Source organism: Oryctolagus cuniculus, chromosome 12 (assembly GCF_964237555.1).
Source record: "Oryctolagus cuniculus chromosome 12, mOryCun1.1, whole genome shotgun sequence".
In the NCBI taxonomy this organism is placed as follows: Eukaryota; Metazoa; Chordata; class Mammalia; order Lagomorpha; family Leporidae; genus Oryctolagus; species Oryctolagus cuniculus.
Window position 1 is genome coordinate 92763305 of NC_091443.1, and position 70805 is coordinate 92834109.

A 70805-nucleotide genomic window follows, 5' to 3' on the forward strand; every position below is an offset into this window, starting at 1 on the left:
AGAGCAGAGTCCTAGGTGAGAGTCTGCATCTGTGGCTCTGGAGCTTCGGTCACTGGGCGTGGCCTGCTCTCCCTGCCGCATTCACTGGCGTGACACTGGAGGACAAGGAGAGCAAGAAGACAGGCAGGGGCCGGAAGGGAGAGCCCCTGCACGGCTCGGGATCCTCAGTGAGCAGCGAAGTGGGGCAGAAGGAAGCCAGGACCAGACGGGCTGGCTGGCTCCGGTTTCCTGCTGAGGGCTGTGCATAAGGGACCCTCAGTTTCTTCACACACGCGGCTTTCCTATGGTGACAGCTGTGAATGGCCGATGGCCCTTTGACACTGCTGTCAATTACCCACTGCTGCATAATAAGCCACCCCAGAGGGAGTGACTTCAAACCGGCACCGTGTATCATTCCTGAGACACTCTTAGTTCACGGCACTCCCTCCCCTGTGGTGCCCTGTGGTTGGGCAGGCAGCTCTGTGGAGCTAGGCTGCGTGGGGCGAACTGATTGAAAACTGGGCCCGGGCGGGATTCCTCAGCTCTCTCACGCTCCACTAGGCCAGCTCAGCCCGGGGCAGGGGGAGCCGGGGACAGGAACGGCTTGGTGCTTTACCAGACAGCGGTGCACTCAGGCGGCAGAGTCAGCACAGAGAGCTGGGGGGAAATCGGTGCAATAGATCACGGAGCCCTAAAGCGAGGCAGCATTAGGGATGCTGTGGCCAAGGCTTTCTCCTACACACATGTACACACACATACACGTACACACACACAAGTATACACCCCCATATACACACACGCACATATGTGTGCACACAACACAAACACGCATACATACATGTACACACATGCACACATGGAGTGCATTCACATGCACATGCCCCTGCACAGGTGCACACACATACATACACATGCACACACACATAAGCACATACATCCACATGAACACAGGCACGAGCACACACATATACACAAGAATACATAAGCACACAATGCACATATGCGCACACACAAGCACACACACGTGCAGACACAAGCATGCACACATACCCACATGAGCCCACACAGGTGCACACACACACAGGAACACATGCACACACATAAATACACACACAAGCACACAATGCACACACATGTACACACAAGCACACACCCACATGAACACATGAATACATAAGTACACACACATACCCACATGAACACATGCACATGCACACACATACACACATGCATACATGCACACACATACACATGCATGCACAGCACGCACACACATGCTGCTTCTCGGGCACGGTGCACAATGCATAGCCTGCTTTCCCCACCTCCGTTCCCCCCCCCACCTGGGGCACCACCACCCCGCACCCCTCGCTGCTCTGGATGAAGCGTCTCGTCCACAGGTTTTCCTCGTGTTCCTTTCCCTCACTGTTTCTCATCAGGGGTCCAGTAAAGACCAACAAAGGACTGGCCTTGGCCCTTTGCAACTGTCTTAGCCTGGGTTTCCTAGAAAACAGAACCCGGGCGCAGCCTGCAAGCTAAGGCTTCCTTGGAAACTGCATCCCCCGGGGCAGCCAGAGTAAAGAAAAAGAGAGGGAGGCAGCGGGGAGGAATTGCAGTCACGGGTGCGGGATGCTGAGCTGGCCCCAGGTGTTTGGACCACGTGGGAACGGAGCTGGGAACAGGCCACCGGGGGAAAAAGGGCGGATTCATTTTCCACTTCTCCTTATCACAGGACGTTAACAGTCCCCTGAAAATTTTGGCTGCATTGGGACCTGCTGGACAGCCTCGGGGAGCCCCAAGGTGGGAGGGGAGGGTCCCTGGGGCTCCTTGCAAGTCAGAAGTGGGCAATGGAGCAGCACGGCTCCTTCCACAGAGGGCAAGAGGGAGTCCACGCCCAAGCCAGGGACTGTAACAATCATCAAAGGAAAAGACGTCCAACTTGACTCATACACATTTGAAAATAGTCATAAAATCAGGAGAGCTACAGGAGTATGTAACGTGTGTCTAACAAGAATATAACTTGCCCAGGGCAGACTCAGGAGACACGAGTGGGTGAGTGCGTGGAGGAATGGACGCCTTTCTTACACTCTCCTCTCCAGGTTCCCGCTGAGGCCAGAGTCCCACCCCAGTGTGGCTGCAGCCCGCCCCTCAGGGTCACTGACCCCCCTTCCCTGACCCTGCAGGAGCCTGGTTAAAACATGTGGGGGAAGGGGGCTGGGATCCTGGTGTCAGGTCTCACACTGGCGGAGGTGGAGGCAGAGCCCCAGGCATCCATGTCTCATGTGGTGACCTTGGCGGAGGCTCTTTCCATGGTAGCTTCGGAGTCGTGGTTGGACTTTTCTGATTACGTCACTGAAGTCCTCACCCTTGCCAGCGTGGATGTCACTGTTTGCAGCCAAGACCCCGCTCAGTTCAATGGGAGGGAGGGGGCAGGAGTCTAGCGGGTAGATCAACTGTTACCTGCTCTGTGACCTCAAACAGGTTACTTCCTGTCCCCGTACCTGGATTTCCCAACCTAAACCATGGCAGCTATGCCCAGGGGAGCCATGAATTCGGATGCCATCCAGCGGACTGTCCCACCGCTCAGTGCCGTCACATAAAACCGCACTGCTACTGTTTGCGGGTCTGTGGATGAATGGGGCTCTGCCCCCACTTCCAACTTGGGAGTGTCCACGTGCTTGCAGTCGGATGGCGACCGTGGAGCCGTGGCCCAAGCATCGTGCAGCGTTGGGTCCCCGAGGCGGCACTCTTGAGACCAAGTGTTCCAGGGACCCCAGGCGGGAGCTGCAAGGCTTCTCACGGTGCAGTCAGGGTGTTCACTTCCAGGCAGCCCAGTGGTCAAGCAACTCGCTCCGGCCATGACACTGCCCTTGGATGGAAGCAGTACCGAGAATGGTGCAGCCGCCCCATCCGGTCACCCAGAGACCCTGCATGGAAATCATCGTTTCTGCCCAGGAAGCTAACTCCAGGAAGAGTGGTTTGGGGTTTGTCCCTGTCTGTGTCCCAGTTTCCAGCCTGGCGAGGCCCGGCCCCTCTGCCCACCAGGGTGTGCTCAGCCCTCCTCGGTACAAGTCGGTGCAGGAGGCTCAGGTGGGCCGGCAGGGGTGGTGGGTTTTGTGGGCAGTCCCAGCTGCCCTGGAGGTTGTTCTGCGGGTGTGCCGCCCCAGCTGCCCCAGGGGCTCTGGGGGCTCGAGTGCGACGCCTGGGAGGCAGGACTTGATGCTGTTTCTTGCCTCCCTGCAGGGGCTGCCCCGGTTCTCATCTTTGGTTTCACACCTGGGCCCCAGCTCTGAGTCTCAGCCGAGTTCCCCTGGGCCCCAGCTCCGAGTCTCAGCCGAGTTCCCCGCAGGGGCGCAGCCCCAAAAGTCCCTTTTGTAAATGAAGCACTGGTGTTATTGAGGTTGATAGGACCTCCCCAGGGCTCCTCCTGGGGGAACCTAAAGGGCTTTGCTCAGTCAGATGGGGCTGTAGCCACCCTGCCCTTAGCTGGGGCTCTAAGTGTTCCAGTGGTTTCCGGGGAGCTCACTGGTGCGATGCTCGGTCGGTCTGGAGCCCTCGCTGCTATGGAGAGTGGGGAGTGTCTGCCTCTGGATGTGTGACTGGAGCGTGGTCTCCATTGCTCGAGTGTTGTCTACCAGGCCACAGGGAGCTGAGGCTGTTTCCAGTGTAGGGTAGCAGGAAGCTTTGGCACCCCCCTCTTCCTCCCCACAGCCATCCGCCTGGTGACTGTCTCAGGCTCATTGCTGGGACTTTAGCAATGAGCTGAACCATGAAAAGGGGTGAAGCTTAGCCCCAGGCAAAGAAGACAGAAGCACTTTTTCTTTTCTTCTTTTTAAAAGATTTATTTTATTAATTTGAAAGACAGAGTTACAGAGGCAGAGAGAGGTAGAGGTCTTCCATCCACTGGTTCAACCCCCGAAATGGCCACAACAGTCGGAGCTGAGCTGATCCGAAGCCAGGAGCCAGGAGTTTCTTCTGGGTCTCCCACATGGGTGCAGGGGCCCAAGGCCTTGGACCATCCTCTGCTGCTTTCCCAGGCACATAAGCAGGGAGCTGGATTGGAAGTGGAGCAGCCGGGACTCGAACCGGTGCCCATATGGGATGCTGGTGCTGCAGGCTGGAGCTTTAACCCACTGTGCCACAGCGCTGGCCCTGACAGAGGCAGTTTCTAAGATACAAGGGGCACAGGTGAGAAAGATGGGGCTAGGGGTGCTGCCTTGGGGGAGTCAGGACCCTCAGTTGGTAGGGGCAGGGCACAAGTGCTGAGAGCTGGCCCTCCTTGGTTAATTCACTCATTGAGTCATCATTCATTTATTCCTATTCATTGCCTCCCCCTGTGTAAGGCACGGGGCTGGCTTCTGGGGCTAGGCTGGCAAACCAAAGCAGGCACTTCCCCTGCTTTATATTCTAGAGCGGGGAGACAGGTACTAATCAGATGGCCACGTCAACAAGTGTACCATCCCATAGGGAACTAGCAACATGAGTGGCAGGTGCTCCTTCCCTGGAGGGGCCTGTCCTCATCAGGGGAGTCAAGGCAATGTCCCCTGACATCCACAGCATGACCTGGAGGGCAAATAGACGTTAACTACAGGAAGGCAAGAGGCAAGAACATGCTGGCCAGAGGGGACAGTATGTGCAAAGGTCCTGGGGAAGGCAGGAGGAAGCATGTCAGGCCCTTGGACCCAGAGGGGATGGCCGGGGTGCCTAGGAGGATTTTACTCAATATTAATGAGCTGAGCCTTTAACCTGGAGACAGTGATGTGAATGTTGGCATGGGGGGTGCTATTGATGCGATCCCACTTGCCTTGGCCGTGGCGTCAGGATGCATTTTGGGGAGAGGGTCAGGAGGGCACCTACCTGCAGGTATGGGGGAGTCATAAGGAGACTGTGACATCTGTCCAGCTAAGGAACACACTCAAGTGGCAGGGCTGGAGGTGAGTGAGGGGGAGCTGAGGGTTTTAGGAGGCAAAGGCACCGTGATGTGGAGCGGGAGAAGCTGAGATCGGCTCCCGTGTCTGCTTCAGGGTCTGGGTGGATGCCCTGGCTGTCCATAGAGATGCAGACTCGGAGGAGGAGGAGGGCGGCCGACAGTCACTTTGGGAAACCAACCTGGAGTGTGGAGGGTGCCTGCCGGCCAGCAGGTAGACCAGTGAGGAGGTGGCAGCCCCTGGGGCTCCGTCTCGGGACGGGCCTGGAGTCGGGCAGCCAGCTGCACGCCATCTGATCTAAGTGGCAGTCGAGCCATCGTGGGGGAAGCAGGGCTTCCTCCACTCTCACCCAGGAGAGGCAGCAGGGTGGGGGAGGAGGGCTTGGACCCCAGAGGGAGGTGGAGAAGGACACACAGACCCCGAGGACGAGGGGTGACCAGGAGGCAGTGCTCCCCACTCCTAGCTTCTGTGGGCGTCAAGGACGTGGACAGCTTTGTGTCCTGGTGGCCTCCCGGCCTGGACACTGTCACTCCAGGACACAAGCAGCCTTCTCAGGACAGCCGAATGTCGTCCTCCAGGTCCTGATGTGCACCTGACCTGGAGCTCGGTCCGCCGATCTCGCCCATACTCCCCTTTGCCTCTGGGAATGAGGATCCCGGGCAGGACCGCGGGGACCAGGGAAGGCAGAGTTCTCTGAGGACGCCCCGCCCAATCCCGCTCCTGCCACCCCTCTCTCGCCTCCCCTTTCCCCACAGCCACCACCTTTCTCCCCTCCCCAGGGAGGAAATAGAAGCACAGGGCACACACTTGACCTTCGGAGGTGCGGGTGAGTGGCGAGGAGAATCAAGTTTCCGTGGGCGCTCATGAATCCTGTAATCTGGCATTTGATTCAATTCACTCCAATTAGATTCAAGTCAATTCACTTCAACCCCTTCACTTCAAATGACTGCAAGGAACGTAGCAGAGTCTGCCGCACTGGACAGGGTGAGGGGTGGGGGCCTCGAGGCTTCAGTGGCTGACGGAATTCCGTGTCTCCGGGGAGGGGGGGTGAGTGGGGCTGCTTGTGGTGGGGTCTCTGTGGCAGGCCAGGTGCTTCCTCTGGGTCAGGCCGGACAGTCTACAGATCAGTTCCTGAGATGACCAACGCCATCTCTGGGCGGGGCCGGCAAAGCAAGGAAGTGGGACTGGGAGGAGTGTGCAGCGGAACGGGGCTGCTGGGGGCTGAGCCCGTCTGGCCTGGCACCCACCTGGCTCCTGCCAGTCCAATCCACTCGTCTCTGCTCCCATCTCACCCTCTGCTGGGGGCTTCTCCAGAAAGCTGCAATGGGCCACAGGCCCCCGGCCAAACCCACCTGATTCCAAGGGCTTCCTGTTTCTGAAAAGCCAGAAACACTAGCCTCGCTTCCTCATGATGGGAGCTGATGTCCGGGGCAGCCGGGGGTCTGAGAGCCCTTCTCTACCCTGTGGGCGCCCTGAGGGCAGAGCAGCCTGCTGCGGGTCTCCCAATCCCCACCCCGCCCTGCACTGCCAGGACTCAGACAACTGTAAGGGACGGGTTTGCTCAGAGCCACACAACCGCGGAGGGGGAAGCCTTTACCCACAGCACGTCTCCGTTCCCGATGCAGGTGCAGACGATGGAGTCAGAAATGAGGCGCCCCCGCCAGCCAGAGCTGCCCAGCGTGGGGTGGCAGAGCTGTTCGATGAGCAAACGAGGCAGAAGAGAGTCTCACGGAGAGAGCAGACTCTGGATCCGTTGTGTCTGCCTTCTAGCAGCTGTGTGGCTTTGTGTAAATGCCCCAAACACCTGGGAGTTCCAAGCTTTGGGTCCGGGAGCCAGGGTGACCCTTTCCATCTTGTGCAGCTGAGCTAACGAGTCCTAGGGCAGAGCCGTGAAGCGGCTTGGGAAAGGCGCACAGCACCCAGTAGCAGGCATCACAGCATCTCAGAGCCAGCCGGGCAGACCCGTCAGCTCATTTCCACCTGCCGCTGGCCACGAGCATTGTTCTAGGTGCCTCCCATGTGCTAACGCGTCTCATGCTCATTCCCATTTTGGAGAAGATACAAATGAGGCATAGAAAGGTGAAGTCACACACCCAGGGCCGCTCAGCTTGGATGCGGCAGGCAGGAGCCTGGGTCTGGGGGTGGGGTTCACTGGTGGTTCCTCTGCTCTCTGCCCTGCCAGCCCTCCTGCCCCTGTTCCCCCGTGATGAACGGAGCCCAGCAGGAAGGCTTACCAATCACAGGGGATGCCGCCCTGCGGTGGGACCCGGGGGCGCTGGGTCAGCCAGTCAGCTCTGCCCACTGGGCTTCCTGCAGCCCGGATTCCCAGAGGATTAAAGCACGAGAACTCTTGGCAGGGGCACAGGCCTGGGGCTGCAGCTCTGCAGACACTGGCCTGTGCTCCCAAGGGTCACGAGAAGGCTGGTGACAAAGGCACCAGGCACAGACTGGGGGGTTCCTCAGCTGTGAGACTCTGCCTCCCTGTACCCTCCTGCTGCCAGCCCAGACCTCCACCAGCCGGGGCGAATCCGCTGCTGTGTCTGCAGCGGGGTGGACGTTGCTCCCTGGAAAGGCAACAGCAACCCTGACCACACTCCTCATTGGCTGCTCTGATGACCTTGTCACTAACACTTATTCATTCATCCAACAAGTGCTTCTGCCGGGGGCTACACTGGCAGTGCCAGCCCTGGATGAAGAAGTGTCAGGTGCTTTGGGAGGGGACCTGGGAGGTGGCATCATTCCCACAACGTGGTCTGACCCAACCCTTGCCGTGGGTGGTTGAGGCCAGAGAAGGAGGCGGCTATTTAAGGGGTCTCTGCAGGAGCGGTTCTGTCCCCTCTGCAGGGCTCCTGGGCCCAGACACTCAGTGCCATTGCAGTCGTTGGGGCCCAGGGTGGCTGTTGGGATCAGGATGACAGAGCCAAGCGCCATCAGATGCTTTATCTGAAGATCATCTTGGCAAGAGATCCGCTCTGGCACCCATGGAGGGGATCAGGGCAAGGCAGACAGAGGGGGTGCTCAGCCTGCCTCGGGGGTGCCTGCTCCCAAGCCGTGCCCTAAAACTCCCTCCCATCCCAGGACTTGGGCTGTACTCTGCTGAGGAGTGGCTGCTGTTTTCTCCTGGGCCTGCTCTACCGCTCCTGGTGTGTCTGGCTAGACTGGTGTCAGCTTCCCCACCTGGTGGGGAGCTCGCCCTGTGGATGAAACTGAGTGTGTGTGTGCGTGCGTGCGTGTGTGTGCTGGGGGTGATGGCCAACAGCTGGTGCAAAGCTGAGCCCAGGAGAGAGCTCAGCTCTGTCACCACTGACAGGCACACTGCCTTTGCCCAGGGACTCAGCCGAGGTGCAGAACAGCGCACCGAGACCCCCGCTCCCGGGGCCGTGGGTTGACGTCGCTCCTCTCTCGTTGGTGACCTTAGTTAGATTAATCCCCTGGGGCTGCTGGGGCCTGGACTCCCTCCTGCAGAACGATGTTCGGTCCCCAGACCCTGGAACCTCGGCTGGGGTGGGGGGGTTCCCAAGAGAGCAGGAGCTGGAGCTCTGGGAAGCGGGGTTCCCCTCCACCCTCCCAGCGAGCCCCTCCAGCTCAGAGTGGATGGAGCCCTCCGCTTCTGCGGCACAGAGCTTCAGCCCCTTTAGGCCTTGCTGGGCCCCCAGGCCGGGCCTGCAGGAAATGGTCTGAGAGAGCTCGCTCCGGGAGAGGAGGTGGGGCTGGCCGCAGGCCTGGCCGCAGTGGGCTGTCTTTGGTTCCCCACTTCCCTTTGGCCCCATTCTTGCTCCAGACAATTCTCGCCCTCTCTCTTTGAGCCCTGGAGCCCCAGGGCCCCATCCCCAAGAATTGCAAAGCTGAGACCCCAATTTCTAGCTGCTGGAACGGCAAGGAGTTCCAGCGATCTGAGAGGTCCCCACCACTTGTTTAAGGGTGAGGGGACACCTGGGAAGCGCCCAGGCTCCCGGTCACTCTGGGGCTTAGGAACTTACCTTGTGTCCCTTTCCCAAAGTCTTTGCACTTGAAACGCATCACCCACAGCGTAATGACGTGTGGCTCCCTGAGAAATAAACGGCAACTCATGCCACTAAGAGAGAATGAGCATCCTGAGTGGACAAAGCACGCTCACCTGCAATAAGGAAAAAAAAGAATGACCCAACTGAAAATGGACAAAGTATAGGCTTTAGAAAAATTGATTTATGGGACCGGCGCTGTGGCGCACTAGGTTTATCCTCTGCCTGCAGCACCAGCATCCCATATGGGCGCCGGGTTCTAGTCCCGGTTGCTTCTCTTCCAGTCCAGCTCTCTGCTGTGGCCTGGGAAGGCAGTGGAGGATGGCCCAGGTCCTTGGCCCTGCACCTGCATGGGAGACCAGGAGAAGCACCTGGCTCCTGGCTTCAGATTGGTGCAGTTCTGGCTGTTGTGGCCATTTGGAGGGTGAACCAACGGAAGGAAAGCCTTTCTCTCTGTCTCTCTCTCTCTCTCTCTCTCTCTCACTGTCTGTAACTCTACCTGTCAAATAAATAAATAAAAAAATTTTAAAACAATTAATTTATTCGAAAGTCAGAGTTACAGAGAGAGACAGAGACCTTCTATCCTCTGGTTCACTCCCCAGATGACTGCAATGGTCAGCACTGGGCCAGGCCAGAGTCAGGAGCCAGGAGCTTCTTCCGGGTCTCCCACGTGGGTGCAGGGGCCCAAGCACTTGGGCTTTCCCAAGAGGCATTAGCAGGGAGCTGGATTGGAAGTGGAGTAGCTGGGACTTGAGCTAGTGCCCATATGGGATGCCGGCATAGCAGTAGTGATTTTACCCACTGGGCTACAATGCCGGGACCAGGAAGACAGTTTTTGTCAGACTGTACAAATGGCTCTGAAATACATGAAAAGTCACTCAGCCTCTCTATGAAAGAATGCAAACTGCAACTTTGTAGGAGACCCTCTTTCAACCATCAGATTGAAAAACATCCAAAGTAGGGCAGCTGCCTGTGGCTGAGGGCACAGGGGACAGGCGCCTGCGGGGAATGGAACCAGGGCCAACCCGGGGACGGCCACTGGACACCCAACTACACGTGCTCTTCCCTTTGGCCCAGCACGTCCCCTTCTGGAGATTCATAACGCAGATAAACACGCGAAGAGCATATGCCATCATTCACTGTGGCATTACTCATAAAAGCAAAAGCCTGCAAAGTGCCTGAGTGTTACTCCACAGGGGCCCGATTAAATGTACAGTGGCGTCTCAAAGGCGTTCTACACAGCTGCTCAGCGGAACAGGCGTGTGGATGCCTCTCACCTTTGTCCCACGGAGCCAGAGACCTCCTGATGGGGCCCCCTTGACTCCCAGAGCCACCTGCGTGTAAACTAGTGTGGTTTCAAACCACTGGAGGGAGGGGAAGGGGTGAGTGAGGTAGAGATAAGTTCTTGGAAAAAGGCCCCCAGGTGTGTTGACCCACCACCATCCCACACACGCCTGCTTATGCTTGTGTCTGCAAATGTGCACGGTGGCGTACGGCACTGATGTCTGTAGGGCTTTAAAATACTAGTGGGAGTGGGAGCTTCTGGGTGAGGGCGGGCAGGAACAGGGGAGGGAAAGAGGCCTTGTTTTCACCACCTGTCTTCTGCCATCTGGGCCTCCCATGTGGGTGACAGGGGCTCAAGCACTTGGGCCATCCTCTGCTGCTTGCCTGGGCACATTAGCAGGAGGTGGATGGGAAATGGAGCAGCCGGGACTAGAATTGGAGCTCCAGTATGGGATGCCGGCATCACAAGCAGTATCTGAACCCGCTGTGGCACCATGCTGGCTCCCAGAGTTGCTATTTGTCCTCGGTGTCTGACCCACCGTAGCCGGTGACCCCTGCCACAGTCACTGATCTCAGGGGGCCACAGCTGTGATGATGTTGCTTGGGGCAGTCCCTGCTAATCTTGAGGTTGACGCCAGGAGGGCAGGCCCAGTGAGAATCCTGGACAAGCTGTTTCCGCTAGTCTCCTGGCTACAGGGTGCAGCCTCTGGCTAGCGTCCTGGCCCTCCTCTGATCCTTGGCCAGTGCTACACCTATGATGGAACCCAGTTGCAGACCAGACAGATGAGCCCAGCGCTGGCCAGCCTGGGAGGAACGGTGGAAGGCGTCTGGGCAGAGTTGCTCTCCTGAGCCAGCTTCTCAGCTGACAGACATGGGGCAAGTCACATCACAACTCTGAACCTCATCTGTGAAGTGGGGACAACATTTTGTTCCCGAGTCGCTGGGTGAGAAGTACTTTCCTATGAATGTCTGCTCTATTCTGTGACAGGTCTGCTTCCCAGGGAGTGTGAGTGACTGGAGGGTCAGGCAGTGGTCCAGGGAGGTGGCAGCAGGGGCTCAGGCTCCCCAAGGAAGCAGGCGAGTGGCATAAAAGCAAAAACCTGCAGGGGCTCTGGGGACAGGGCAGGGTGCTGGGGCTGAGCAAACACAGACAATGATCCCCATCATCGGGTTCTATGCAGCCATCTTCTGATTTTCTTCTCAAAGCCATTCTTCAGACAGAACCTCTTTGTGGTCCCATTTCACAGACAAGGAAGCTGAGGCAGAGAGAGCTCATTTATTGGGGTGAGGTCACACTGCTAGGAAAGGAGGGGCTGGCGTTGAAATCAGGCAGTCTGGCTCAGCGTGGAGCGCACAGAAGTGGGAGGTCTCACCAGCCCCTCTCTCCCACCTGTGCCAGCCAGATTGGGGAGGGGCCAAGGCTGGTGTGGCTCCATCTGCTCAGGGCTTCCCCGTTTCCAGATCCTGCGGGATCTTCATGGGAACCTTGCAGCATGGGAACAGGGCCTTCTGCCAGCTGCCACGCCGTACTCGCGTGCTCTGCTCTGCCTGTCTAGTCACACAGGGCTGGAGAAGTTGGAGGAACCAGGCTAAGACAGCCTCGGTCTCTGGCCTCACGCTCACCGTCCTGCGAGCTGCAGACCTGGGCCGTGCCTGGGCCGTCCCATGGCACTCGACCCTCTGTGTAAATGCTGCCTCTCCCTGGGCCACAGGAGCAAGCCAGCAATGGGCACGTGGAACCCTGCGGGGGCCAGGCTGTCACCCTCCCCTGTCCTCAGTCGGGGGAGTCCAGGTTCCAGGAGAAGCCCTGTGCCCGGCTTACGCAGAGCTGGGACGTGGGACCTAGGACAGAACCTTTGCTTCTCTCTGTGAGTGAGTGAGCCCAGCCGTGCGCAGAGTCACCTGTAGCCTCTGCCCGCTGCCACAGTCCTCCCCACCCACGCCCCTGCTGAGAAAGGAAACCTTTCCACCCACGTGCCCTTGTCGCTTTTTCTAGGCTCATTTGCATGGGCCCTTCCCTGGTGAGGCCACCCAGCCTCGGGGTAATTGTGGGGCCGCCCGGTGTGGGACTGCATGTGGAAGGCAGACCTCCAGAGAGCCAGACCTGGGGGTCCTTCTGGTTGGCAGCCTCTGGTGGGCGGAGCCTCTGCTCCTCTTTCCCCAGAATCATCAGAGAGGCAGGAAGGACCCTCCCATCTGCCCTCACCAACCCAGGGGTCTGCAGGTGGCTCCTCACGGAACCCACGGCCAGCCCAAGGTTAGCCAAGGTTTTCAGACTTTTTCGGATCTGCCCTTGACCTTTGAGTTTTGGGGTTGTGCTCATTCCTCCATCCTCCCCGCTCCCTTCTCACATCTCCACCTTTGGTCCCGCTGCCTGGAATTCCTGTCCCCACCTCCTTCCCACCTGCTCACGGAAACACTTCCAGGATTTCCCATAAGCCTCCTGGGAGTGGCCCCTTGCCCAGGCAGCCCCAACCCTCTTCAGCCATCAGAATCCTCCCTGACTCCCCAGGGCTTCTGTCTGCTGTGAAACCCCAGCTAGGGGGACAGCTGCTGGAAGTGGCTTTGCAGAGCCTTCAGGAGGGGGTCCGTGTGGGAGGCCCCATGGGGTGAAGGGGGCTCCGGCTGTGACCCCGACTGCATGGTCCCAGAGGGTGTGCAAGACGGCGGCAGCCCAGTGTGTGGCGGGAGGGGGGAAGACAGCCCATGGTGAGCAGAATTAGGGGACCTGCCCCCTGCAGGAGCCTCCCCAAGATCTCGAGGTGGTCTCCAGGGGTCCCAAGGGACAGAGACATCACTTCCATGACCTTTAAGCTATTTCAGTGCACGGTTTAGGCACAGTTTGGAGATCAAGTTCATCCTCGTAGCAACCCAGGAGGCGAAACAGGTGCTGGGCTGCTCTGGCTCCTGGGGATGATGGGGAGCCCCACGAGGTGCTCAGGCAACTGGCTGCTCACCTGCCAGCTGCCACACTCTACTTAGGACAGGAGGGCCCACGAGAGAATTCACGACAAATGTGCATTGTGCAAAGACAATGAATGGATTTAAAACTTCTTTGCATCAAGGTAAACCTCATTCTGTTTTCCATGGACACGTGCAGCCCTCAGAGCCGCTGAGGCTCCTGCTCCCCCAGGCTTGTCCAAGCTGAGTGCCTGCAGCTGGGGGAGCATCAGCAAGTGCCAGCGCCTGCTCCGACGGCTGTGACTGGATGACCCAGTGCGCGGCGACTCCCTTGGCATGCTCTGGCACCTAGCTGTGCCCTGCACAATGACTGCCCATTTGGCCTTTCTGTGGGAATGCCCCTTCCCGCAGGGACAAAGCCTGGGCCATGCTCTGAGCCCTCGAGCATGTGTGAGCAGAGGCAGCCGCTCCATTTGCGGGACCGGTGACAGACTGCTTTCTTGCGGTGCTGGAGCCTCCGTAGCCCTTTGGGAGGTCGGTGCAGTGGGATCATTTTCTGTAACTGATAGACGAGGCAATAGAGAGGCTGGTAGTGGTATCAGGTCACGCGGCGGGAGAGGGCCAACTGGAGCTCAGAGCGCCCAGCTCGAGGCAGATTATTCTGCCCTGCTCCCTGGTTCCTGATTCGGGATTTGTCTGCTTTCTTTCCAAAAATGGAAAGCAAATTCCCCAAACCTCTCAAAACCCCAGCCATGCGGACAGTCCCCCAGCTGCTTGGGCCCCGGCTGATAGCCTCCCCCGCCGGCACCTGTGCGCATTTAGCTGCGGCCTTGTTCTCACTCGGTGGCCGGGGGCTGGCCCAGCCTCAGCAGCCAGCCCCGTGTGGCCTGTGGCCTGCCATCCGTTCCTCTCCCCACGCCTCACAAGTGCCCCAGTCTAGGTCTCCAAGGTCTCTCCCAGCCCTGTTTCTCCGGGGACCCCAGTGTGGCAGGTGGCCCCGTGCTGTCACATGGGAGCAGCGTCATCGTTTCCATGGCCTGCAGGCCTCCCCCGGGAGGGGACAGAACTGAAGCTGACTCACTCGGAGCCCCTGGGGAGACCACTTTCCTCTCAGCGGGGCCCAGTTGGCCAGAATGAGCCTCTAAGCAGACAAACCCCAAAGGACTCCCATGTCTTGCAGCGTCTTCCCAAGGAGCAAGGCGGGGGCAGGGGGGCGGCAGAGCTGGGTCAGGGCAGGGGCAGAGGAACACTGCTGCTCCTCAAGTGGGAGGATAGCCCCCCCCCCCCCCCCATGCTGGACAGCTTCCATCAGAGGAGAGAGAACCAGGCCCAGCCCAGGCTGGACCTCCACCTCACTTTCTAGATGCCTTCGGAGCCAGGGGCCACGGACACCTGTTCCTCTCCTGCTTGACACGGGGCAGGCAGCTGGGAACCACTTCCCAGATTCGGGGTGGCTTCCATAGCCTCTTGCTCTGCTGGGAGAGTCAGCCACCCGGACCAAGTCCCAGGAGTCCCGGCCAGGGCTTGGGGAGCGGTGGCACAGCTGCTCGCTGCTTCTTGGCCTGGGCCCTTGGCTTCTCTTTCTCCACACCTGTGACGTCGGGTAGGTGGGAAGCTCCTGATTCTTCTGGAAGCCCCTTCTCCAGGATGGCAATGTCACCTACTCTCCAGGAAGGAGGACCAGGCAGGAAGCTGAGCAATGGTGACCCCGAGGCCTGACTCCTTGGTCAGGCTAGTGCGCTGTTCTAGATGACGCTGCCGTGCAATCTGTTCTGTGACCTTGGGCAATTATCCCCGAAGCAATATAGTATAACAACCTGGCCACACTGAGCCTGTGTTTCTTCGCCTGACAAATAGGTTGTAGGGACAGGAGACAAGGAAAGCCCAGGGCTGGGGCTGGTGTCGTGGCACAGTGGGTTGGGCAGCCACTGCCTGCAACGCCAGCATCCACTATGAGCACTGGTTTTGAGTCCAGCTGCTCCACTTCAGATCCAGTGGAAGATGGACCAAATACCTGGGCCCCTGCCACCTACTTGGGTGACCTGGATGGAGCTCCAGACTCCTGTCTTTGGCCCAGTCATTGCAGCCGTTTCGGGAGTAAACCACTGGATGGAAGACCTCTCTCTCCCTCTCCTTCTCCCTCCCTCTTAAATGAATAAATAAACTTATCTTAATAAATAAAGCAAGCCCGGGGCTTTGCCTGTGGTGAGACAGCTCCAGCTACTGTTTCACGTCCATTTTGCAGGTGGGCCCTCGGGCAAGAAGCTGTGATGGCTCCATCCTCCCAGCTTGTCCACAGAGGGCTCCCATGCCCACATCTCTCAGCCGTGCACCTGGAGGAGGGAGCGCCAGCCGGCTGTCCAGGGAGTGGAGTGGAGGTGGTGCAAGCAGTGAGCTCACAGATTCAGAGGAGCGGCTCAGCCAGGACGGAGAAGAGTCATCAGTTAGCCCGCGAGGATGTGTGCGCGCCTAGCTACGATGGCGGTGGTGCCAGAGAGGCGGAGGCGTGCAGCGTGAGCCTGAGGCTGGTGACGGTTTCCTGGCTGCTGCGGGCCTGGCTGTGAGGTCAGAGCAGCAGCTGGTCCCGGGCTCTGCGTGTGGAGTCCACCAACTGTGGATTGAAGATATTTGGGAAAAAAGGCGGCGCCTGTACTGAATAGGTACAGACTTCTCTCCTTGCAGTTATCCTTGAACACCAGGGCAGAAGAGCTGTCTCCCTTTCCTCCACATTGTTTCAGGCTCTGTGAGGAATCCAGAGTTGATGTCAAGCACCCAGGTTCCGTGCACGTCCTGTGCCGTCTTACGGAAGGGCTTGGGCTTCCCAGACTTTGCTATCTGCAGAGGGTCCTGGCACGACCCTCCAAGGACACAAGGGATGACTAACTCCACGGCATGGAGGCAGAGGACTGACGTCACAGCCAGGATCCCGCATTCTTGCCTTGGGTTCTTGCCTAGAGGGTTTCAGAGGAAAGACATAGAAACCATAGCTTACACTCACTGCATGCTTCAGGGTGGACGCAGTGCCAGGCCCTGTACAGAGAGGACCCCCCTTACCCTCGGCATGCCCCTCCTAGGGACGGGGAGCTGAGGTACGGGGCAGTCGAGCAGCTGGCCCGAGCCCACTCTGCTACCAGCAGACAAAGGCAGAACATAGGTGGAGGCAGCAGAGGTAGCCAGCACAGAGCTCTGCTACTCACGGCTTCCTGCTCTGAATCCTGGAGGCCCCTGGGCCATCGTGGGCAGGAATGGGCTGCCCGGCACGGCAGCTCCAGGGCTGTGGCATTGGTGCTATTAGCTCACTAGTCACAGCGTCTCCGTGGCAACCCTGCCATGCCTGCCCTTGAGATGGGGCTGGCCAAGAGCTCCCGCCTGGCTGCAGGGCCACGCTGTCCCAACACAGGTGTACAGGGGATGGGTGGTTACTGGGATGGCCGAGCTTGGTGTCCGGTTTCTGCGGGAACAGGTGCTGCCCAGCCTCTTTGTCCTCAACTGTCCGTGATGCCCTCTCTACCATGCCACAGGGCAGGGCACGTGGGCTCGGACACAAGGGCCAGTGTTATCTTGTGTGAAGAACGGAGATGCATGGGAACAATGGCATCAGGCCAGGCCCTGGGATCGTGGGCAACGTGGGTGATGACCTGGGAGGACACTGTGGCTCAGGGATGTCACGCTGGCTCAACCGACTGCCCCCCGGGAGGAGGACTGGTCCTCAAGCTCACCAGGGCATGTGGGGGCAGAGGTGCTCGCACCAGCTCCAGTGCAGGGTCAGGGTGTGTCCAGTATGGCCCCGTAGGCTGTGGAGAGCTGAGGGCCAGTCTCCTCCACTCTTTCCCAGTCTGGGCCCTCTTGCAAGCACCAGGCAGCCCCGCCTGCTGGAAAAAGTGAGGGGGGTGCTGAGCGGAAGGGTCTGAGGGCCTTCCCTCAAACTGCCCTGGCGAGGCCCGGCTCCGGGCGGCACACTCGCTGCCACGGGTTCACTGGGCTTCCTCACACTATGGAGAGGACCTTAGCGGCCGGCATCAGAATGCCTGTGTGCAAGAGAATCCGTGGGATGAGCGTCTTGGGGAGGGAGGAAGCCCTTTCAGGGGCCGCGAGGGGATCTGGAGCTGGAGCCAGGCTGAGGAGAGGGCGTGGCACCCTGGGTGGGGCCCTCACGCCCCTTGTCTGTGATTGGTTGGTCGGGTTTGTTTACAGAGCCTCCTGAAAAAGGGGGAGCTGGAAGCGGAGGCCCCCAGGGAGCACTCAGGGTGGAGCCAGGATTTGGAGGAAGGGCTGGGAACTCCTTCCAGCTGTGGTGCGGAGGGGCTGGGACCTGGGTCTCCCAGGGCAGGGACACAGGTGACGCCGCACACCACCCTGGGGTCTACCCGTCCTCCTAGCTGGGAAGCAGAGGAGTCAGGAGCCAGAATCAGGCTTCCCCAGTTCTTCACTTCCTGGCAAGTTGGGTTGGCCATGGGCACAATGGTGACTCTGTCCATCTTCGCCTTGAACCCCGTTTTTCATCTTCTTCCCTTCCTTGGGCTCCTCTCAGTCAGACAGGAAAGAACACCACAGATACATCTGCCAGGCTTGGGTGGCGTCCCTTCCACCCCTTCAAAGAGGCTATCTTTCAACGCTGCAGCCCTGAGCTCAAGGGCAAAGCTCTTTCAGGGGGCTGGGCACAACCTGCCTGGTGGTGGTGGTCGGGGGTGGTGCAGGCTGGGCAGGGAGCCACCCCCACCCTGGGAAGGAACGTGACAGCCTGCTAGGGTGGGAGTGCTCAGAGCTCCGTCTGCCCAGCGAAGTGGCAGAAGGAGGAATAAAGCGCCCATCTATTTAGAAGAGTAACGACGGGGGAAAAATACATTTTCATCAGCCCGTCTCCTTGTAGCTGAATTCCTGCAGCAAGCTCCAGATTCCGACGTTAGGAAATAAATCAAAATAACTTTGCTGTGTTTAGCCTCATTTCACTGTGTGGCTCGGCTCTGAGTTAAAAAAGCAACAGGTACTGTGGTGTCTCCCCCAGAAACACAGGACTCGGCTTAAAATGCAATTATGGGGGCTGGTGGAAGGGAAGGGGGGCAGTGTTTCTCTCCGATTGATGTGTGATTGCCCCCATGCTGTTTGGAGTCGCATTTCCACTGAGCTCTGCTAAGAAGTGCTATTTGCAGGGAGCCTGACAGACAGAAGCGATTGGGTTTGGCAGCTCTAAATGTATTATTTTAGCGGGTCTCCAAGGAAAGATTCCGGGAGGGGCGCTGGCCTTTTAAACTGCAGGGGACAGCGGGGGCTGCTCAGTCTCCCTCCTGCCTGTCAAGACCAATCAGACAGCTTGGAAACTGCCAGAGCTTTCTGGAGAGGCTGGCCTCCTTGCCTCCCCCAGGGCACTCCTGCCCTCCCCTGCAGCCCTTGGCTCCCACTTGGCAAATCCCATCCGACACTGGGTCACCCAGCAAGGACTTCCCCAGTGCATGTAACAGGGCCCGCTCTATGCTGGGCACTGCAGGGCTTCACAGGGAGCTGGGATCAGAGGGGCTTGCAGGCGGCTGGACCCGCTGGGACCCAGGGGGAGAGAAGGGACTGCCCCTGGCTAAGAAGGGACACGGCATGGTGGCGTGTAGGCAGCTGGGAGTACTTGGCGCCAGGTCCCGTGGGGTGAACCTGCGAGAGGGCGGTGACAGGACACAGGTGGCAGGGCCTAGTGGAAGCCGTCAGGGTTCCGCATGATGGATCCCAGGAGAAATGGGACCAGCAGTGGGCCGGATGATCCCTGCTTTAATTCTGCTTGAGCCCCTGCAGTGTGTCAGGTGCCGTTCTGAGCACTTTTCCTAAATGAGGATGCACCTAACAGTTATGTGCAAAACCGAATTTAAAGGTAAGTTTCTTTGAGTGCAAGACCTTTGGAAATCTATGCGTCGCTTGTTCCTAATGCACGTTTCCTCCACCTTCCTGCAGGCCCTTCGTGTTTACTCATTTCATCAGCACAGCTGTGCGGTCGGCTTGGTGATCATCCCCATGTCGCAGATGGAACACGGAGTCACTCAGGTCACTCGGCAGGTGAGCGGCAGGGCCGACGTGGACACTCAGCCGTGGGGAATCCAAGGCCAGCTGGACGGGCTGAGCCACTCACCTATCGAGGTGCCAGGCCTTGTGCTCAGCCGGCTGCAGGGAAATGAATAAGGCCCTGCGTTGCTTTCAAGAAGCCAGTGATCTTATGAAGGAGGTGGTCACTTCACAAAAATGAACGGCCATGCAGGATGGCCAGCAGCGGCAGAGGGCTGTGCACGGCGAGGGGGACCTTACTTACCTCCTTCAGTCCCCATGGAGGTGAGCAGGGAAGGCTCCCTGGAGGAGGTGATGTCTGCTATGAGCATCAAGGGAGGAAAGAAATTTGTTGCGCAGATGGAGGGGCAGTGAAGGGCAGAACGAGTGGAAACGCAGGGGTGAGGGATGGAGCCTGGGGTGGAGGGAGGTCTAGAAAGGATTTGGGGACCTTGCTGAGGACCTGGCGGGGCAGGAGGGAGGTTAGAGGTGCGAGAGAAGGACACCCAACAGACTGTTCTAGAAGATGTCCCTAGACGTTGGCAACATGGACGGCGACTGAGAGCTGTGGGTCTGTCCGCTCTTCATTTAGAGGAAGAGAAGGGATGCGCATGAAACAGACAGCCATGGAGCTGTGGGAGAGTCTGGCTGGGCAGTGAGATGACAGATTCCGTGTTCCAGGGAACCTGAGGGCAAAGGCAGAGAACGGGTTCTGGGCAGACATTTAGATCTGGAGTGGCAAGTACTGTGTACCTGTTCTTATCCCGCACCCAGGGCAGACATTACTAATCAATCACTGAATTATTTCCCACCAAGCTTGAAAGCCTTTGGGCAATGTTTTGGGCAGGCACTGGGTAACACAAGAGAAAAATTCCATTGCCCTCCCAAAAGAGTAGGATTCTTCTCCAAGAAGAGGAGAATTTTCTCTAACCCGAGGGGACTGGGGAGTCCCTGTTCTAAGCGCCCCCACACCCACTGTAAACTTCCTGACTCTAGCAGGAGAGGGGCCGGCTGCAGTTCCCTGGGAGTTAGGCATAGCCTTTGTCAGTCTTCGTCTTTCCAAGGGGAGAGCTGGTCCTGCTGCCCCTGGGCCCCTAGTGAGGAGGCCCCGTGGCTGCTTCCTGCTGACAGGAGGGAACCAGGGGATACAGAAGGTCATGGAGGCGGGGCCTGGCGTGGTTCCGGTGGGGCACAGAGAGTGGTGCTGGGCACCATGTCCGGCAGGAGGTCTCCACAGGGGTTTGAAGCCCTCGCCTCCCCCACCCCCACGCTAGCTCTGAGCTGCTCTGTCTTGTGGTGGGGGTGGGGAGGCATGGGTTTAGCCAGGGGGCCACTGGAAGGGGCTCAGGCTTCCGTGCTTTTGGTCCTATGTTTCCTGAGCACCTGCTGGGCCCCCGGCACCCACCTCCTCACTGCTCCCACTGACTTCAGAAGGCAGATCTCATCGCCCTGCATTGCAGCTGAGAGAGCTAGGGCTCAGAGAAGTTAGCTCACCGCCAAGGGGAACAGCCAACAGGAAGAGTGGGGTTCTCTCCCACCACACGGCATCCTTTATCCACCAGGGGCTCATCTTCCAAGGGGAGAGAGAGGCACAGATAAGACAGGCCCAGCCTGGTTCTGCCTGGGCCCAGCCTGGCTCTGCTGCTCAGTGGCCGATTGCCCGGGGAGGGGGGATTGTTTGACCCCTCCTTGCCTTGTTGTCCTCATCTGTAACAAGGGCACAACAGCTGTCACTCATAACGTTGCTTCAAGGATGCACCTTGCTCTGTCCTGGGCTCTCTGCCTATTCCAGGTTCCCTCTTATGTGAAACTCCAGCCCAGAGACAGCTACACAGGACTTCTGGAACATTCATTCTATCCTTTGCTGATACTGAGGCCTGGTGGTTTACTCTCTCCCCAAATACCCACAATGACCACGGGTGGCCTGGGGCTGGAGCCAGGAGCCCGGAACTCAATCCACAGGGACCCTGGAGCCATCACCGCTGCCGGCCAGGGTCTGCCTTTCAGCTGGAAGCAGGAGCAGGAGCTAGAACCTGAGCCCAGACCCTCTGAGATGGGATGCAGGTGTCTTACGTGGTAGGCTGAGTGCCTGCACCCTTGGAGCCCTTCTTAAAGGAAGCTTGCTGAATGCATGCATTTTTCCAGGTCGGCATGTCCTGGCTCAGCCCCAGCCTGGAAAGACACGGGCTGTGGTTTGCTGTCACTGACTCCGCAGCGCTAGCAGCCCCACTGTGTGTGTGAGGACCTGGAGAGGAAGGGCTGAGGCTAGCAAGGAGACCGGTTACGGGTGTCTTGCCCCTGTCGGGGAACGCTCCATTCCGGGGTGCTGCCTCCTGGGGGGGCAGCCACGTGTCTGTTTTCCTGTAGCCTCTGCAGCCAGGGCACAGCCACATGACCTCGGCTGGGCTGGACTGCCAGGTGAGACCTGCAGTTAGGGCTCCGGAGCGGCAGGTGCTCAAGGCCCTGTCTGGAAGCAGTGCCAGCTGCTGCACCCATCTCCCCTGCAGCGTGGGCAGGGTCCGGGGTCGTCTCCTCTGCCCAGGGTCTGTGACGTCACATGTGCGGCTGAGACTGTGGCGGTCCCTTGGTCAGTCCCACACTGTGGCTTTAGTTGGGTCCTGGCTGTTGAAGCCTCCAAGTTTCAGTTTCTGGTCTCTGGAGATATTGATTTGGGTGCTCAAGCAAAATTCTGTAGTAAGTTCCTTTCCTCCTGGCTTTGCAGTCTCTCTGCCTCTGCCCCCACGGCAGGGTTTTCCTCAGGAGAGTCCAGAGTGGGTTCTTGAAGGACCACCGCCCTCTGTGCTTGGGACACGCAGACAGGTGGGGTCCCGGGCACAGCTGCTTGGGTGTGTGCGCATGCGCATTTGTGCACCCACAAAACGAGGATGAGCACCTTGAGAAGTGGGAGGAGGGGAGGTAGGGGAGCGCACACACACACACACACACACACACGCCTTGTATCACTCAGGTGGGAGACTGCCCAAAGACCTTCCTTCTGATGCCCCACCAAGCCTGCTGTCACCTCTGTAAACTGGGGGGCTGACCACACTCACCCTGCTGCTGCAGTCCAGGGGACCCCCCACCCAGCCCCACACAGAGTCCCAGGTCTTGGGGAGGTGTTCACGCCTCAGAACCAGCAAAGGATAGAACCTCCCAGAAGTCCTGTGTGACCTGTCGATGGGTTGGAGTTTCACGTAGGTTAGAAGGTTCCGTTTCTGCACAGGAGGAGGGGGTGCCAGACACTGCAAGGAGGAGGCTGGGAAGGACCCAAGAGATGGGAGGGGAGGAGAGAGATGGGGCAGGGGAGGGGAGAGAGAGACAGGGAGAGAAGCGAGCCCGCTGCATAGACAGAGAGGGTGGGCTGCAGGGCCAAGGCAGGAGGCCCTGGCGCAGGCTGCCTGGCGTTCACAGCCCCAGGCCTGGCCGCAGCCCTCCAGCCGCAGCTGAGAAAGGGAAATGGACACAGCCAACGCACCCTGCGGCAGGCTTCTCGCGCGCTGGGCTTGGAGTTCCTGGCTGCTGACAGTGGTCTGACCCCCAACAGCCTGCATGGGCCAGGGGCCTCCCAGCCCTCCTGAGGCTCTGCAACCACCAGAAGCAGCCGCCTGGTGTTCACGTGTGTGAGGGTGGAGTGCTCTGTGTGCCTGCCCAAGGACGGTTGGGTCACCCAGGGCACGTTTGCGAGGCCACGTCACAAAGTTCGTGAGTGTGGGAGAGGCTGCCCACATCTCACGTTGGAGGCCCCAGCTACTGGCCCCAGCTTCCTGCCCATGCAGACCCTGGGAGGCAAAGGAGACGGCTGGAGATCCCAAGTTCTGGTTCCAGCCTTAGCCCATGGCTGTGGCAGGCATGAGACCCAGTGGATACAAGCTCTCTCTCTCTCTCTCTCTCTCTCTCTCTCTCTGTGTGTGTAGGTAGGTAGGTCCATCTTGCTCTCTCTCAAATCAATTTTAAAAATCTAAAAATGTTTTGAAGTTTATGGAAAATGGGATTAAAAGATAAGTTTATTTTGGTACAAAAAGTTGGAAATCTATATATAGAAAGAATCTTCAGAAACTACATGAAAAGGAGGCCAGGGTTGTGGCACAGTAGGTTAAGCCAACACTTGCCACACTTGTCACTTTGAGTCGCGGATGCTCCCCTTCCCATCCAGCTCCCTGCTAATGAACCTGGGAAAGCAGCAGAAGATGGACCAAGTGCTTGGGCCCTTGCTACCCACGTGGTAAGAGCTGGCTAGAATCCCAGGCTCTTGGCTTTGGCCTGGCCCAACCCAGGCCCTTGTGGCTATTTGGGGAATGAACCAGCAGATGGAAGATCTCTGTCACTCTGACTTTCAAATAAATAAATGCTTTTTTAAAGTACATGAAAAATGTGTATTATGAAAAAAAAAAACTATGCATGGATTTCAATTTGTCTTGCACCAAAATAAACTTGTCTTTTACTTCCGTTTTCCCACGCATGCTTTGAAGCCTGTGTGCTTGGACACGAATGTGCAGGAGCCTCTGAAAGCTGGTCTTGCTGTCAAGGTGGGTGGGGTCCTGGACTAGGTCTGAGCCTGGGGCAGGTGGGCCTGGAAGGCACGGAGAGGCACAGCCCCTCTTTGTCTCAGGATGCAGGAAGTGAGTATGGAGACCCCAGGAGACCGCTGTGCAGAGCTAAAGGCGTGGGTGGGCTTTAATTCCAGACTTCTGGTGATCCACTGGCCACACCCTCACAATAGGTGGGGCTTCCACTCACTCTTCCTGATGGAACAAAGACATAGCCTCGGCCATTCTTGCTCATTGCCCCAAAGATAGGTAAATATTGGAATTTAGTCCCTGTCCCTGAATCTCAATTCAGTCTCACACGTTATTGTCTTTACACTCCACCTTCACATTCTTCCCCAGGCTCGGTGGCTGCAAACCAATATGGAGGAATTCACCTCTGCCTACTGCCTCATACCCCCACTCCTACCCCAGCCCTCCTAAGATATAAAAAGGCCCAGCCCCTTGGATCCGGACCCTCTGCTGCCATGCCTAGCACGTGCACATTGGAAGTTGGTCACCCACCTCTGTGGATTTTTCTCTGAATAAATTCGGTCTGGCTGTAAATGTGTACCCTGCCTCCTCTCTGTTCTGCGCCTCTTTTCCTAACATTTTGGTGCCCCGTGTGAGGCGGCACCAATCTGCACTCTTTTCCTAACACATCCCAGCCCCCCCCCCACACCTCCCCCCTTCCTCCCATCCACGGCCACCTGATGACGCCTACCCAGGCTCCTGGGCTGCAGGACAGAGAGCAACCCTGAAACTCTTTTTTTTTTTTTTTTTTTTTTTTTTTTGACAGACAGAGTGGACAGTGAGAGAGAGAGACAGAGAGAAAGGTCTTCCTTTGCCGTTGGTTCACCCTCCAATGGCTGCCGCGGCTTGCACGCTGCAGCCGGCGCACCACGCTGATCCGAAGGCAGGAGCCAGGTGCTTCTCCTGGTCTCCCATGGGGTGCAGGGCCCAAGCACTTGGGCCATCCTCCACTGCACTCCCGGGCAATAGCAGAGAGCTGGCCTGGAAGAGGGGCAACCGGGACAGAATCCGGGGCCCCGACCGGGACTAGAACCCAGTGTGCCGGCACCACTAGGCGGAGGATTAGCCTGTTGAGCCCTGGCGCCGGCCACACCCTGCAACTCTTAATACCTCCCTCTCGGTCTGTGTGGCCCAATTATGTAGCTTGTGTAGCTTGTGTAGCTGTGTCAGTTTTCCCTAAACTTAAAAACGTCCAATCTCTCAGCAGCACGAGCACCCCAAGGGGACAGGGTGGGTGTGGACTGGCACCATCGTGGCGCAGAGGCCCGGCTCCCTCCGTCCACCTCCAGCAGCCCCTCCTCTCCCACACCCCCGGCCCCCGGGACAGAGCTGTGACTTGCTGCTTTCCTTTTTTTCTTTCTGGCCATGGCGGCCCCTGTCCTGGTCCACCTGCCTGGGCCCTCTCCACTCCGCTCCTCAGCCTCTCTCTCACAACCTCTGGATCCATTTCCTTTCTTGGTTTCCCTCTCCCACTCTGTCCCCCGCCCCCCTGCTTTGCTGGAGAGATGCTAATTGTACCTACAATTACCTCATGGCCATGGCAATTAGCCAGTTGCACTCTATTTGGAAGGTGCAAATGGCAGATTGCAGGCACCAGGAGGGAATTTTGGGCAGACACCCATGCCCCAAGATCTTGGCCTTAGCCCTGGGGGGCCAAGGGGGAGCCGGGAGAGCTGGAGACAGACGGTCCGGAGCGTGAAGGCGTCTCCTGGGTCGGGCCTTAGTGTGGAGAATTTCCCTCTGAGCAGTTCATATCCTCTCCAGCACGGAGCCCGGCCATGCTGCTGCCTTTCATTGCAGTGATTCTCATATTATCACCAGTGCCACAGCAAGGTCGTTCAAGGTGCTGAGGGAGACCTGGCCGGCACACCGGGCTGCACCACAAGCTCAAGGGCACAGGACGGGAGCCCTTGAGGGAGGCCAAACTGGCTCCTGTTGGCTGTGAGCAGCAGGTGCTGCTGCCTTGCTGGGGAGGGGCCCAAGGCTTAACCTTTCCAACCAATCCCCTTTTCTAGGTGTCAGCACCGCATGGGAGAAAGGAAGTGGGCTGTCCATGTCCCTCTGGAGCCATGTGGTCGCCGAGCCTGTCCTCCAGGGCCAGTGCCTGGTAATGTGGCCAGTGAGTAGCCGGGTCCTCGAGCTTGTGAGGGCCGCGGGAGCTGAGCCCGTGGAGCCTGTACTCTGTGCTGCTGGTTCTGGCTAGGGTGAGGAGGGGCTCGGGGATACGCTCCTCTCGGGCAAGTCTCCTGGGAAGTGGCACTGGCTGGGTCAGGGCACCCTTCGCCTATGAGCCGTGAGTCTGGGGTCGCCTGGGCTCAGACGGCTTGCTGGCACTCCTCATCAGACCTTGAGGGAGAAAGTCCCGCAGATCGGTGGCCCAGCACAGGGCTGGGTGCCGCTGGTTATACGGCGGTGACGAATCCCTGGGCGCTGTCCTCGCCAGTTTCCCTCTGGCTCCCAGAAGACAAGGAGACGCAGGAGGGATGGCGGCGAGGGCAGGAGAACGCAGGGAGCCCACAGGTGCTGCTCGATGAAGGAACACCCGAGCAAGGTGCCGCCTGTCCCTGGGCCTCAGTTTCCCCTCTGTGAAGTGAGAAGGCTGGGGCTTGAGGCCCCAGGCATCTCTTAGACAGGAAATCTGTGCCCACTGGGCTCCCTGTGCAGCCCTTCCCCGACCCTGCTGCTGGGGTCCCACGTGGGGGATGTCCTCTGATCCCCAGTGCTCCAGGGGGCTCTGCTTGATCTGCTGCCCACCCAGAGAGGTCTAGAAGCTTCCAGAGGGGGCCCCACTTCTCTGCTGAGGGAGGTGGGTGCACTTCTGCCCAGTACCTCATCAGCCTCTGCAAACAGCTGGCTTCTGAAATTCCAGACTTCTCAAGCCCCCATAGCGACAAGCTGTGGCACTCAGTCTCACTGCCCCTCCCTGCCCCCTCCCCGGGACCTGGCTGGCTTGGGGCTGGGCTCAGCCACCTTCCTGCCCGCCCCAGTCCCTGCATCTACTTCCCACACCCGTCTCAACAGGGACACCCAACAGAACACAGCAGCGTCAGGCCTAGGGAACAAGTTAATTAATTCACCAGAGGGAAGGAGAGCTATATATAGCTGCCGGTGCGGAGGGGGCAGCCGGGGCAGGTTTGTTCACCAGCCGGTTTCCCAGGCCCTGCCCCGGCAACACAGGTTAATGAGCACAGGCCGCCTTGCCGACTTCATAGCGGCTAAAAATAAGAAAAGGAGCAAGCCACGTCCCTGCTGAATCAGAAGGCTCCAGTCGTAATTTCCATGTCAATCCTGTCACTCGCCTCTTCCCCTCGTTCCCCCTGGGACTGGCGGGAGCAGACCCCCCCCCCCCAAAAGCAGAGACAGCCCCATTCTCCTGTTCTCGCTCTCTCTCTCTCTCTTTTTTTTTTGCAAGTTCTTTAATTGATCATTTATTTGTGAGTGGCAGAGAGACAGTGAGCTCCCATCTGTGGGGCACTCCCCAGATGCCCCCAACATGGCCAGGACTGGGCCAGGCTGAAGCTGCAAGCTCCACCCAGGTCTCCCCCGTGTGCTGGGGGACTGGCTTTTGTGACCCTAAGGAAACTGAGGCACAGTGAGGGACTCTGACTCGCCAGGAGTCTTCCAGGAGAGCCAGGCGCCCGTGCTGCCCTCCCGGCCCTGCCCGCCAGTGCTGCCGTCTTTGTCCTGTTTACCTCCTCCTCTCTGCACCAGGAGCCTGCCCTCCCCCACTGGTCCCCCCGTTCTCTCCTTCCCCGGATGCCGCCAAGATGGGCCTGTGGGACGAAATGATTCCCACGTGCAGGGGTCAGGCGCACAGCGGCTCTAGCTGTTTCTGTATCCGCCTCCCCCGCCCCCCATATGCCGGGCTTCCCCAACCCCACTGCCCCCTCCACACGAGGCCCTTGCCCGTTTCCTTTCCCGGCCTGTGCTGGCTGGAGAGAGCCTCCTTGAGTATCTGTGAGAGTTCTGCTCTCTTGGAGAGCTTCCCCTGAACAGGCGGACGCACGCAGCCCCATTGAAGAGGCTGAGAAGCATGTTCAAAGACACCCTGGCAGGGGCGGCCAGCAGGGAGAGGGACAGGCGCAGCGGGTAAGACCTGGAGGCTCTCCCCGCCTGCCCTGGCTAGGCCCAGCACCCTGACATGGGCCTTGATTCCTAATACACAAGGCACCGCGTAGGCTGAGTGCCCCAGGAGCAGAGACCTCATGCACCTGCCCCTGGCTGGGAGTGGGGGGAGGGGTCAGGGTGACCTCCAAGGACCAAAGCAACCACTCAGGCAGCCAGAGGAGGCTGGGAATTGCACGGTTTTCAGTTTATCCCTACCATGGAGGGGGCGGGGCAGAGGGCAGTGTGGGGGTCAGGGCAGGACAGGAGCTGCCTGAATGGCATCTGGGTCAGCTCAGGCCCCAGCTGGAGTGAAGGGTCTCTGAGGTCAGAGGCCATAGTCCCTTTCCATCTAGCTCAAAAACAAAAACAAAAACAAAAACCCAGGCTCCACCCTGCTGGGAAAGCAGATTTCATGGAAACACAAACCAACCCACTGGGATTAGGGTAAGGATCCCCACAGCAGGCTCCTTGCTCCAGTCTGCTTCTCTCAGAGATAATCGCAAAGCATACCTCCATGCCACCGCTTGGATAACACCCTCGGTGGCTCCCTGGGGCCTCCCCCCGCCTGGCCCTGCAGGCACAGCCTGGCCCCCTCTCCGGCCTGGCGCTCTGGTCGCACGGCCCTCTCCTGCGCACTGTCTCTGTGCTCCAGGACGCACTCTGTTTTCTAGACGGGTCGGGTCGTTTCACTCCCTGCTGCAGGGCCCTTCACTGGTTTGCGTCTCCTACAAGCTCCTGACTATCCTGCAATGCCTTCTACAAAGCGCCTGCTTCTGGAGAATCTTCCTGATTCTCCCAGAACACGGCAGCCTCTCCTGCCCCAAGACACTGCGGCAAGCCCGGGTCCAGCTTGAATGGGCCGTGGTCGCGTCTGAGTCATGGTCGTCTCTGCCTGCTGTCCCCCGGGGCTCATGCCATGCCCCTGCCCCCGCCCTGGCCCCCGGCACTGCCTGCTCCCTTATGGTCCAATTTGTTTTGGAGGAGTGAGTGGCTAGAATGAGGGGCAGAGGCAGTGGAGTGGAGGCGAGGGGTGCACGCAGGCTCCAGCGTCCAAGCCTGGGCTCAGCCACCCTTGCCTTCTGCACTGAGAAGAAAGAGCGGCCACTCCTCCGCAAAGCTGATGGAAGGACTCAGGAGATGCATGCTGGAGAAAGAACCCAGCACAGAGCCAGACGCCTGTCAGCATTCTTGGCATCGGTACCGGCATTCTACAGGTGCCCGCTCTTGGAATCGGCCCTCATCTTTATAGATACTCCCATTAAGAGGACCAGCAGGGGGCTGGCATTGTGGCATAGCAGGTTAAATCTCCACCTGTGATGCTGGCAACTCATACAGGTACCAGCTCAAGACCCGGCTGCTCCACTTCCAATCCAGCTCCCTGCTGGTGAGCTTGGGAAAGCAGCGGAAGATGGCCCAAGTCCTTGGGCCCCTGCATCTGCATGAGAGACCTGGAAGAAGCTCCTGGCTCCTGGCTTCATATCAGCCCAGCCCCCGGCTGTTGGGGAATTAACCAGCAGATGGAAGATCTCTCTCCCTCTGTATCTCCTTCTCTCTCTGTAACTCTGCCTTTCAAATAAATAAATAAATCTTTCAAAAAAAAAAAAAAAAAAAAAAGCAGGACTGGCAGGTGGCATGGGGTTATGGGCACCCGAGCAGCCTGTCTATGCATTTCCTGTCCTTTTTATTTTACTTGTTTGAGAGAGAGAGAGGAGAGAGTTCGCACTTTGTACGTTCTGAATAATCGTGGGAACATCTCTGTTAGAGGCTGCTGGCTCTGACTTCTTGTTCCCAGGTGCAGGTGTGCTGCGGGAGCAGAGGAAGGAGAGACAGGCACTGAAAGGGTTCCTGCAGAGACATGGAGAGACAGAGATCTCCCACCCATCGCTCACTCCCCAGCACCAGCCGCGCCTGAAGAAGCCAGGACGCACGCACTGCAGCCAGGTCTCCCGGTCCACTGCCTGGAGTGCAAGCACGTTCCTGCACCTCTGCTCTCTTCTCTTACTTTACTGCCCAAGCTCAGGGGGCCACGTGTGCCTGGGGTGACCCCAGCCCCGCTCACGGAGGGGCCGGAGTACCACGTTGGCTACCCTGAAGCCACAGCCTCACTCCCTGGCCATTCTGTCTGAGCAGGAAGCAGAGCTGGCTCTGCGGTGCCATGTGAGCCTGTACACGGAAATGGGCAGGGGCCCCTGGGAGCTGCCCCCTCCTCAATCCACACCGCTCCCCGGCGCAGATGCCCGCAGGAGCAAGGCCTCGGCCAGGGGTGCTGCTTGTGATGTTTCTCCCACTCGCTCTGAGCTGCGGGCGGGCGGCGTGACCCTGGCAGGCGAGAGGAGGAGGGTGGGCCCCGGCTGTCACCCTTCAGCTGGCTAATGTGGAGGTCTTAATGAATATGAATCGCCCCTCCTCCACGGAGCCGGCCCCATCAGATTCCTTCACACCTCGCCGAGCCCAGAAAGGTTACTCAGAATTAAATGTAAATCACATCCTTACTGGTATGAATTGCTTTCTCCCTGCAGAGAATTTAATCACGACGCAGCCCCGGGGGCCCTACCACTGCCCCTCCCAAGGGGCTGCCCCTGGGAGAGAGCTCACAGCCCCCCTCCACGTGTGGGGTGTTCCCGGGGCTTGGGAAAGGACAGCAGGTTCCAGGTCGGGGTGCGGTGGCCTTGGTGGTGGGGGGAGAACCTGACACCAATGTGCCAGGCCCTTAGGCTCCCAAGTCACGGCTGCTGCCTTGTGCTATCGGATCGCGTCAGTCTGAAGCCGTCACCGAGGGCTGGGCGGCCCGTTACGCACGGTGGGCACTTCATCTGTGCTGAATAACTACGGGGACATCTCTGTTAGAGGCTGCTGCCTGTGATCTCTCATTCCCAGGTTCAGGTGTGCTGTGGGAGCAGAGGAGGAACAGAGACAGGCACACGAAAGGTTTCCTCCTGCACAGGGGAAGGAGTGCTGGCTCTGGAGCCATGAGACCTGGTTGAGAACTTGACTTAGCTCCTGGCTGCTCCCGAGGACTGCAGGTGCATGTCCCTTGGAGAGATCAGATGTGCTGCGGGGGCCTGCTGTGTGGGGAAGCAGGAGTGAAGAGCAGTGACCGTGCGCCCAAGGCCAAGGTTGCTGGACAAGGAAGGAGGGACCCGGCCTCAGCCCCTTTGTTCTGTCCAAGGAGTAGCTTGCTTCTCTCTGGGTTTCAGGTTGATGTGAGCAACATGGAAACCATGGGACCATTCCTGACGGAGGGAGGCTCGCTCGCAGGAGCACAAGACAGACGGGCTCCCATGCACAGCTGGGGGATGTCTGCCTTCTTCTGACGTCACGGCCCCTTCCCTGCCCCTGCTTTGTCACAGAGAGCCCGGGGTGCAGGCTGAGAGCATGCACATGGGAGGCAGGAGCACGCCGTGGATGGAGGAGAACAAGCTGTTGGTGTGGGTGTCGGGAAGCTCCGAGGGACACCCCAGCTCCTCAAAGTGAGAGCTTGGGGCAGGCTCTGGCACTCACTGCTGACCCTGGGCTGGGTTTCCTCTTGCAGCGAGCCTTGCACCCGAGTGCCTTCCCCAGAGCTAAGTGCCACGACCGGGCTCTCTCCACTGGAGAATTTCCTAACTGGAGAACTCTTTTCCGGAAGCCAGAGCCCACATTGTCTGCACAGGAAGCCAGTCCACACTGCGTGTGTGTGTTTAACCTGAAAACCAGATGTAATTTCTCCTTGTATCAGGAAGCCTCTCTGTTCGCAAATCCTAAGGAACACAGCCCCCCTGGGCTTAAAGTCAAGAAGCTTTCTTTTTATAGCAAGCTCCAGTCTTAGGAAGCTCTGACTTTGTTTATGAACTTGAGGTGGGGAAATATCCACTGGAATTTAGAACTCATCTGTTAACCCTGAGCTGGTCAGGGACGGGAAATGAAGTCACAATTTTAGGGGAAACTCTGCTGGAGTTATCTCTTTCTCCAAAACTTAGGCGGGTAACAAAATCCATCTTAGGAAGCTCGGACAGGCTCGGTGGAGATGGCTCGGCTCGCTCCCTGGAGTCTGGGGGCTCTGCTGGAAGACTCGAATGCTTGGGGGTGACTTAGAACAGCGTGGGGCTGGGATCAGCTGGGGGCTGCTGGTGTCCTGGGCCTGGTTTCAGAGACATCAGATCTGAGCTCGGCTGATCTGTGGGTGTGGTGTTCCCCGCTGGTGTCTCCGTGTGGGTGGGGCTGGTTCTAAGAGGAGGACCAGAGTGTTCCAAGAGATCCAGCCAGAGTTTCGGTGATTATGATGCAGCCGCGGAAGTTGGGCAGGGTCATTGCCACGTGCTATTTGGCCACAAGCTGGTTACTGAGGCCAGGCCATATTCAAGAGGGAGGGGAAGCAGCTTCCGTCTCCCTAAGGGGAGTGTCCAGGTCACACTGCCGAGGCGTACCTGGAAATGCGTGTGACTACTGCCACCATTTTGGAAATACAATGTGCTACATGTTCTGCTGTGGCTTTAAATAAAGCCACTCAGAGATCAATCAACCAACCCAGCAATTGCCAGATATGCACTCACCCCCTCCTCTGTGCAAGGCACTGGGCCAAGAGACATGGCAGGCAGAGAGCATGGACTGCAGCAGGTGGTCAGTTTCCACATCTATAAAATGGGTCCAGTCAGGGATCTTTTGATGATAAGAAACAGAGACCAATCTGGACAGCTCATATAAAGAAATGTCTATTGTCAGGGCATTGAAGGATCCCACAAAAATAAAAGCACAGAATCCTAAACCTATTTCCAGGAATCATGGGACTCAAGCAGAAGCCATCCAAAACTGAACCTGGGCCACATAGAAGGCTTCTCCTGGGGACCCTGTGGCTTCCTGCTCCGCCTTCCAGCTTTCCTGGCTCATTCGGTGCATTCCCTGTCTTCTAGCATGGTTCATGGCTCCCTGATGGCCCATTATGGCTGCCATCACTCATTTCAGCTCTGAGTCTGCTCTCAGAGTCCCCACCCCCTACCCCTGGCTGCCCAGCCCATCTTGTCCAGCTGTTACTCAAAGGTCACAGGTTGGTGGCCTGTGTGTCTCACTAAGACCCTTTGGGTCAGGTGCCCACCTCCTGGCCTAATCAGCCGGGCTGTGGTGGCTAGGGGCAGAGGGGGCTCCATGGAGGAGCTGAGCTGCAGGTCTTGGGCAGGGCCTGTGGGAGGGGCAGATATTTTGGTGGGGATTTGTGCAGAGCAGGCTACAGGCAGCCTCTCAGTGTCTGCTCACTGGACTGTGGGGAGGGTAGGATGGAGCGAATGGGAGAAAAGAATTCTGTTACCTGCATCTCAGATGGCAGCAGCGTCAGGTTTGCCATCCACTCATTCACTCACGAAATAGTTCCTGAGCATCCGCTAGGTGCCAGACACCATGCTGAGGACTAGGGGGACGGCAAGAAACAAGTAGATCCGGCGCCTCCTTTCTGGTTTGCTATGTTAGTGTGTAAGAAGTGCACACTGCGAAAGCCCAACAGCTTTGCCTCTGACTGGTGGCGCAAGGCATAGCATCAGAGAGCTGCAGGAAACAACCTGTAACTAAATGAACCTCGACTGAAATACCATTGTCACAGATTTATTTAGTTCTCTGTTTGAAAGGCAGAGTGACAGATGGAAGAGGAGGGGTGGAGGAAAAGACAGAGAGAGAGAAGAGAGAGAGAGAGAGAGAGAGAGACAGATCTTCCAACCACTGGTTCACATCCCAGATAGCCAGGGTTGGGTTGGGCCAGGCCAAGGGCAGGAGCCAGGAACTGCATCTGGGTCTCCCACAGGGATGGTGCTTGAGCCAACATCTGCTGCTCTCCCAGGTGGGTTATCAGGAAGCTGGATTGGAAGCTTCAAACCAGCATTCAGGTAAGGGCTGCAGCCACGCAAGGGCCACAACACTGAGCTTGTCGTCCAAGGCGGACGCACACTGAGCGTGGTGGTGTGGAAGAAGGAGCACACCTCTCTCTCCGTGCGGGGAGTGGGAATTGGTTCAAACGCCAAGGGAAGCCCTGTGAAAACATCTCTGAAAATGACGCATGCGCACCTGCTGGGGAGCTATTTGCGGAGGTGCTGTCTGTAACCCCTAAGAACCAGAAACACCCAAGCGCCCATCAGTAGGGGAAGGTTAGGTGATTATGGTGCAGCCACTAAAAGGAATCCTAGCAGTCACGGGGTACGAGGAGAGACTGTGTTCTGCCATGTGACAATGGACACAGTGTACGACCAGAGGGACCAAACAGCAGGCCCCCTGCCCTGGCGACCGTCTGAGACTCCTGGTGCCAGTGGCAGCCATGAAAGAGAAGGAGGTTGCATGGGGTCTCTGGCAAGTACCATCCCAAGAGCTGCGATGCAGACCCTGGGGATTCTGGAGAGAGACCAGCATCCTCGGGACAGCGGCCTCTTGCTCTGCGTTCCACCTGAAACCGACAGGACCGCACCTCGGGCGCTGGGTGTCCTCAGAGGCACCAGGGTGTAAGCGTGTGTCACTCATTGATGATGAAAATGGCACAGTCGGCGTCCAGGACGGCGGCATCCCGAGGCCACACGTGATTCCGGGGAAGCAGCCAAGGGCGGCTCTGATGCAGGGACTCCCTGTGATCATGGGGGCAGGAGGGGTGTGTGCTGGATCAGAGTCCCAGGCTGGCTGCTGGGAGAGGGAAGCTTCTGGGGGCGGAGCTGTAGGCTCCCACGGGAAGCAACTGCACAGATGACTTGGTAAAGGGCCTGGCTGGCTGCTGCCCCAAGGCCTGGGTGGAAGAGAACTGGAACATCCAGGAAAAGGTGGCCTTCGTGGCGCAGTGGGCTAAGCTGCTACTTGTGACATCTGCATTCCATATTAGAGGGCAAGTTCATGGCCTGGCTGCGGGATTTCCCATCCAGCTTCCTGCCAACATGCCTGAGAAGGCAGTAGATGAAGGCCCAAGTGCTTGGGCCCCTGCCACCCATGTGGGAGACCAGGATGGAATTACTGGCTCCTCCTGGCTTTGTCTTTGCCCCTGCTCACCATTCCAGCTTCCTGCGAATGTGCACCCTGGGAGGCAGCAGGTGGTGGCCCAAGTGCTTGGGTCCCTCCATCCACATGGGAGACCTTGAATGAGTTCCTGGCACCTGACTTTGGCCCAGCCCAGCTCTGGTTGTTGTAGGTGTTTGGGGAGTGAACCACCAGATGGAAGATTTCTCTCTCTCTCTCTCTCTCTCTCTCTCTGCCTTTCAAATAAAATGAAAATAAATAAATAAAAATTAAATAAAAAAAAAAGAAAAAGATGTGGATGAACTGTGAGACAAGGCATATGCTGGGCAGATCTTGGGGATCTCACACTTTAATGCCCACTGCAGAGGAGGCGTGGCTAGATGGGAATGATTCATCCTGTGGCTGTCAATCAACCACTGGCCACGTGACTAGGCTGGAGCCCACCCACAACCCTGGCAGCCTGGGGCCCCCTCACACAGCAAAGCTCGTCTAATTACTGCCTGTGTGAAATGCCCGCTTTACCAGCCGCGAGTGCTGTCTCTAAGCCCTCAGTGGGAGCCCAGCCCACCACTCTCTGATGGCAGGGCCACACGGCAAACGGTGCCTAGTCCTGACCGAATCCACCCTGAACTCGGTGTCTCCACCAGCACCCTGATATCTTTCCTCCTACACGGTCTCTTGCACTCAGAAACTCACAGCAAGGGACCCACTGCCTGGCCGAGGAAGTAGGACAACGGGCACTGGGCTGTGGGTTCCCTGAGCGGCCCAGCTGTGGACGGTAATGGTGCTGTGTCCACACTGCTGGGACTCCCGCGCATCCAGGGTCAGAGCTCCTCCTGTTTGCTCTCAGTCCTGGGGCTCTCCGGCAGGACGAGTGTTTCCCGTGTCCTTAAACCTTACGCTCTGGCAGCCCAGGGCTCTGGTCTCTGGAGGCAGCCGGTGGAGCTGTTGCTGCTTGCAGGTGACACTGCAGAGGTCCTGCTGTCCCCACCTGTCGCCTCTGCTTCCTCTGGCCCGCGGACCGGCAAAACAGTGAAGCGAGTGATGACCCTGGCAGGGTGATCTGCCTGACTGTGAGGGGCAGAGATGCTCTGTGAGTGTCTTTAAAAAAAAAAGATTTATTTGAGAGGCAGAGTCACAGACAGAGAGAGGGAGAGACAGAGAGGGGGAGGTCTATTGCTGTCCGCAATGGCTGGAGCTGTCGATCCAAAGCCTGGAGCCGGGAGCCTCTTTCAGGTCTCCCACGTGGGTACAGGGGTCCAAGCACTTGGGCCACATTCTGCTGCTTTCCCAAGTGCATTAGCAGGGAGCTGGATCAGAAGAGGAGTGGCCAGGACTCGAAACGGCACCCACGTGGGATGCCGGTTGTTCAGACAGAGGCTCAGCCTACTATGCCACAGCGCTGGCCCCTACACATCTCTCTTTTAAAAAAGTTAATTTATTTTTATTTATTTGAAAGGAAAAGGAACACACACACACAAACACACACACACACAGAGACAGACAGAGACCTTCCATCTTCTGGTTCACTCCCCAGATCAGCTGGGGTTAGGCTAAGCCAAAGCCAGGAGCTGGCGACTTCCTCTGGGTCTCCCAGGTGGATGGCAGGAGCCTGGACACTCATACCCGAGCCATCATCTGCTGCCTCCCAGGGTGTGCATTAGCTGGAAGCTGACTCTGAAGAGGTTGAGCCCAGACCAGAAGCAGGCCCCCTGGCTTGGGATGTGTGCATCCCAAGTGTGGTCTTCACCATGGCCCCCACATGCCCACTCCACTGTGTCTCCCTCTTGGAGACACAGGAGGACATCCCTGCTGTCACAGAAAACCAAGACCCCAGAGTGCAGGGTGGGAGTAGGACAGGGCCGGAGAAGCAGGTGCGGCTGGTGCAGGAGTTTGTGGACAGACACAAAGCGGCAGGTCCTCTCGGCTTCCAGGGTCTCTGACTCTTGTTCTTTGCACACCCCACTGCAGGGTCAGTGTCGTGTGTCTCTGAATCAAACAGATGTGGAAAGGACCCCACAGCTGCTCGAGGTGCTGTACAGCTAGCTCCCCTGCTGTGGCAGCTGGGACCTGAAATGCAGCCGGAGCCACTCTGTGCCCTGCGGGGGCAACCAGGGAGAGGGAGGAATAACTATCAAGCATCATCCCTTGAGAATCCTGGCTGTCCCTGGATCACTTCTCCCTTTCTCTCCCTGGCTCAGTCCACTGGCCATCCTCAGAAGCAGTGCCTGTGTAGCCTTCTGAAAGGTGTCCCCATGGGAGCCAGCAGCCTGACGTCCTGGGTGCTGCCGGGTGCAGGCGCCTGAGTGCATGCTCACGTTGGCTTCTGCTTCTCCGGCCCTATTTTCTTCCCCTCACTCCTGCTTCTCCAGCCATGTGCTCCTGGAAAAAGCCGCAGCACGCAGGCCATTGCCTCAGGCCTTGGTTTCTAGGGAACCTGGGAAAGGCAAGATGTTAGGTCCTTTAATCTTTACCCCAGAGCTAGGCACGCGCACCGTGATCTCGCCCCTTTTCTGCACTGGGAAACTAAGGCAGAAAGAGTCTGGCGCTTGATCCAGAACCGTGAGACAAGGAAGTTGCGAAGACGGGGCTTGCATCTGCTCTGATTTCAGCCTGGGGCTCATTCCAGGGCTCAGAGACCAAGAGACGGTGCCTCTGAGCGGGCTTCTCACCACGCAGGGCTGAGAGAGAGAGAGCTATGGTCCGAAGCCTGGTCCCCAGTACAACTGTGCAGACGGGTGGGCCCTGCAGGAGGTGGCTCCGCCATCAGTGGATTAAGGATGCTGCCATGGGAGTGGGTCAGTTACGGTGGGGGTGGGTTAGTTATAGTGGGGGTGAGTTGGTTATAGTGGGGGTGGGTTGGTTATAGTGGGGTGGGTTAGTTATAGTGGGAGTTAGTTACAGTGGGAGTGGGCTAGTTGTAGTGGGAGCGGGCTCCTCACACCAGCACGCGTCTGGCCCCCTTGCCTCTCTCTTTCACACACGTGCTGTGCTGTCCTGCTGCCTCCTGCCCAAGGGTGGCGGCCCAAGGAAGTCCTCCCCACTTACAGGCCCCTTGGCCCCAGACATCGCAGCCTCCAGAAGTGTACAAAGCAGATCTGCGTTCTCTGCCAATGGCCTGCCCGCGCCTTCTGCTGCAACAGCACGGGTGGACAGAGGCGGGTGGGCTCCCGGGAAGAGGCTACTGGGCCGAGGGTGCCTGGGGGCAGTGAGGCAGGGTGCAGGCTTCCTGGCCACGCAGAGGGCCCGGGTGCATGGTGTCAGGGTGGCCCTGGACGAGGGCATGGTGATGTTTGTGTGGAGATGGATTGCAGGGGCCATCTCAGACATGGCCTCCCTTATCCCCAGAAGTCCCCACCAGTGATGCAGAGGGGACAGGGGGCCCATCCCTGCTGGGGCTTCTCCTCCTATGCCCCTGGAAACTTGTGTGCCCCAGAGACATGGACAAGAGTGCCTGGAACAAGCAGGTGCTTCTTCGAGGCTGACAAGGTGCTGGGTTGTAGTACATGCACGCAGCCCTTGTACGGGAACAAGCACACGGACAGCGGCAACTGAACTCGACAAACGTGAGTCCAGCATTTCCCAAACTCAGCCCACACAGCCTTCAAACACGCTTTTCCAGGAAAACAAATATTTTCACCTTGTAGCACACGTTCTCGACACAGAGGTTCATGGATGGGTGTTTGGAAAAGGCCCCCCTTCCCAACTCACCCCCGTCACTTGACAGTGGAAGAAAACCGCAGACCAGAGAGGTGCCTCAGTTTGTCCGGGATGCACAGCAGGGGCCTACAGATATCCTGATTCCTGGCTGTGGCTCTTTCTTTGACCTGAGAGAATTTTCCACTCACTGTGTGATTGTTGCCAAGTTCTTAATGAAAAGGAGACCCAAATTAGCTCAGAAAATGAGGTTTTTTCACGTTGGGAAGCTTTTGGCTGTTGACACTGGGAATGCTGATCAGTTTAGGTGCTAGAAACCAGGGCACAAACGAGAAGGGAGCTCCACCCACGCTTCTCCCTGGAGGCCCCGGGACATCTGGGTGCCTCAGTTTCCCCTTTGTGAAGGGAGCTGGGAGGGACGGGGCTGGCCAGCCGTGAACATAGCTGCTCTCAGACGTGCTGAGATTCTGTGATTTCAGGGACAAGTGTCAAGGAGCAGAGCGGGCTGGGGGCAGAGCCGGGCATGGGGCTGGGGGGCTGTGATGGGGAAGAGACCGCGTGGCTCGGCTCAGGGCCCCTGGCAGGCTTCTCAGCTGCCCGCCGAGGAAGGCCCTTTCTTGAGATGCAAAGCGGGTCTCTCACATTCGCTTGCACGGCTGCGCTGATTAGTAATTAAATGGCTTTAAAAAAATGAAGCCATTATAGCTAATACCATCCAAATCAGAATCTCAGACGTGGGCTTGCGGTTCTGAGCGTACCTGGAGACTTGAGACTCAGAAGAGGACATTTACATCTAACGCGCACTCTGGCTTCTCCCCTCCGCCTCTGCTCCGTCGCTGGGGACCTGCTGCTGAATTCATTTCCCAGTTTTATTCTGCTCCTGAGAAAGCGGGTCGCCTGGCCGGGAGGTGGTGAGAGGAGTGGAGGGAGGCCTTGTGAGCAGGCAGCCTCAGCCCTGCCCTGCCTGGCTGTGCAACTTGGACAAGTTGCCTAACCCCCTTGGCTGGCCTCGCCTCACTTGTCCTTACAATGGCAATGACAATGCTCAAGTGGTAGCACTTGCAGAGGACTGAAAATGCAGTGATGTGTAGTCGCTGTGCGATTTAGACCTGGCACTTGGCACTCAGTAGGCATCTAACGTGGTGTGTTCCGGACTGGACCCTGCCAGGGACCAGGGAGGATGCACTGTGCCTGAGTGATGAGACAAGGGACAGGAAACCACCGGTGTATCCCGGCTGGCGCAGTCCCCCGGCAAGGTTCTGTGGGCTGCAGACTTTCCCTTCGGGCCTGAGGGCAGCCACATGGCAGAGGGAGCAGAGGGCAGGCAGTGCGGACCCGGCAGACTCAACAGGCTGCTAGAATGCAGTCCTCTGCTGTGTGACTTCCAGTCAGTCGCCTTGCCTCTCTGGTCCTCCAATTCCTGTTCTGTGATGATGAGATGATAGGACCAGACCAGCTCGGCTGCCCCTCCCAGCCTCCACGCCTGGAGTCTGTGTGAACCTGTGCCTCCTCTGACATCTTTGGAAAATGCAGCACCCGCGTTTGGCACACGGGTTCCCTGAGACTTTCAATTCCCGTTATTTCCCCCCAGAGACTGAGCTGTCCATGGGCAAAGAAACAAAAGTAGGGGGGCTTTTTTTCTGTAATATAAAATATCAGGGCTGATAGGCCATTTTCAGGCAGTCCCTGGGGCCCAGTCAGCTATTAAGGATGGAAATTATATATTCATAATGCAGGATATTGCTGCTTGCTTATTTATAACTTGCTCCATTTCAAGAATATTTATTCTAGACAAGGAGGCTTGATAATTTTCATCCAATCTACTGCTCATAGCTTAGGGCAAGAGAAGGAAGCCACGGAAGCGGCTTTGCAGCACCGCGGTGGGGTGGCGGGGCGGGGAGAGGCACACCCTGCTTCTGTTTCCGCGGGTCAGCAACACTGTCAAGCTGGTGCTATCAGCCAGCCCGCACCCAGGTCCCCCGGGGCACCCCACCAGCACTCCCACCCCTGGGCGCAGCCCTCTCTACCATGGACAATGCAAAGCACCACAGACCTCAGCCCTGGGAGCCACAGGGCTGGACGCTCACACACATGGCGCTGTGGGGTGAACCCCAGGCCGGTGCTGTCTCCAGCAGGGGAAGCGGACTGCTGACGCCTACCACTGCTGACTCCGCGTGCAGGCCCTGCATCCAGTTCCGAGACAAGCCAGCAGTGTTGGAAGGAGCATCAGCGGTGTGCCTGGCCCTGTGCCGGGCAGTGCTGGGGATCAGGGCCAGGGCCAGGGAGGGGGAGGCAGGTGCTCGGGGAGACTCCCTCGGAGAAGGCCGGAGCCGGGCACACCGTGTCTCCAGCCAGTCCTCTGGCCCGTGCACTCCCTAGCCAGGAGCTTCAGCAGTGTTATTCCCAGGGGACCACGGACAATGAGGCACAATGCAGGCAGGGCCTGGCCTGGCCTTCTAGACACCTAGATTCAATTCAGGAGCCACGCTCTTCACCCCTCCCCCCAAGCCCTCTCCTAGTCAAACCCTGGACAACTGAGGCTCCCGGTCCCCCATTTCTAATGGGTGCTTTGAGCAATTCCATGTACTGCAGGTGTCTGGCCCAGGGGTCCTTGTAACAGGGAGAAAAGTCAGACTTGCACGAGCCATTCTGTGATTGCCACAAGGAGGCTCAGGGCCGAGGTCACTCCCACATGCGTGTGTACATACGCACATGCAGGGCCAGGGTGGCTGGCCTTCTGCACTCTCCGCATGTCCTCAGGGACACAGTCCCCTGCCTGCCGCCTCAGCGAGGCTGGAAAATCTACTCAATCACCGCGACCCAAAACGTGTGACTTGGTGAGCTGTCACTTACTCCCTCTGCGAATCTTTCCTGAGCACATGGTGGATGGCAGTGCTGACTGATGGGTCAGCGGCACCCAGGAGCCACCTTCCTGCAGGTGCACTTTGGGTAGAGGCCTGGGCTCCTGGAGCCGTGGGAGCTCGCTCGCAGTGACCTGGGCAGGTGAGGGGTCACGAGAGTTCTGAGCAGGGAGCAGTTTGGCGTGGCCTGCAGAGGCCCAACTGCCAGGGCCAGGTGCCCAGGGGAGGCCCCAAGGCTGGGTTAGACCTGTGGGCCCTCCCAGGCTGCCCGTGATTGAGGGTCTTTGTCACCAGGGCCATGGGAAGGAACAGAATCAGATGGGTTTTGTGTGTGTGCGCGTGGAGAGGAGGGCGCGGGGAATGCGCAGGTTTCGCACCACGGACGACTCTTACTCCATAGCATCTGCAGTCTGCATGGGGCCAGGAGGTCTCGCCCTGCTCCTGAAGTCTTCCAGTTGCTGTTGTTAAAATGGCCTGGGTGGGGGCCGGCACTGTGGCACAGTGGGTTAAGCATCTGCCTGTGGCACCAGCATCCCATATGGGCTCTGGTTCGAGTCCCAGCGGCTCCGCTTCCAATCCAGCTCTCTGCTAGGGCCTGGGAAAGCAGTAGGAGATGGCCCAAGTGCTTGGGCCCCTGCACCCATGTGGGAGACCCGGAAGAAGCTTCTGGATCCTGGCTTCAGATCGGCTCAGCTCCAGCCATTGTGGTCATTTGGGATGTGAACCAGTGGATGGAAGACCTGTCTCTCCCCTCTGTCTATAACTATGCCTTTCAAGTTTATTTATTTATTTATTTATTTATTTAAGAAGGACCAAGGCCCTGCTGCACCAGAGCCAGGGGCTGGGAGTTGTGAATGCAGATTCCCAGGTGCACCCAGCCCTCCCTAATCAGAAGTTCCGGGGCATCCAAAAATGTTGTGAGCTCAGCAGAGGGCAAGTGGGAGACCTGAATTTGGTCTCCAGGAGATCCCGTCTGCGTGTGTGTGTATGAGTGTGTGTGTGTGTGTATGTAGCGCTGGCCAGCTGTACTGTGCATTAGCGTCATCGGGTGGACTTTGAGCCTGCAGGTGTGTGTGAACCTTGCACTTCCAGATTGGGATTCACTAGACCTGGGGACGGGGCACCCTTACTTCTAAATGCTCTCCCAGTGATGCTGTTGGTGCAGCCGAGGAGACAGCAGGAGAGGGTGACCATGCTCACAGACTCCCAGCATCCATTGAGGGCAGGATGGGTGGGAGGCAGGGCAGGAGGCTCCAAGGATGCTCACTGTGCTGCACGTGTGTCTGCAGTACTCTCTGTGCAGGCTCTGTGCCTGAGACACTGCCGGGCTGGTCCCCGGGCTGTCCGGCTCTGAGGAGGGCTTGGTGTGTGTAACCATCCCTGGACCACCTTCTAGCTTGCACCAGCCCTCTGGGACAGGAGCTTGCTTGTGGAGAGGGACAGTGCCAGGGGCGGGGGTCTCTCGCCACCTCACTTTCCTGCCCGAGTCCCCGGAAGAGAAGGGCCAGTCCCAGGGCACACAGAGACAGATGAATGTGGGATAAAGGCAAAGACCTCAGGCCTTCCTCGGGAGCCCACACCAGGGTGTGGAGCAGGGAGGAGGAGAGTCAGTGGGTGAACTTCCGGGGAGAAGTAGGAACTGGTCAGAACTGAGCACCTGCAGGCCTCCCACCCCCACCCAGGAACCAGGCTCCCTTCTCTTCCTCCTTGTTGTGTAAGAAACGGAACTGAAGCCCAGGCATGGGGGCAAGGCGGGGGTGTCATGTTCAAGGTCACACACTCACTCAGACACACAGATACATACAACATGCACATATGTACATATATACAGATGCACAGGCACGTACAATGTTCATATACGTATATACACACAGGCGTACACACACAGACACGATACAACATACAGACACAGGTGTAGCACACACATGCACAATACAATGTAAGGACACAATGATGTACACCCATGTATGCACAACACACACACACACACACACACACAACTTCCTTCTTTGATCTCCAGAGTTCTTTCCACGTATTGCTTCATGTCTCAACCTGAGTATAGTTTATTGATTCTTTGGTATTAAAAAATTTATTTCTGTATTTTTTTTAAACCACAGTGCCTGCTCCGGATATCCTAAGCCTCAGCATCAGATGAATCATAGTGGCATGAGGTTTTGGGGATGATTTTCTCTTCTATTTCCTTTAAGCAATAAATCGTTCATAAGTGCTTTAATAGAGATAAATGAAAACCAGCCTTTGCCTTATTGTAAGATGGGTATTTTCGACTTCCAAATGTGGAGGTTGTCAGCCTGGGCGTCTATACCCAACAGGAGGTTCCCCTCATGGGATAAGATTGTTTTGACCTTGGCATTGACAGAGACGCCCTCGTTCTCTGTGCACCTGCTCAGTCTCTGGAGCCAGAGCAGGACTGCGCCCTGCCCGTGAGGGTCTCCACCTCCATGCACCCCTGGCATGGGGACATGGGCTAACAGTGGTCCCTTCCCCACAGCGGCACACTCACGTGGACTGAGCCACTCGTCTGCAGGGACATGTGTCCATCCACAGAGACCGCTATAGATATATCCGTACACAGGTGTGTCCCCACAGACACGCATGTATGGAGACCACGCACATGGGACACTTCAAGATCACTTACTAGGGAGTGTGTGTGTGTGTGTGTGTGTGTGTCTCTGTGTGTGTGCGTGTGTGTATGAGCCTTTATTTTATAAGAAGGCAGGGGACAGCTGTTCAGGGCTCTATACTGTTAATTCTAAGGCCTAAAGTCTGATACACTCTCATCTTTCATTTCCTGGGAGATCAACAGAAGAGACGCTGAGGGTCCTGGTATGATATCACAGGGAAGGAAACCCCCCCTCATTTGCTGTTCAGAAAGGACCAGACAAAGGTCTGCCTGGACCCGGAGATGAGGGTGGAAAATCAGAGCCAGAGGGGGATTAACAGGTGCCATTGCCTTCTGCAGAGCCCACAGCGATGATCTCCCTGGGCCAAGAGCAACTCGGCAGCATGGAGGTGTGGAGGCCTCCCCAGGCGGCCTCCTGGAACACAAGGCCTCGCCGGGTGCCCCCTGGAAGGCGCAGCTAACAAAAAAGCAGTCTGGCGCATGAGGAAGGGTGCAGGCTCTGCTCCTGCAGACCCGGCGTGAGGCTGTCCCTTTGCTCTGAGTCAGGCAACGCGACTCAGTTTTGCAGCTGCTGGTGCGAGCTGCTCTGTGGCAGCCGCCCTGGAGTCCTGTTTGCTCCCCTTCCCAGCTAGAATGCGTGCTCGCCTCAGATGCCCTCCTGCTGAACAGTAGCAGCAGTAGCAGAACCCGGAGAACACCCGTCCCAACAGCAGCCCCCTCTCCGGTACCGCTGCCAGTGTTACGGACAAGGCTCTGATGTGCAAGGTGCATGTCCCAGTCACCCTTCTGTGCCTCGGGCAGGCTTTCTCAAGGCTCCCTGGAGACTCCGCAGGGACATCTCTCACCAGGCACCCTGGAGCAAGTCTACTATGTGTGACAAACGAGCTTTTCCAAGTTGCTTGCTGATCACATTGCAAGAAAGCCTCTTCCTCCAGGAGGGTGCGTGAATGCATGGAGAGAATGGATCCACTACCGGGTATTTGCTTTGAACACTGGAGCTTGCAAAGCTCCTTAAGAAAAAGGTCTCCCTTTGTGCTCCCAGCAGTCCTTCCAAGTGCTCTCTATTATCCCAATTTTGCAGATGGGGGTGGGGGTGGGGAGAGAACTTGGCTCAAGGCCATGCAGTCTATGCATCAAGCCAAGACTCAAACCCAACATGGGGCTGTGACTTTATGGCTCAGAGCCTTCCAGAGATCTGGGAGGTGTGAGAAGACCTAGAAAGCGGCCACCAGCCTTTATACAAGGGGGACTTGTGCCATCCGTGCAGTGGACTAGGAGCGCAGTGACCATTGTTCTATCCCTGCTTCTCCTGCAGTGCCTGGCACAGGACAAGTGATGAGAACAAATGGGAGAATGGACGCTGGCTGGCCTGCAGGCTGGCTGGTGCAAGCATAACTTACCCAAAGAGGGTGCTAAGGACTTTGGAGCTGAGCAATCTTTGAATTTTAATCCGGCCCCCTCTTCCTAACCACACCATGCCCCAGGCCTGGTCCCTCCTCTGTAGTTGGGTCATGGTCCCCAGCTTGTACTGTGGGAAGGCAGTTCTGAGAGTCCCTCAAATCCCAGAGCCCAGTGCTTGGCGCAGAGACACACCCCTGTCGCCCGAGTGACTTCTGCTTGCTCCTGTGGGAGCTGGGATTTCCCACCAACCTGCTCCTGCCCTCTCTTGCTCTCTGCAAGCCTGTTGGGGTCCCCGGTCATGCTTGGCAGCTGACCTGTCACTCATCTGGTCTGGCCCACGGAGGTGGGACGCCCTTAAGGTCCCCACGTGGCTGCCAGAGGGCTGCAGCAACTCCATCCGATGTAGGCGTGAAAAGTCAGAAGGGGAGGCCGTTCCCCCTGCCAGAGAAACCTTCCCCAGAAGCAATGTCCTCTTTCACGGCCGAAGTCAAGCAAAGACAACCCCATGTTGGGCTCGTTAGACACGCAGTCTCCTTGCTTGGAAGTGTCTGTGGCTTCAGCTTGACCTGGGCAGGAAGGTTCCCCAGAGACCTACCCTCCTCCGTAAACGTGAGGCAGCCACTTCATTAGCAGCTCAATATGTCCTTTGATGGGGACTTTGCTGCTGGGCTGGCCTGGGACATTAGCTGGGTTAATTGTCCCTTCAAATGAACAGCCAGTTTAATCAAGGACTTAATGCCCTCAGCCATTCAATTACGCCTGCCCCCGGACATGCAGATCCCATTATCAGCCAGGCACCTTGCACACAGGGAGGCTAAGATGGGCTGGGGCATGTGTGTGTGCATGTGTGCGTGTGCACGCGTGTGGCCACTGCTCACAGCAGTTTGTTCAGATCAAGCTGTATGTCCAGGGTCCAAGCTGGCACAGGGCACCTGACCTTTGCTGCTGGCCACGTGACCTCATCAGGTGGCTCTGCCCAGTGTTACTTTTGCAACCATATCTCAACTGCAAATAATGGTGTGTGTGTGTGTGTGTGTGTGTGTGCACACACACACACAGGGAGAGGATCTCTATGGGTTAACAACCATTAAATTATTTAAATCAAATCCCACCCCTGAAAACCCACATTGATACTCACACACGCTCCCACACGTGCACACGCAAGTGAAACCACTATTCACTCTAGCCAGCTCCCCCGTCCCCAAGCACAAACTTTCACTGTGGAGTTTTTCGTTAAGACCACGCTGGAATTTTCATCTCCCAGCACATTTAAAACAAGATGTGCTTAGAAACAACCCCGAGGCCCATCAGCAGGAGAGGGGCTGCATATTCTGTGGTGCATCTGTACAACTATAGCGACTCCAGAGCAGATGGGGTGAGGGGGTGCTCTGTGTCTTGGCACGAACATGACATGTGATTGAATTTAGAAAGGAGGTAGGGGCCGGCGCTGTGGCATAGCCGGTAAAGCCGCTGCCAGCAGTGCCTGCATCCCATATGGGCGCCAGTTCAAGTCCTGGCTGCTCCTCTTCCAATCCGGCTCTCTGCTGTGGCCTGGGAAAGCAGTAGAAGATGGACCAAGTGCTTGGGCCCCTGCACCTGCATGGGAGACCTGGAGAAACTCCTGGCTTCTGGCTTCGGATCTGCACAGCTCCGGGCGTTGCAGCCAACTAGGGGGTGAACCAGCGGATGGAAGACCTCTCTCTCTGCCTTTTCTCTCTCTGTGTTACTCTGGCTTTCAAATAAATAAATAAATCTTTTTTAAAAAAGAAAGGAGGTTGTAGGGAAGGCATTTGGTGGTTGTTCTGGCCACATTCTGTACTAGAGTGTGAGTTTGAATCCCAGCTCCACTTCCGATTCCAATTTCCTGAGAACACACACCCTGGGAGGCAGCAGATGATGGTTGAGGCACTTGGACCACCCAGGTGGGAGAGCCAGGCTGATGTCCAGGAGCTTCAGCCTGGTCTAGCCCTGGCTGTTGCAGGCACGTGTGGAGAGAATCGGCCAACGCGAGTTCTCTCTGTCAGCCTTTCACATAAAATGAAAATACATCAATCGAAACTTTTTTGAAAAGGAGGTTGCAGCGTGTGCATCTGGCTTGGTGGCCGTGATGACGGTTCAGACACCGCATGCTGTATTGGAGTGCGGGGCTATGATTCTAGGCTCTGGCTCCCGGCTTTACTCCCCACCAGGGCAGATTCCTGGAGGCAGCAAGGACAGCTCAGTCCTGCTTTTGCTACTTGGCCATCTGGGGAATTAGCCATCTGATGGGAGCCTTCAGTCTGTGTCTCTATTTCTCTTTCTGTGTTTCCGATAAAAAAACAAAAACAAAAACAAAAAACAAACAAACAAAAAAAAACCACGGGCTGCACTGTGGCACAGTAGGTTAATCCTCCGCTTGCAGTGCTAGCATCCCACATGGGCACCAGTTCTATTCCTGGCTGCCCCTCTTCCGATCCAGCTCTGTGGCCTGGGAAAGTAGTAGAGGATGGCCCAAGTCCCTGGGCCCCTGCACTGCATGGAGGACCTGGTAGAAGCTCTTGGCTTCTGGCTTCAGATGGGTGCAGCTCCAGCCGTTGCAGCTATTTGGGGAGTGAACCAGCGGATGGAAGATCGCTCTACCTCTCTCTGTAACTCTACCTCTCAAATAAATAAACAAAGAAATCCTTAAAAAATACATGCAATTAAAAAAAAAAACAAAGAAACTTCCTGCAGTAGATCCACTGGTGGAATACGATGTGTACCCTGAGCTCTATGCATACTGACAGAGAGAAATAGAAAGAATGGTCTCGCCCAGACTTCCCACTGTCTCCAGGTGGGTGGCGAGAATGCAGTTTTTTTTTTTTAAATTTTTATTTTTTCTGGATATCCCAGCTATTCTTCCAGAGTGTAGATAACCAAAGCGAGACAACTTAGCAAGTTTTGCCTGGGGACATTTTCTCACTGTGCTTGGGAGCCCCATCCTTGCAGGTAAAGATCCTGTTTATTTCTATTCAGCCTGGGACTTGGGCAGCCGTGGCCTTGCTCACCCACTGGGTGTGCTCTGGAACACAGCCTGGCACGCCAGAAAAGGGCCACGCGATTGCCTTCCACTGCTTGGAGGCTGGAGTAAGAAGCACGGCACCCACGGTTAGCACCAGCGGGTGCGTCCTTCTCGTCCTGTTTCAGGCCTCCCTGGGGTCAGGACCCACTGGGTGTGGGGGTGCGGCTGCATTCCCAGCGCTACAGTGTCACTGCTCTCAAGGTGGCCATGGCCCACCCCACTGCGTTTCCTATTTGTCACCTGGGGACGAGGATCCTGATACCTTTCCCCACAAGTGACAGATGAAACAGGAGCTCCAGAGCCCCCGCACTGATCCTGACACAGGGCCAGGCAACATCGCCCTGCAGTAAATGCCACTTTACCCACTCCCCCATCCCCCCAGAGCCGCCCCTGTCACTCCTGTTTCAGGCTCTTGCTGTGAGGATACCAGGCAGTGTTAGTCCTGGTTCTTGGCCACGTCTTCACGCTGGCACCAGCTGGGATGCTTATAAAACACTGAGGCCGAAGCCCCCACTTCAGCCTAATTAAATCAGAATCGTGGGGTGCCCTTTCCCCACATCCTCGCCAGCATCTGTTGTTGGTAGATTTCTGTATGAGAGCCTTTCTAACTGGGGTGAGGTGAAACCTCATTGTGGTTTTGATTTGCATTTCCCTGACAGTGATCCTGAACATTTTTTCATGTGCCTGTTGGCCATTGGGATTTCCTCTTTTGAAAAATGTCTGTTTAAGTCCTTGGCCCATCTCTTAAGTGGGTTGTTTGTTTTGTTGTTGTGGAGCTTCTTGATCTCTTTATAGATTCTGGTTATTAACCCTTTATCTGTTGCATAGTTGCAAATAATTTCTCCCATTCTGCCAGTTGCCTCTTCACTTTCCTGACCGTTTCTTTTGCTGTACAGAAACTTCTCAATTTGAGGTAATCCTGTTTGTTCATTTTGGCTTTGACTACCTGTGCCTCTGGGGTCTTTTCTAGGAATTCTTTGCCTGTGCCAATGTCTTGCAGGGTTTCCCCAGTGTTCTCTAATCATTTGATGGTGTCATGGCATAGATTTAGATCTTTAACCCATGTAGAGTGGATTTTTGTGTAAGGTAGGGGCCTTGCTTCATGCTTCTACATGTGGACATCCAGTTTCCCCAGCACCATTTGTTGAATAGACTGTCCCTGCCCCAGGGATTGATTTTTGTTCATTTATCAGATACAAGTTGGTTGTAGATGTTTGGAGTGATTTCAGGAGTTTCTGGTCCATTGGTCTATTCATCTAACCCACTATTGGTGGGAATGTAAACTGGTAAAGCCACTATGGAAGACAATATGGAGATAGCTAAAAAATCTGAATATAGACCTACCATATGACCCAGCCATCCCACTCCTGAGAATTAACCAATGGAAAATGAAATCAGTAAACAAAAGAGCTATCTGCACCTCCATATTTATTGCAGCTCAATTCACAATAGTTAAGACATGGAATCAACCTAAATGCTCATCAACCAAAGACTGGATAAATAAATTGTGGGATATGTACACAATGGAATACTACACAGCAATAAAAAGGATGAAATCCTGTCATTTGCAACAAAACGGAGCAAGCTGGGAAACTTCATACTTAGTGAATAACCCAGTTCCAAAGAGACAAATACCATATGTTCTTACCTAAAATGAAAGCTATAGAAGTGAAATTGACACTTTTAGAATCAATGACTTGAATAGTCCCTATTCTGACTGTTGAGTGACAGTTTTTTTTTTTTTTTTGTTTTTTTTTTGTTTTTTTTTTTTTTTTTTACAGGTAGAGTTATAGACAAAGAGAAAGGTCTTCCTTCCATTGGTTCACCCCCCAAATGGCTACTACGGCTGGTGCTGTGCCAATCAAAAGCCAGGAGCCAGGTGCTTCCTCCTGATCTCCCATGCGGGTGCAGGGGTCCAAGCACTTGGGCCGTCCTCCACTGTGCTCCCAGCACCACAGCAGAGAGCTGGACTGGAAGAGGAACAACCGGGACTAGAACCTGGTGACCATATGGGATGCCGGCGCCGCAGGCGGAGGATTAACCAAGTGAGCCATGGCACCGGCCCCAAGTGACAGTTTTTTTTATTGTTACTTTTTAATTTGGTATTTCCTTTTTTATTTTCTTTCTTTTTTTTTCTCTTTTCATCTTCATATTATATGTTGAACTCTTTATGTAATATAGAGTTAATCATATGTATATTAAGTCAATTGGGAAAAGATCCCAGTAAAAAATAAGAGGGGGATAAGAGAGGGAGGAGGTAGTCTATAACTCTAAAGCAGTATAGTCTGCATACAGTCCTACAGACTAAGGGTACAGCCTAAAAACATGTCATGGGACCTCAAACCCATTGAAATCAGTGGTATAAATGCCATCTTAATTGTTAAAATGATCATATTAAATGTTAAAGTCAACATATAGATAGGTTTAAGTGTAAAAGTGATCAAATAAATAACATCAACTGCCTGGTAATAATAATACAATTAAAAAGAAAGGAGGCCAGTGCCGTGGCTCACTAGGCTAATCCTCCACCTGCAGCACTGGTACCCGGGTTCTAGTCCTGGTCAGGGTGCCGGTTCTGTCCCGGTTGCTCCTCTTCCAGTCCAGCTCTCTGCTGTGGCCCAGGAAGGCAGTGGAAGATGGCCCAAGTGCATGGAACCCTGCACCTGCATGGGAGACCAGGAGGAAGCACCTGGCTCTTGGCTTTGGATCAGTGCAGCGCGCCAGCCGTTGTGACCATTTGGGGGGTGAACCAACTGAAGGAAGACCTTTCTCTCTGTCTCTCTCTCACTGTCTAACTCTGCCTATCAAAAAACAAAACAAAACAAAACAAAAAAAAACAAAAACAAAACAAAAAAAGAAAGGAATGTCCAATATGGGAAGCAGTCCACACAGCAAATTCCTAGATTGACATTTGTTGTAAATAACACTCTGACCTCAGAATCAGCCTCTAAGGCTTCCTGGTCTGGCTGAAAGGCCTATGAGAGCATCTCAGGCATGGAAAACCAAGACTCTGTGGCAAAAAATATCCTACACGGAGGATCTCTGTGAGACCTCAGTGGAAAGAAGGGGCCATCAAAGAAGGATGTGCTTTTCTCCGAAGGGAGGAGAGAACTTCCACTTTGCTTATGGCCGTGTCCAAATACTGATGGATTCTGTGGTCACAAAAGACTTCTATAGCCTTGGCAGCACATGGCAAAAGCCTCGGGTGATCACTGGCATCATAAATACGAGTGTTAATTTTTTTATGAGTCCCTGTCTTTCTCTCTCTCTTTTTCTAAGATTTATTTATTTATTTGAAAGTCAGAGTTACACAGAGAAGAGGAGAGGCAGAGAGAGAGAGAGAGAGAGATCTTCCATCCGCTGATTCACTCCCCAATTGGCTGCAATGGCTGGAGCTGTGCTCATCTGAAGCCAGGAGCCAGGAGCTTCTTCCAGGTCTCCCACGCAGGTGCAGGGGTCCAAGGACTTGGGCCATCTTCTACTGCTTTCCCAGGCCATAGCAGAGAGCAGGATTGGAAGTGGAGCAGCCAGGACTTGAACTGGCACCCACATGGGATGCCAGCACTGCAGCCTGGGGCTTTACCCGCTACACCACAGCGGCGGTCTCTGAGATGTATTCCTAGAGGGATAAAAAGGTTCAGAGAGGAATAGTGTGTGACCTCTGAGGCTAAAAATGGAGGTAGAGCTAGATGGACAAGCAGGCAGATAATTAGCTTACGTAAGCGTAGAATAGAGATGTCTGGAAGGAAATTTTAAAACCAGAGATGAGGAGGGAACCTGAAGGAAACTTTTCATCGTGTGTCTTTCATGTGCTTTGAATCTTGTGTCAATTAGCTTTTAATAAAAACATTCAGACCAGCCAGCCCCCACTCAGCTCCCTCAAGGCTAGTCACTGGGGAGGAGGCTGGCACGTCTGCCTTGCCTGTAACGTCATCCCAACCTGATGCTGCTGCCCTTCTCCTGTCGCACTCTCCACACTCCTCCTCCCGATGCCTCCCCTGCCAGTTTCACTTTGGGAAATGCCCCTTCTCTGCCTGGCAGCACCCTCTCCAGGAAGCCCTCCTGGACCCCCTACCCACCCCCCTGGACTTCTGTGTTCCTGCAGTCCGTATGTCTCATGCAGCTACTTCTCTGCATCTCTGGGTTTTGCCTCCAAGGATTTAACCTGCCTTGGGTCAAACATGTTTTGGAGAAAAGGATGTATGTGCTGGCCATGTACAGATTTTTCTCACGTTATTGTCCGCTAAGCTGTAGAGTAGCAGGTGCTTACCCAGCACTTACATTAGGCGCTGTGAGTGACCCAGAGATGATTTAAAGGGCAAGGGAGGATGTGTGCCGGTTACACACAGATACCAGCCCATGTAGGAGACTTGAGCACCCTTGGCTTTGCTCTCCCAGGGAGGGCGTCTTGTATCAGTCCCCCATGGATATCTGGGGAAAGGCACATCTCGTTTCTCATGTGTCATGTGCCACACTATTCACAATGGGTGTCCTGCCGGAATTCAGCGGCCAGCATGGTGCCTGCATGCAGAGTTTTTAGAATGGATGGGTGGATGGGTGGGTGGCTGGATGGGTGGATGGTGGATGGCTGGCTGGGTGGGTGGGTGGTCGTTAGCAGGCTGGGAATTGAAGAGCAGCTGTGGACTCTTGCACAGCCTGGTTCGTTCCCAAACTCCATGTACACGTAGGCTGTGCCTCAGTCTTCTCATCTGTGAAAGGGAAATACCGATGGCACAAATGTCCCAGGAGTGCGTAGCGGGGATCGGATGAGTTAATGCAGATCAAGCCCATGAGAGCGCGTGTGGTGAGAGCATGAATCTCTGTGTCTGTGTCACTGGATGTGTCTCGGTGAGTTCTGACAGCTGTAGGGTGGCCGGTCCGAGGCAGACCCCAGGGTGCTGTCTCCGTGACCAGAGCGGAGGGCTGGGGAAGCTGCCCAGTCGCTGGTCCACAGCCCTGGGGCTTCGCCGCCCTCTCCCCAGCGCAGTCCCCTGATGAGCAGGGTGAGCAGCAGTGTGCTCCCCGAGGTGGGCGGGGCAGGCGCTGGTTCAGTGTCCTGAGCGAGGACCGAGCACATCCTGAGGCTGACTTAGATGCCTTTTTCTGACCGTGAAGAGTTGGGGGCAGAGACTGCTCCTGAATATCTTCAAGCGCCTCCCACAAGTCGCTGCCTGAGCGAGTGCAGGAGAATCTGTGAACCCTGTTCGGGCTCACTCTGGGAAGAAAGGGACTGATAGCCCATGAAACTACACGGGCAAGATCTTGCAGCCTGAGGGCCAGCCCTACTCCCCACCCCTCCCTAGTGTCACCCCAGCCTGCCCCACACCCTGGCTGCATTATTTGCTCACTGCCAGCCCTGCTACATGATGCTAATTACCAAGACACCAACGGCAAGCCTGGAGAGGCGGCGGCCGGCAGAGGAGAGCTGTGGCGCTGGCAGCGCCCGGGACCTCCCTGCTCTGCCTGTTCCTGAGACCCCTGCAGACGCCCCCTGGGCCCCATCCGTCTCAGGCCCAGTAGTTTTCCAGAGCAGAGAAGAAGCCTCTAGGTACAGGGAATAAATCTGCAGCCTCCTAAACATGCCACAGGCCTGGTCTGCGGGAGCCTGGGGGCCGGATGCCCGGAATTCCAGCCTTATCAACACATTCTTGCGGGGTTGAGAGATCTCTGAGGCTTAACTTAAGGAGGCTGCAGGGTGGGGACAGGCAGGGAGATGGGAAGAAGAGGGGCTGGAAGGTCAAGTTCCTGACTCTACAGGGGCACCTGTGGGCCCGAAGGGATGCAGAAGAGGAGGCAGGGGCACAGGCGGCAGCCTCCGCGCTATTTGCTGAGCGGATGAAGGGCTGTCTGCAGGAGCAGCTGAGGCTGTGACAGTCCCCAGTTCCTTTCTCCTTCTGCTTTGTTCTGCCCCAACCCTGTAAACGCAGGAAGGGTCAGTCCCCCCTGTGCTTCCCCTGAGCTCTGGCCACATGCAGGGAACAGATCTGGAGGCAGCAACACAGTCTTCAACAGACAAGGTCCCCGGCCTCTTGGAGGAGGACAGACAAGACCAAATGAGGACAAACACACCCGACTCTGCTCTGTAGAAAGAGGGCAGGGCGAGGGCGGGGCGGCCGCTGTTCAGGAGCTCCCTGGGGAGAACAGGCCGGCAGTGCAGAGCCGGAAGGGTGGTCGCGTGGCTGGCAGGAACTCTGCCGGGTGCCCACGGGCACCCTGCCCTCTCAGCCTCACCCCTGCAATGTGCTGTGCCCCTTGTGCAGATGGAGAGACTGAGGCTTGGGCTGGATTTCGGCACTGCAGCTCACACTGGTTTTGACCCTAGCTCTGTTTCTCGTTTCAGCTTCCGGCTGACGCATACCCTGGAAGGCAGCTGGTGATGGCTCCGGTTTTTGGACCCCTGCCACCCATGTGGGAGACCCAGATTGAGTTCTGGGCTCCTGGCTTCAGCCTGGCTCAGTCCTGGTCGTCCTGGGCATTTAGGGAGTAACCAATTAGCTGGAAGATCTTTCTTTATGGCTTTGTTTCTCTCTCTGCAGTTTAAATAAAACAAAAATAAGTAAATGAAAAAAATTAAGAGTTGTACATATTTTTAAAAACATGGAGATGGAGGCTTGGAGAGAAAGTGCTCACTTAGGTGCAGGGGAGGGGAGGGTTGGAGCTTCTTCCGGATGCTGGTCCTTCTGCCCTGGATACAGGCCCAGGGGCTCCCAAGAGATCCCCCAGGGCACCGTCTCTGTGGTCAGCCGGGGGCAGAGCTCCTGGGCATAGTGAGTGCCTATCCCTGCTGCTGAGGGCACTCAAGCCCAGGCTGAAGGGACCCCCTTCTGGTCACGGACGGCCCCTCCCACCTCTCTGGCCTCCATCCTGGGCTCAGCTCAGAGTCAGAAGCATGTGAGCCTGTGGGGGCGTGGACATGCATGCAAGGTTCAGCCAACCTGTGGGATCGGGTGGGGGAACCCTGGTGAGAGGCTGGGATCCTGGGCCGGGATGGGCCAGTTTCTAGTAGCATCCTCATTCAATGACAAAAAGTCCTGTTATACATGATTTCGCCAATAATAATCTCAAAGCCTTGACACCCGTCTGGTGCTCATGGATCAGATCTAAAGGGGAGATAACAGGGTAGCCATGGACACATGGTATCACCCATTCAAGGCAAAACATCACAGGAAGTGTTTCACACAGAAGGGGCAAGACATGACCTTCAGGAGAGGGTGACCCTGACCTTGAATCAAAATCTATACCTTCATGAGACCCCAGATTTGTATACACACATGGAATTATTCAAAGATGGTATAAACATTGACTCTCACATGGATATAAGATGAACCCAGGTTGGCGATTTTATTGTACTCATTAAAAAGTGCGGAAACCACTAAGACGTTACAATCAATGCAAAGGATGATGCCAAGAACACAAGAAACATGCACAGGTCACCTGGAATCTGAGGTGGATTTGCAAACAGGTGCAAAGCTGGCAACAACCTGCTGGCAAGAATCCATTGCATTGTAGTGCATGTAATTGGTATGTACACGGATAATCCATTTTCTCTAACTTGCAGAGTTGTAAAAACAGCTCAAATATTGAAAGAGTGAGAGCAAACAAAGCCCAGGACAGAAGAGTGGCCAGGACACTGGTGATGGAATGTTCCATCCTTTTCTCTTCCCCTCTCCTCCTCCCCTGATTTCAGTCTCACAGTATCTTTCTGACACACACTAGCATTTGATAGGCACTTACCTAGTCCACGGCTGGCCTGTAGCAGGGCTGGACTCAGGCTGCCATGCCAGACCGGGGCTAGAGAAAACTTTGGAGCAAATCCCAGTGTGTTCTGTAACCTGCTTGGGAATTAGCAGGTAAGCTGGAGCAGGCCTGTTGACTTGGTGGAATCTTATTTATTTATTTTTTAAAATATTTATTTTATTTATTTGAAAGGGAGAGAGAGAGAAAGAGAGCTGGCTCACTCCCCAGATGGCCTCAGTGGCTGGGGCTGAGTCAGGCCTATGCCAGGAGCCCAGAACTCCATCTTGGCCTTCCCCGTGGGTCACAGGGGTCCAACTTAGGGGCCATCCTCTGCTGCTTCCCAGGTGCATTAGCAGGGAGCTGAACCAGAAACAGAGTAGCCAGAACTTGAACGGGAGCTCTGATGCATGGTGCTGGTATAGTGTGGGGCAGCTTAACCGCATTGCCACCACCCTGCCCGCATTTCTGGCTGATCCTGGTTTGCCTGTCTCTGACCGGAAGCACAGTGGGTTGTTAAGATTATCGCCACCTTGGCTCAGAGGAAGCTTTCCTTCCAGGTGGCGTCAGAGTCGCCGGCTGCCCTGGGCTCCCAGGGGCCATCTCGCTCTCTGGGCCTGCGTGCGCTGGCTGGCAGGCGTGGGTTTCAGGTCTGTCTCTGCCTTGCTAATTTGCTGTGCAAGATCCAAGCTCTCACCGGCCCCCTTGATTGCTGGCTATCAACGCCATTGTGTGCAAGCAGAGTGCTTAGGGGCCTGGAGGCTGAGCAAATGGCCAGCATTCCTATGTCTGCTCTGCCTCATCGTTTTTCAGAAGCTGTTCAACATGGAGATTTAAGGAGATTTGGGGTCACACAGGTCTGGGTTGAATCCTGCCTCTGTTCCTCTCTTCTTCTGTCACTGGGCTGCTTGTTTAACCCCTGATGGGTGTCAGGCCTGGGGCTCAAAGTGCAGACGTTAAAGGTTAAAGAGAACATTGAACACATTGTTTTGTAAGTTCCCATTGTAATGGCATCAGAGGAAAAGTCTGTTGTGCAAAAAAGTGAGCAGTGGGAAGAATTTTCCTTATCTCAAGAATCAACAGGCTCCCCAGGGGAAGTGTGGACTTAGGAGGGAGAGCAGGTGGGGCTGTTAACCAAACAGAGGAAGCCGCAGGGGCAAAGGTCCTGAGGTAGGTGGGGTTGGCTCTCTCTAGAGACCGTGGCTCTCAACTGTTTGCAGGCTTAAAAACTGCCGGGGGCATTGGTTGAAACACACCTTCTCCTGAAATCCTGTTTGCAGAAATTCTGATTCTGCGGGTCTGGCACTCAGCACACCCCTGTACCTGTGTTGCTGCCTTTCCCATGCCACGGCCCTGGACCACTGCCAGTGTGAAGTGAGCGTGAGGCTGGGGGTCAGAGGGTCCTGGTGGTGGCCCCAGGAGGCCGTGAGTGGCCTCCCCAGTCTGGACAAGACGCTGTCCCTCACTGGGCGGTGGGCCAGTTCCCCGAGCTGTGAGTGTGGTTGGGTGATTCTTACTCCCCTAATCCCCTGCCAGCCTGAATTCTTCACCCTGGGGAGCCCGGGGCTCCCTCACCAAATGCAGAAGCTCTTAGCCTGGCTGTTCATTAGGGATACCAGGAAAAGGTTTTTTTTTTTTTTCCTTCCCAGGCCAATCTGCCAAGAACCAGCTAGTGAATTCTTCACTTCCCACTGTATCCAAAAGAGTCGCGGGGCGGGGGGGGGGGGTGTTCCCAGGGGAAACTCTTTGCTCCCCAATCCTGCCCCAAAACCTCAGGAAGCCTCCAAGCCAGTAAGAGCTCTGGACATCATTCAGCACCCCTGCAACTGTTTTTTAAAAATAGTTTTAATTATTAATTTGTAAGAATCTAGTCAACCTCAAAACGCACACTGTTTGAGCAAAATCAAATATATGGAATGACTACTCACTGGCCCCCAGCAGCCCCAAAGGCCAGCATTTGAACTGGGATGAGCTGTGGCCCTCTCTCCCCTTCCCCATAAAACACTTACTTTTAAGAGTTCCTGTTTTACTTCCTTTGATGGTTTTTCCATGTCATGTGTTTATACCGATATTTTTATCCGTTTTAGATAAGGTGGCATATCATTAATCCTCCAACCAGGAAACTGTTGAAAGGGAAAAGGGATCCAAGCCGTAGTTACACAAGACGACAGGTGTAACGTGGGCCTCTCCAGGGAATCAGGATGTGTGGTCAGCTCCACACGCTCTGCTTCTGCAGCTGTGCTGGGCTCAGACGCTCCACCTCAAGCACCCTTCCCCTGCCCAACCTCACCTCGTTTTGTCCCTAGCTTAGGTTCTCTGTTACCTAACGCAGCGCATTTAAGTGCTGTATTTCTAGCTGCCGACTTCTGGGGCCATCTGGTAAAGTGAAGATATTAGCATTTCTATGCCTCCCTCTCTCCTCTGTCCTGTGATGCCTCCTCTTTCCTTGCTTCTCTCTCTGTTTCTCTCCTCAAGGATGCTCCGCTTTGCTCCTGTTGGGGACTTACCGTCCAGCCTTTCCTATTTCTTCTGTGCAAGTCCAAGGCTGGGTGTTTGCGTCGTGCTCGGGATGCGCCCCTGCTCCCCGTGATCCAGGCGTGCACTGCGCGAGGTCTCCGTTCCTCCTCCAGGGTCACAGCGTCAGGACTTCTGTGCCGCTCACAGGAAAAGGCTCTGGCAGCAACAGCACATGGATTTTCCTTTCTTCCCCTCGACAGGTTCTTCCAGATCTTGTCAGATGTTACTTGGCTTCCTACTTGAACAATTAATTTCTGGTCGAAGTTCTTCCCCTTCCCCTTGGTGTTCTGTTTGCTTTGTTTGTTTGGGGAAGACAAGCATAGGCCTCTTCACCATATTCATAAAATCTTCCAGCCTGCACACACACACACACACACACCTACACACACATAAGCACACACTGGACTGTATCTCCACACACACACAGACACACAGACACACACTGGAATATATCTCCATACACACAGATACACATACATACACATAGACATGCACACACACATATATACACACATGCACACACTGCAATGTATCTCCATGCACACATACTTGCATACACACATACACATACATACATACACACATTCACACATACATACACACACACACTGGAATGTATCTCCATATACACACACACACTGGAATTTATCTCCATACACACACACACACACACATAGGGATGTGTTTGTTTCTTTCTGATTTCATTCTATTTTGGTTCCTGATTCTCTGCTCTTATTTGACTGGAAGGTTTTCCGGGTAAACTGTATACAGATCAATCTGGAATTGCTTTACATTAAATTCCTGAATTAATTATACTGATTTTCACCCCGTAACTTTATCTTTCAGGGCTTCCAAATCAGTATCACTAAAATGCGTATTTAAATAACATTGTGACACAGTGTTTAAGCCGCCATACTTGCAAGGCAGGCATCCCATGTGAGTGCTGGTTCCAGTGTCCGCTGCTTGGCTTCTGACCCAGCTCCCTGCTAATGTTCCTGGGAAAGCAGCAGAGGATGGCCCACATGCTCGGGCCCCTGCACTCACATTTGTGGAGCAGAGGCCCCTGGATGGAAGATGTGTGTGTGTGTGTGTGTGTGTGCCTCTCTCTCTCTGTCACACTGCTTTTTAAATTAATAAAGTAAAAATCCTTCTCAGAAAGGAAGCATGGGCCGTAAACCTCTGAGTCCTTAACTGTCTGAATGTGCGTGTTCTTTTATCTGTTTCTGGCTCACGCTTGACGATGTGGCTGGCTGCAGAACGCTAGGTCCCAGGCCATCTGCCTGTGGCGCTTGGATATGGACGGGTAGTGAGGCCTGGTCTCTGGCTGCCACGGCCGGGGTTCAAATCTTTGCATTTGCTGGAGCCAGCAAAGTCCTTTCATGTTCTTGCACCTTGGTCGTCCATCAACAAACCAAGACCAAAGCAGTGCCTGCCTCGCAGCCTTGTGAGGATCAGCCAGTTTACAAAGTGCTTGGAGGCCAGCAGCCATGCCCGCACGGTGTGCTGTCTCGTGAGTGTCGGCTGCTACCTTTCTGGCCTGTTTTGTTTCTGTCCAGGATTATGCTGTCAGTCTGATGGCTGCGTATCTGTCGGTCAAACAAGTTCAAGGCTGTGAACGGTCCGATTTCCTGAGAAATGTGCCAGATCTTCGTTAATCTTAGATATTCTTAAATTGCCCAATTCTCTGTCTGTTGGGCTTTCTCTTGGCCCTCTCAGTGTAAAGACTCGGTGTCCCTGGAGATGAAAAAATATACTTACTTTTTGCAGTAATTCCCTTTCTTCCATTGTTTTTGTTTTTCTGCAATTCCTACTGTTGGATGGATGTGGGACCTTCTGAATGAATCTTATTTGAATATTTTTTCTCATATTACATGCCATTTGCTCCATGTTATGGGAGCATTTTCTTTTTTAAAGATTTATTTATTTATTTGAAAGAGTTACACAGAGAAGGAGAAGGAGAGGCAGAGGGAGAGGGAGAGGGAGAGGGAGAGGGAGAGGGAGAGGGAGAGGGAGAGGGAGAGGGAGAGGGAGAGGGAGAGGGAGAGGGAGAGAGAGATCTTCCATCCACTGGTTTACTCAGTTGGCTTCAATGGCTGGAGCTGTGCTGATCCAAAGCCAGGAGCCAGGAGCTTCTCCTGGGTCTCCCACATGGGTGCAGGGGCCCAAGTACCTGGGCCATCTTCTACTGCTTTCCCAGGCAACAGCAGAGAGCTGGATTGGAAGTGGAGCAGCCAGGACTCCCATGTGGGATGCCGGCACTGCAGGAGGAGGCTTTACCTGCTATGCCACAGCACCAGCCATGGGAACATTTTTAAAACTCTGTATTGCAACCTTTGAATACAGTATTTGATAATAACAATCTTAACGTCTAGGAGTGCTTTCTCATTTTCCATTGGTACCTGGTTCTCCCATTTGGAACTCCACCCACTCAGCTTCCCTATCCGCCTCTGAGAACTTCGGACGCAGCTCTGCAGAGCTGGTGCCCTTGGGGAACGCAGTTGGAAAATCCCTGCCGTATGCATTGAACAATACACTTCTCTGAGCACCCTGAGCTGGATACTGTGGGCGTTCAAGGCGAATGAGCTACATATGGCTTGCACTCCGAGTCCTCAGTGTATAGTCTCCCGCAGAGACAAGCGTGGAAGTAAATAGTGACAACACAGCAGGTGCGCGGAGGTTCTTTTGGGGAGTAAGCAGCAAACAGCCCGTGGGAGGTCATGGGAGCCCTCATGGAAGAGGAGGCATTCAAGTGTTTCCTCTGATGGCGTGCTAGAGATAGAGGCCACAGGTTTGGGAGCTGATGGGTAACTTTCAGGAATTTTGTGGGCTGATTGTCAAACTTTTACTGTTTCAAAAATTAGGGGACAAGTGCTTGGCTTAGCGGTTAAATCATTGCTTGAGAAGCCTATATCCTGTATGGGAGTTCCTGGTTCGAGTCCCAGCTACTTGTTCTTATTTAGCTTCTTGCTAACATGCACCTGGGAGATGATGCCTCAAGTACTTGGATCCCTGGCACTCACGTGGGAGAGGCAGACTGAGGCTCTGCCTGGCTCCTGGCTTTGGCCTAGCCCAGCTCTGGCTGTTGCAGTCAACTGGGGGAGTGGACCAGGGGGTGGAAGTTTCCCTTCTATCTCTCTGCCTTACAAGAATAAAATGAAAATACATAGTGAATCAAATTGTAATTAGGCCAATCTATGATTAAATAAGTGAAATCAAAAGCGAAGCTCAGGAACACTGACAACTTTTACTGCCTGAATGTTGTAGTGCGCTTTGCGGTCGTCGGTGCTCCTGAGCTGGCTGGCATCTCTTGTAGCTATGGAAGACATGCTGTCGATGATGCGCAGTGACTCACGCTGGGGGCCTGAAGCCAGCGGTGGTGACAGCACTTACTCCATGGGAGCTGGAAAGTTCTACACGTCAGGGCGTAGCTTTCATCTTATTGATTTGTCTTAGCCTCAGAGAGATAATGGAGAAAATGTTAGTGCTGATTAACCTTAAAAGTCTGTTGCACTGGTAGCCACTGCTTTGTGCAGAACATACAAAAAAAAATCTTCCTCCTAAAGCCTACATCTGGGTGCCAGCCCTACCAGGCTAGAGAGGACCAAGCTCATCTTACAGCCACGCGGCTGCTGGGGTTCACCACATCCCCCAAATGCCCCCGGGGCCACACCGGATTTGTGTTTGGCTGAGTCTCTAGGGGCCCTCCCCCAGCTGTGTGGCTGCCCAGTGCTAACCATCATAGGTGGGGCTTTGAGGGCCTCCCAAAAGTTCACAGAGACAGCACACGACGAGAAAATTATGAGCTGTTTTCAAAAATGTTTTGCACCAAAACCAACTCCTCATTCAATTCCATTTCCACAAGCATGTTGAAGTGCCCTGGTGGGGTGGGGAGGTCAGAACAGTGCAGGGGGAGGCAGGCCAGGCCAGCTCTGGCAAGTGCTCCCCAAGTGCTGGGAACCACTGTGCCTGAAGGCTGCTTTCCTGGGCACAAGGAAGGGTCAGGCTCTCCCTGCAGGAAGGTCTGCCTGGAGCCCAGCACATCACTGGCAGGGAGAGGGAAGAGGTGGGAGCTCACAGCTCTGGGCTGGCAGTTAGAGGCCCAGCAGGGCACACTCAGACAGAAACCAGCTACAGCTGGGTGGCCCGTCTTGGGGCCCCTCAAGAGGCAGGACTGGCTAGCTCAGTGGTGAGACACAGGTAGCCTAAGAAGACGAAGTAGTACAGACAGGTGTCAGATAGGAGGCCTTGCCCGGTGGGCAGGCGGGCGGGTGGCCGCGGCGGAGGCTGCATCAGCTACTGATGGGGATTTGTGTAACTTTCATTTGCTGCCTCAGCAGGTAGTCAGGTTTAAAATAAATTCCAGGAGATAAAGCTCAAATCCCAAACCAGCATCCCCAAGCCCCAGGCAGGCCTCTGGCACAACTGTGCAATCTGTAAATTCTATCCCTGGCAGCGTCCCTTGTCACCTTAAACGGCCTCTTGGCCCCCTGGAGAGCCCTCCCCTCTAGCTCTGAGACCTCTGGCTGTTGCTCATTGTCCCCCAAAGCCCCCGTGCCAGCACAGCCTGGTCCCTCCAGGCCCTGCTCCCAGCTGCCAGCCTCGGGTGTGCTCAGCTCCTCACCCCGAAGCAGCACGGTTCTGGGGAGTGATAGAGCAGGATCAACCGATCATGGCTGATGTCTTCTGGGGTCTTCCCTTCCTGGGGACCCAGGAGGGGAAGCATGTCAGGAAATAGGAGTCGAGTCACTTAATGGTGCGATGTCCAGCCGTGGCTACGCTGGGGGAGACCCAGAGCACCAAGTGCGCTTGCATGTGGGTGCTGGTCCCACAGAGAACGTAGGAGCCGGGAGGAACATAGAGGTTGTTTTACCTCACTTCCTCCACGTTTATAGAGTAGGGTAGCGAAGGAAGAGCCCCTTCTCACTGTCACTCACTCAGCGAGGGAGTGCTGAGATGCTGAGCCAACCCTGATTTCCTGGTGCACAGGCCCTGCATGTGTGGACATCAATTTTGGTGAAAAAAAAAAAAAGAAGTCCATGCATACAGAGTCTTCAAAAAGTTCATGGAAAATATGACAGCTTGATTGCATAACTTCTTTTACACCAAAGCAAACTTATTCAATTTTATTTTCCATGGACTATTTGAAGCACCCTTGTACATTCTTCTTAGCAGCTCCTAGTGTATTGTTTTCGTGCACACACTATTCTTTCCACTGGGAGCTATGGCCATGATTTGGGTTTACTCATCATTGAATTTCAGAATCTCATCTATTGTCCGGCATCAGCTAGTGCCCAACATACTATTTGGTGAATGAGAGAAAGGGTGGACAAAGAGAGGGATGGATGGATGTTGGCTGGCTGGCTGATATCAGGATTACAGATGGAGAGGATAAAGGGATACACGTTGAATAGATAGATGGGCAGATGGAAGGAGGAAGGGAGAGAGGAAGAGAGGGAGGGAGGAAGGAAAGAAGGAGGGAAGGAGGGAGGGAGTTGGGTAGGCAAGTAAATATTGGATGGATAAAGGAGTAGCTGGATGGACACAGGGGTGGATGAATGGATGGGTAAGCAAGTGAGAGGGCAGGCAATCAATATTTATTTATTTATTTATTTATTATTTAAAAGATGGAGTTATACAGAGGGAGAGACAGAGGCAAAGACAGAAGTCTTCATCTGCTGGTTCACTCCCCAAATGGCCACACCAACCAGGGCTGGGCCAGGCTGAAGCCAGGAGCCAGGAGCCCAGGAGCTTCATCTGGGTCTCTCACGTGGGTGACAGGGGTCCCAGCACTTGGGTCATCCTCCACTGCTTTCCCAGGTGCCTTAGCAGGGAGCTGGATCAAAAGTGGAGCAGCTGCGACTCTATTGGTCCCCAGAAGGGGCCCCAAATGACTTCTGACATCCCTGGAACTTTTATTTTCACAGCACATAGCCCTGCCCATTGAAAAATTTGGGGCACAACTTGAGAACCCATCCATTCCCCAGATCTCCCAAGCCTCCTCGGAGAGGAGGGAAAGCCAGAGTTAAGGGACCCTCTCTTTGGGCGAGGAAATTGGAAGCTGAAGCTGCTAAGGTTTTTGCTCTTGGACACCCAACTAGTTCAGAGAAGGATCTATCAGTCCTCTGGCCTCTGGCTCCTGGTCCTGACTATGTGGCCATTAACAGCCCTGGGCTGCAAGGCAGTGGAGGTCCCTACCCATCACAGGCCTCGGTCGTTCTTCTAAGGGAGGAGCTGGCCAAGGTGACCCCACACGGCTCCCCGCTGTGGCCCAGACTCCGCTTGGGGCCTCTTCAGCTGCACGTGCATCGCGACTGGAGGAACACAGTCTCTCCGCATGCCTGTGTCTTACAGGGCCCTCTGCTTCCTCTGGGAAGAAAGTGTGTTTTGAGACAAAAACTAGGAGATCAGGCTCTGCCGAAAGACCTCTTTCTCCCATGGGGAGAGAAGCCCATGTTCAAGGAGAGGCCAGAGGAGGCAGAACTCAGCTTTCCCCGCTAACCCTCACGATGGGCACTGTGACCCCAGGGAAGGCTGCCCACGTGAGAGAACCAATACAAGGATGTTCTGAATTGCCAACTAGATAAGGACCAACAATTTCTAATTTGTGAGAAGTCCTACCTATTTCCCTTGTTAATTTTTGTCTTTTACGCTTTCTAAGAATATTTTCAGCTTAAAAATATATTGCAGGGCTGGCGCTGTGGCGTAGTAGGTAAAGTCACCACCTGCTGTGCTGGCATCCACTGTGGGCACCACTTTGAGTCCTGGCTGCTCCACTTCCAACCCCACTCTCTGCTTGTGGCCTGGGAAAGTAGTGGAGGATGGCCCAAGTCCTTGGGCCCCTGCACTCATGTGGGAGACCCAGAAGAAGCTCCTGGCATCAGATTGGCGCAGCTCCGGCCATTGTGGCCATTTGGGGAAATGAACCAGCCATGGAGGATCTCTCTCTCCCTCTGTCTCTCTCTCTCTCTCTCTCTCTCTCCTTCTGCCTCTCTGTAACTCTGTCTCTCAAATAAATAAACAAATATTGAAAAAATATTGCAGAAGTACTCAAAGAAGTTAGGAAAAGCTAGCAATATTTGTCACATTGGTATTTTGCTTTATAATTTCCTTTATAAATGCTCTTGGTGTCTCTGTGTGTGTGTGTGCACGTGCGTGCATGTGTGTACAAGGGGACTTCAGAAAGTTCAAGGAAGAAGCACGTGCATAGCCTAGCGGTAAGACACTCACTCTCGGGTCTCCTGTGGCTGGGACACATTTCTCAGTGTCTCTCTGTTTCCGCCATCCTCACATGTCAGACGAGAGGCAGCCGGTTACGTTGTCCAGTGCCCTCCGTGGGGTCTGTGTGATGATATTTCCTCTGGATTAGAGAGTCGGGCTGTGCAGCTTTGCCCTGATGGCTACAGCGCCCTACTCAGGGCATCCCATCAGCCAGGACGTGTTGCTGATGCTAAACTTGACTCACTTGGGTAAGGTGGTGTTGCCCAATTTCCCTCTTTCACTTTGAAAAACAAGTCTTTTTATGAGAAGACACTTTGAGATGATATAAATACTTTCTTCCTCATTATCCTTTTGCCCACCAATTTTAATTCTTGCCCCAAGTGGCTGTTGCCGCAGGGGTTGCTGGGAGATGCTCTAACTGCGACACTCCACCTACATATGCTGGTCAGTGTTCTTCTGCAGGAAACAGTTTTCCGGCCCCTTGGCTGTGTATCTGCTCATTCACTTGTTTCTATCAGGGTCGTCGAAGGATTTTTCTTTTACTACGAGTTATGATCTGCTGTTATGATTCTTCATGTAGTCATTTGAATGCTTTGTTTTGAAATAGTTATGGATTCTCAGGAAGTTGCACAGATAGCATTGAGAAATTTTTTCCCAATGGTTTTCTGTGACGCAAATGCAATACAGGGCAATGTTCAAGCCAGGAGCACGCCCCTGGTACAGTGTGTGTGCATCTTCTGTCCTTTTTTCACGTTTGCCATCAGGATGGAGAACTCTGCCAGCTCTGGAAAGACCTCTTTTGGCTGCTAATTTACAAGGGGTCACGCCCCTTGCCCTACCACAAACCCGAATCCCCTGGCAGTAATTAGTTTGTTCTCCATTTCTGTACTTTTGACATTTCAAGAGTATAACATAAGCGGAATCAGAGAATACGAATTTGGCCATTTGAAACTGGATTTTTTTTCCACTCAGTATAATGTCCTGGAAAGTCATCCAAGTTATATCAATGTCTTATTCATGAATGAAAATGAGCCACTCAGCAATAAAGCTGGGTAGTAGTCCTGGAACGAATGTGCCAAGTTGGGTTAACCATTCACCCAATTTGAAGACATCTTGGTATCCAGCTTCCATCTATTACAAGCAGAACTGCTGTGAGCAGGCTTGCACAGGTTCATGTTTGAACGCGTTTGCATTTCTCCACCCGGTGTCTCTGAGTGAGAGTAAGGGGGCGTTTTGACATCAAGGGAGCTGACAAGTTGCTTCCTGGAGTGGCCACACCACGGGAAAGTGACACCATTCCTCTAAATTCCCATCAGCACTTGGTGCTTTGTTTGCGCAGGTCACTCTGATAGGCGTGTGGTGATAGCAATATCTCATTGTGGCTTTGGCTTGCGTTTGCCTAAAGGCTAATGATGCTGTCCGTCTTCTTGTAGGCTTATTTTCCATCTGTGTATCAAAGAGGTTTGATGCAACATCTCTTCGTAGTTCTGACTGCTTTCTAGTTGGATTGTCTGTGGCTTACAATGGAGTTTTGAGAGTTCTTTATATTTTTTAGATGTGTCCTTTATCAGATATAGAGTTTGCAAATATTTCTCCCTCATTATTTATTTCAATGCTCAAATTGTTCTTATTGGCATTTTAAATTTTTTATTTACTTGAGAGAGAGAGTGAGCGAGCGAGAGAGAGATGGAGTGAGAGGGAGAGCCCCATATGGTGGCTCACTCCCCAGACGCCCACAACAGCTGCAGCTGAGCAATGGGAGTGCAATTCAGTTCTCTCCTATAGTGGTAGGAAGCCAACCCCATTTTTATTAAGTGTAACAACTTAACAGCTACACTCTAGGGTCTGAGGAAGATTAGAGAAGAATTTATTTTTTAAGATTTATTTATTTATTTGAAAGAGTTATAGAGATTGTCCTTGAACAACTCAAAGTTCAGGGCAGCAAGGGACAGGAGGTGAAAGGGTCCTGTTGGGTGAGTGCTTTGGGGAATTCCTTGGGGTCGACTTGGACCCTGGAAGGCACTTGCTTGCTGTGTGACTCGGGCTCCGTACTTAACCTCTCTCAGATTCAGTTTCTCACAGGCAAATTGAGTGTAGTCTCACCTGCTTCCCACAGACTCTGCGAGGCGGGGCGGGGGCGGGGTGCCAGGAATTTAGATGGCCCTCTGTAGCCAAGAGCTCTGCATCCATGGACTCAACCAATTTTGGACTGAAAATATTTTTTAAAAAATCGAGTCTGCACTGCACATGTGCAGGTACTTTCCTTGCCATCCCCGAAGCAGCACAGCACCATAGCTGTTTACACAGCCTGTACCCTGTTGTAGGTGTTAGAAATGTTGGGACCGATGCTGTGGCATAGCAGGTAAAGTTGGCACTGGTTCGAGTCCCAGCTGCTCCACTTTCGATCCAGCTCTTTGCTATGGCCTTGGAAAGCAGTGGAAGATGGCCCAAGGCCTTGGACCCCTGCACCTGTGTGGGAGATCCAGAAGAAGCTCCTGGCTCCTGGCTTCAGATTAGCATAACTCCAGCCATTGCAGCCATTTGGGGAGTGAACAAGCAGATGGAAGACCTCTCTCTCTCTGTGTCTCCTTCTCTTTCTGTATAATTCTGACTTTCAAGTAAATAAATAAATCTTTTTTTTTTTTTAAAGAAGCGTTCTAGAGATAAATGACGTGGGTTATATGCAAATGCTACACCGTTTTATCCAAGGCTCTTGAGTATCCATGGAGTTTGGTACCCACGGGGAGCCCTGCAGCCAGTCCCTGGTAGATACAAAAAATGCACCCAGAGCATTAGGTGCTTGGTAAACATCAGCCTGGGAAAGCCAATCTGAAAAGGAGAGGGCCTCACCAAGGCCCCGCCCCCTTGCACGGGTCGCCGCCCCAGGCCCAGCCCTTCCACGCTCCGCAGTCTGGGGCGCTGGACTACAGCCTCCCACCTCCCTGGGACTGCGTTCCCCCTCAAGCGGCGTGCACTTGGGTTGGTCCCTTCTAAGTGGTGTCTGAGCACTCGGCCAGCCTGCCACTCTCCTTTCTTTCTCAGGAGAGCTGCTTGGTTTCCCTGCCTCCACCTGCCACCACCCCCGCCCCCAGTTCATTACCGCAGCGTGAGCTGCCCTCCTTCCTGCACCCCAGAACTCCTCGCGGCCTCCGTGATGCCGATGTGAGTCATTATCTCACCTGCTCTCTCTGCTGCCTTTGAGGCTGACCACTTCCTCCTCCTTCAGATGCACTCTCGAGCAGAGGGGCCCCCGCAGGACTTGCCCTGCTGTCTCTCTGGGAGCCTCTTTTGAGCCCGTGGCAGGTTCCGCCTTCGGTTCCCACCTGTAACCCGAGGGGCCGCCGGGCCCGTCCCTCGGCTCTCGGTTCTTCTCTCTCAACACGCTCACAGCTCCGTCTTCGTGCTCCCGGGGGTGGAGAGCGCCCAGCCTGCGGGCCATATACAAGGCTGGCAAAAGCATTTGCTCTGGCCCCTGACAAGGCAACTGCCGGTGGGACTTGAAATTCAATAAACCTGTAGCAGGCTGATTTTTTTTAAGATTTATTTATTTATTTTAAAGTCAGTTACACAGAGAGAGAAGAAGAAGCAGAGAGAGAGAGAGAGAGAGAGAGAGAGAGAGAGAGAGAGGTTCTTCCATCCGCTGGTTCACTCCCCAATTGGCCGCAACAGCCAGAGCTGAGCCGATCCAAAGCCAGGAGCCAGGAGTGTCTTCTGGATCTCCCGTGTGGGTTCAGGGGCCAAGGACTTGGGCCATCTTCTACTGCTTTCCCAGACCACAACATAGAGCTGGATCGGAAGCGGAGCAGCCGGGACTTGAACCAGCGCCCAAATGGGATGCTGGCACTGCAGGCGGCTCCACCTGCTACGCCACAGCGCTAGCCCAGCAGGCTGATTTTTAGGTTGATAATGCTGTATGGTCCTGAGCAGAAGAAAGCTCCCGTCCTGTTCTGAGCCATAACCATGCGTGTTATTAACTTCTTCAGCCTGATAGACTCTGATGGTCTATCCTGGCAGCCCCCGGGGACTCTTCTGAACCCCAGACAGTTGGCTCCAACCGTCTGCTGAGTATCTAACTGCATCTCAAACATCCTTCCTCCTCTTCCTCTTACTCCATTTTTCACTGAACAGTGCCACAATCTTGCAACCACCAAGGGCAGGATGGGAACACAGGGAAAGGAGAGGTTGGAGAGGTGGTGAGTTAGCTGGGGTTGGGGAGAATCTTTAGGGTAGGAGACCTGATTTGCTGATGTGACCTGCTGCTCCAGGGCTCATTTAGAGGCCCAGTTGGGAAGCACAGCCCCTCTCCCCGGAGCTCCTCAGCCAGGCTGTGCATGCAGCCTTGTGCCTCCAGGCTTGTGGGCTGGCAGTGTAACTATCTACAGGCAGGCGGGGCAGGCTAGGAAGATGCACTCTGCTCTAGCGGAGCCCTGGGTGGGAGGCTGGAAGTGGAAGTGGCTCTGGGGGAGCGGATTCGAGACCAGAGCAAGAAGTGAGCCTGGGTGTTTGCAAGGTTTGGAGAGGAAGGCGTGAGGTCCCCTCTCCCCCACCCCCACCCCCAGTTGGCCTGTGAACTTGCACTTCCTGTCTTCATCTGGCTCGACTGGGGAAATCACTGCTGACAACAGCGTGGAACCCTGGGCCAGGAATGAGCATCGCCTCTTATGGGTGTGGAGCTGAGCGAGGATGGTTCCTGGGCCACAAAGGAAAACCATTGTCCCACCCGCCCCGACGACCAACCAGTGCTTACGGAGGCTCCCTGTGTCCCACACTTTAGACACTTGTCCTGTTTGGTCTCCCCTCGTCGCTCCACAGACAGACACCAGGGCTCAGGGAGAGCGCCCAGCCTGTTCGTGGCCACAGGGTGAGGAGAGCTGGCTCCTTCACTTTGCCCTCATGCTCTCGGTGCTGTCCAGTATTTTTTTTTAAGATTTTTTATTTATTTATTTGACAGGTAGAGTTATAGACAGTGTGAGAGAGAGACAGAGAGAAAGGTCTTCCATCAGATGGT